Genomic DNA, 67,933 nt, shown 5'->3' on the forward strand with positions numbered 1-67,933 from the left:
AAGAATCTCGTATCCCTCCACAGAGATTAATGAGGGAAAAAGTTATAAGGGAATTAGCCTCATAATCCTCCCTCCTCCTCTTCCTCCTCCTCCTCCACTTGTGCCTATCTCAAAGACAACAGCCTCTGCATCATAATCACAAAGTCACTTGGTGTGTCTGCTGTTGGAGTGTAATATCGCTTATCTCAACACTCTTAAGAAACACTACAAAAATGCAAAAGGAGCGTGGGCGTCAACAACAAGGAGAATGGGTGGGATGACGAGCGAAGAAGATTAGGTTAATTTTAGAAGCTTAACAGAGAAAATGATGAAAACGGCTTCAAGGCAGAGGGATTAATGTGAGACAAACACAAGAAAACAAAAGAAGGGAATGGTATTTGGATTTGTGCACTGTCATACACCCAAGTAGGCTAAATACAGAAATACAATAAAAATTACTGCTGGAATTATGTATGTGTGTATCAAATGTCAGCTGCTAAACACGTTTGATACAATTAGACAATTAATAGAACAAGCTTCTGAATGTGTAACTTTGTAGGACTTCAGGGCTCTTAGGAAGGATTTAACAAATATTGAGGTCATAAAGTCCTTACAACAAACCCACATTTAAAGCTCATAGAAATATATTCACTAGTGATGTGCCAGTGAAGCCTCATGAACCGTTTTCATTATTTTCTGAGCCCACTAGATGGTGCTCTCTGTTTAACAAAGAGCTAAAAGCACACTCAATTATCATTACTCAAGCCTTTTTCTTTAAACCAATAGCACCATCTAGTGGGCTCAGAAAGTAATGACAATGGTTTATGAGGCTTCATTAGCACATCACTAATATTCACTGATGAAATGAGCACAAGTCAACAGTTTTAGTTAAAAGACGAAGAAGTCATCCCAGGTTGCTAAAATTCCCAAGTTGGTAAAATCATAGTGTACAAAAGATGTGCACATGCAGAAGTGCCTTAAACCTGCATGCTTTCTAATGGCCAGAAGGGGGCGACTTCACTAGCTTGAAAAAAACGTCTGATTATATCTATGAGGAAATATTCCTACTTTTCACTTGATTAATTACCTCAGCAAGTAAGTCTTGAGTCGTCTTCAATAACCTAAAAAAAACAACAGTTAGTGAAATGAACAAATGAAGAGAACATACTCTGTTCTGTATCTCTGCAGATACAGACCAAAGGTTATTATAGTTAACGAAAACTAGAATTGAAAAAACATTTTCGTTAACTGAAATGAAAATAAGAGTTTTTAAAAAAACAATAACTCACTGAAACTGTATTTTGTGGTTCCAAAACTAACTGAAATTATAGTGAAAATGTCCTTCGTTTTGTCTTTTTCATACGTAAACCTTTTTGGTTGATATGAAATCTATTCATCTGGTTTTATGACTTAATAAACTTATTGGGGCTGAGATGAATCAGACAAAGGAAATAAAGGAAACATTTATTGTTTATTGTCGCGCCCAACAAATACCCCATTACAAAAAAAACTAAAACAAATAAAAACTCAATTAAACCTAAGTATTTTCCAAAAAATAAAAACTAATTAAAACTAGCAAACTCACTCTAAAAACTAATTAAATCTAACTAAATTTGAAGACAAGAAATCACAACTAAATTAAAACTAAAACTAATGTAAAATGAGATAAAAAGTCAAAATTATGAGATAAAAAGTCATTATGAGATTAAAAAGTCATATTTATGAGATAAAAAGTCAAAATTATGAGAAGTCATAATTATGATATAAAAAGTCAAAATTATGAGATTAAAAAGTCATGAGATGTAAAAAAAAAAAAAAAGTCAAAATTATGAGATACAAAGTCATGATGAAATAAAAAGTTGAAATTATGAGATAAAAAGTCATAATTATGAGATAAAAAGTCATTATTATGAGATAAAAAGTTGAAATTATGAGATAAAAAGCCATAATGAGATAAGTCATGAGATAAAAAGTAAAAATTATGAGACAAAAAGTAAAAATTGTGAGAAAAAAAGTAAAAAATGTGAGATAAAAAGTCGAAATTATGAGATAAAAGTCAAAATCAGAGAGATAAAAAGTCATTATTACGAGAAAAAGTCGAAATTACGACTTTTTATCTCATTATTTCAACTTACTTTGAGGATATTTTTATTATCAAGGCTAAGTTTTTCTTTTTTGTGGTGGAAATGGGCTTCCATATATATTAGTCATTTTGTGTTGTGGAACAATAATTCAGCAGCAATGACTGCAGTACCGTTTGAATCCTTTGGATGGCACCTTTGGCCACTAATCCTCATCATGAGAACATCCAACTTGAAAAGAAAGTGCTGTTACTGTTTTATTGAAACATATAATTGAATATATAGTCCTGTTCCAGGTGAATGTTGGGCCTTTTATGAGCAGAGATAGGGCGCAGTAATGAAGTTGCCGCTGCGAAGACTGACGACTTTCATTATTCCATCTATTTAAGCAGGCAGCACCCACTGTGATCTAATTAGGATGCTCCAGCAACTGAAATCCCTTCACTAATCTGCTGTAGGACAACACATTAACCCCGAGAGCACTAATGAACTCGTCTCATTAATTAGAATAATGCCAGATTTACTTGTAGCATGGAGAGGCAATGAAGTGCGAGGACACCCACTTGCCTTTGTAAAGTTTTAAGGTGTCTGCTCTTCACGGGGGAGGGAGTTCATAATGAGACACGGCTGAATTATTTAACTGCTCTGAGATACTGCTATTTCTGATGCTATCTTATGAACGAGGCCATGTACGTTTCTGCACAATACATCTTTTCAGAAAAATGAATAGTAAGTAATGAGCTTCGGGGAAAAAGTGTTCAACACACACACACACATTTGCTTCTCAAGGACTTTGGAATGAACAGGACGGAAAGAGAGAAGCAGACCGAGGAAAAGCTGGTCGCATCTTTTGGCCATTTTTCCGTCCCATCTCCAGCACTCTGGGGAAACATTGAACAAAGAAAATATATTGAGTCCAGTGGCCTGTTCTTTAGCCCGAGGAGAACAATCATATTGAGCTGATTGAGGACAAGGGTACATATCTAAAGATGGCCGCCGTGAGCCTTGTTTTATCAGCTGGCAACATATCTCAACACTGATATATGAGGATAAATATCCAGAATGAAATGTAAACATAACATGATAAAGAATAGTTGTAACAGTTGATGTAGGGTAAGCTAGCAGAAGCTAACAGAATTAGCACTTTAGCCTTGTAGAAGTAGCAGTTGTAGTGGCTATATTAGCACTCCTGTTAGCTGTAATATAAGTAGATAGAGTGATACTATTACTACTTTCATTAAAGTTAAGTTCAACAAGCATGACATCACACACACACACACACACACCCACACACATCACATCACATCCCCTGGTAGTCACAAACCTCCATTATATAACAGCAAAATAGCAAAATTACAATAATTTCATGCATCGGCCTACAATGGGAAAATGGTGGAATTTGACGGAATACAATGAAAATGTCAAATATCAGTAATTATCTTCAAAATGAAATGCTGACATTAAAAAAATCATGATTTTATACCATAATGGCAGTGAGATTAAAAAATGTGGTTTGAATGGAAGTCTATGAGGCATTTTTGGCCACGAAGGTCACGAGAGAACTGGCATATAAAGGGTTAAAATTCTGAAAATGATTTAATGTTTGGTAGTTTTCAACAAGTCTGAAGTTTAAGAGATTTATGAAAATAAATATGAAAAAAATATTGATGGTGATTTAATAGTAGCTTTAGTGTGCATTGGCCATGAGGGTCACCAGAGGGAGTATCTATTAGTACATAAAAAATACTAATGCAATCAAAACAATTTTGTTGCTAATCTTTAACATATCCAAGAATCTAATCACCATCAAAATCCCAGCTCCCTTTTATTTATAATATGGATATGGGGTTTTTTGGAACAAATTATGGAAAACATCAAACATATAAACTGGCATATAAAGGGTTAAAATTCTGAAAATGATGAATGTTTGGTAGTTTGAACAAGTCTGAAGTTGTTTAAGAGATTTATGAAAATAAATCTGAAAAAAGTATTGATGTATGGTTATTTTATAGCAGTTTTAGTGTGCGTGGCCTTTTTTGGCCACGAGGGTCACCAGAGGGTAGTACATTTGAGGAGGGCATAAAGGGTTAAAGCTTGAAGCTAACAGAATTAGTACTTTAGCCTTGTAAAAGCAGCAGTTGTAATGGCTATTATATTAGCACTCCCATTAGCTGTATAATAAGTAGATAGAGTGATAATATTACTACTTTCATTAAAGTTAAGTTAACCATGAGTGTGCATGACATTTCCTCTATACTTTCTTAAAGCTTGAAGCTAACAGAATTAGCACTTTAGCAGTTATAGAGGCTGAAGTATATTAGCACTCCTGTTAGCTGTAGAATAAGTAGATAGAGTAATTAGAGCTGCAACAATTATTAGATTATTCATTCATTCATTCATTACCATTAACCGCTTATCCGCAATCGGGTCGCGGGGGGCTGGAGCCGATCCCAGCTGTCATTGGGCGAGAGGCGGGTGTACCCCGCCTCTCGCCCAATTATTAGATTAATCGAACAATAATCGATTATTAAATTCATCGTCAACCATTTTGATAATCGAATAATTGGTTTGAGCAGGTTTTTTTTAAAGACAATAAGTCCAAATTCTCTGATTTCAGCTTCTTCAATGGGAATATTTCTGGTTTCTTTGTTCCTTTATAACAATAAACTGAATATCTCTTTGGTTTGTTTGAGATTTGGGGAAGTCATCTTATTATTATTATTGTCCAAACAACTAATCAATTAATCGTTTAAATAATCGACAGATTAATCAGTGATAAAAATAATCGTTAGTTGCAGCCCTAAATATTATTGCTACTTTCATTAAAGTTAAGTTCAAAAAGCATGAAATGTCATCTATACTTTCTTATTTAAATTCATATGACCAGTAAATATCCATAACTGCCAACAGATACTAGGCTATCTATTGTACTTATTCAGACGTGTTGTTCTTTGGGAAATATGTGATATAATTCATTAGGTAGTTAACAAGTGACACTGACAGCGGAGAAAAAAAGCAGAAATCATTAAAATTCACAGCACAAATCCTCTGGAGGGAACCTTCCAACCTGACAATTAACTCCCCCAGCAGGGAAGCACTGTTTGAGAGCGCGGTTGGGGGGTGGGCGTGTATATCAATTAATTATGTGTGCAGGTTGAGGATTAATTAAGGAGGTGTTTAAAGTTGGCGAGGCTCATCTTTGTGTTACTATAATTTAATGTAAATTAAACAACTTTTGGCACTACTATCTCAAAGCAAGACCTGAATTAATGGCTGCTTGACCCAGATCACAAAAACACAATTTCTCACTTCCCTCTGAATAATCCACAGACCTCATTGTTAACACTAACACTTGTCTTGAATAACAGGGTTTCTGGACAGATATGCTGTTGAATGTTTTAAGCACTGCAGATAAAATGTAGTTCACCTCTAATTTACCGGGGTGGGAAAAGGTTACTATTTTGCAATCTACAAGTCATGACAAATCCCACATCTAACTGTAATGAGAAGAGAAAAAGAGTGCTCAGAAGTTCATAACTGTGCAATGAAGGTGTGCTTTTGTAGGGAACACAAGTTCAAAAAGATCCAAGGCACTTTCTTTTGGCAAAAAGTTAATAAGCCTCAATTCAGATCAAGGTTATTATAGTGAATGAAAACTAACAAATAATGAAAACTAGAATTGAAAAAAACATTTTCGTTACCTGAAATCAAAATAAAAACTTGTGTTTTCAAAAAACGATAACTAACTGAAACTATATTTCGTGGTTACAAAACTAACTAAAATTATAGTGAAAATGTCCTTCGTTTTCGTCTTTGTCAACTTTTTTTATACGTAAAACTTTTTGGTTGATAATGTATCTATCTGGTTTTATGACTTAATAAACTTATTGAGGCTGAGATGGATCAGACAAAGGAAATAAAAGCAACATTTATTGTGACTTTATTGAATCTCACACCCAACAAAATACCCCATTACAAAAAAACTAAAACTAACACTAAAACTAATAAAAACGAAACTAAAACTAAGCATTTTCCAAAAAATAAAAATGTATTAAAACTAGCAAACTCACTCTAAAAACTAATTAAAACGAACTGAATTTGAAAACATAAAATCACAACGAAATTAAAACTAAAACTAATGAAAAATCCAAAACTATTATAACCTTGATTCAGATGGCTATTTCATGGTGAAATTCAAAAAATTCAGATGATACTTGTACATGTTAAAATAGAACTGGTGTAGTGGCACAAACGAGCGTCTTCAGTGTGTAGCCCTTAGCACAGATTTGAGCTTTTAGTAGATACACTACAGGCTACAGTTTGGAAGCAACTTAAATGTTCTGTTCACAATGACTTTCTTAAAAACCAGTATGGATTCTTTGGAGTTTTGGATGTGTTTACTACATGATCAGACTTTACTTTCATTGAATTGAACCATTTTCCTCAATTTACCTTATATAGATTTATGCTACCAGACCATTGCTGAATAAATGTTTACAAAGAAGGGCTTATTTTTAGGGTTGAGAAGATTTGGAAGAGTCACAACTTCAGTGCAAAAGTAAAAAAACAAATCACAGTTTGCATTATTCACTTTAGCTCTTTGGTTTTTGAGAGTTTGGATACAAAAATCACAATAAATCTCAACTGTGTTCATATCTCTGACAAACTAGCACAGAAATGGCTAAAATTGAAGCAGATGATCAAAGAAACGGGTAGAGATTCATACATTAAGGATAGAAGGATACACAAAGTCTAAGCAATAAAAACCCAAAGACCTGATAATTATAGTAAAAATGTGTTCTAATAAGTGACTCTTTATATAATAATCATGTTTATTTTGTTGTAAAGTATAGCAATGATGATCTTTTTTTGTACAAATTTGATCTTGCTTCGAAACTCTTGGCCTATAGTGTACATGATGATTGCAAACATCTGAGCAACAAGTCAATGAACCCACATGAATAAATAAAAAGTATGGCCACTAGATGGCTCTATAACATGTATACAGGTGAGAAAATAAGAAAAACATTAAATAAAAACTATAAAATCAGGAAAAATGTCCAAACACACTAGACCAACTAGCAGAACATGGTTGACACTGGACCAGTATCAGTACTGAGGGACTAATCAGGGGAAGAGGTACAGGTGAGGAGGTGGGTAAAGGAGGCTCAGGTGAGGCAGATTACAGGAATAGAGTTACTGCAGGAGGGAGTGTTCCTGATTTGGCATGAGGAACAGTTACAAAAATATCAGCATGACTAATGGTGAGCAGGAGTCATAGCACTTGTACTTTTGCGCCATTTCTGATCAGATTTAAGGTTCATGATTAACCCTCTGGAGTCACCAAAAGCTTCAAATCCAGACTTCTTGATGACATCCAGACTAGAAAACAAAGCAGCGTGGAGCCCTACTGTAAATTTACCTCTAAAGTTCTGGCTGTAAACTCCATGAGGCCAGTTTCAGTTTGATGATGATATCCTCTCCAAGATGGCGCCGTACCAGTGGCAGCCTGTTACAGCAGCTCTGTGTATTTCTGTAGTTTTTTGTGTTTTTACTACGTTTGTTGTGTGTTTTTTATCTTTATTTTTGCACTGTCCTGCGCATCTCCGCAACGCACAACAGCGGGGTGCTTTTTGGAACTTTTGGACACTTTATAACACTTTTAATTGCACTTGAGTCTCTCCGGATCACTGGAAGCCATGCCGACACCACTCGTCAGCGTTGTTTACACCCGCGACCAGCTGATGGCCCTGAGGCACAACACGGCCGGAGAGACGTACAGACACACCATACCGGAGGAGCTTAAGAGGTTATGGCGAGGCTGCAGAGCGGGGGTTAAACATAGGATGGGGAAGAGGAAGTTTAAGCCCTATATCGCTGCAGTCATCACTGGAAACGTGAGAAGTTTGGCAAATAAAGTGGACGAACTGGAAGCACTCGCCGGGACACAGAGGGAGTACAGGGAGTCCAATATCATGTGCTTCACGGAAACGTGGCTGCACGACCTGATACCGGACTCAAACGTCACCATTCCCGGCTTCCAGACGGTGCGAGCCGACAGAGACACCGCCGTGACCGGTAAGAAGAAAGGAGGGGGGCTTGCCGTGCTAGTTAACAACAGGTGGTGTCACCCCGGGCACGTAACGGTTAAAGAGCGGGTCTGCAGCCCGGACATCGAGCTCGTCGCCGTCGGACTTCGTCCATATTATTTGCCGAGGGAGTTTTCCAGTGTCATCGCCATCACTGTTTACATTCCGTCGTCTGGGAACGCAGAAGCAGCTTGTGACATCATCCACACTGTGACTGCAGCACTACAGACACAACAACCTGGGGCCTTCATGTTCATTACAGGTGACTTTAACCATGTGTCTCTCTCATCCACTCTCCCAACCTTCTTCCAGTTGCCACCCGGGAAAATAAGACTTTGGACCTGCTGTACGCAAATGTTAAGGATGCGTACAGCTCCACCGCCCTGCCACCGCTTGGCAGGTCGGATCACAACCTTGTCCTGCTCTCACCATCATATAAGCCTGTGGTTCAGCAGCACCCAGTCACAGTGAGGACAGTGAAGAAATGGTCTCCTGAGGCCATGGAAACACTGTGTGGAGCGCTGGAGGCCACTGACTGGGATGCTCTGTATGAGCCACATGGTGAGGACATTGATGGCCTGACTGACTGTGTCTCTGAGTACATTGGGTTCTGCATTGACAACTCCATCCCCACTAAAGAGGTCCGCTGTTACCCAAACAACAAACCGTGGGTAACCAGCGACCTGAAGGCTCTTCTTAACGAGAAGAAGAGGGCCAGTAGCACTGACCTCTCACATCATGAAGGTCATGGAGAGACTGGTCCTGGCACACCTCAGACAGCTGGTGTGCCCACTACAAGACCCCCTGCAGTTTGCATATCAGCCCCGTGTTGGGGTTGATGATGCAATCATCTACCTGCTGCAGAGGGCTCAATCCTCCCTGGACAGACCCAACACCTCAGTCCGAATCATGTTCTTCGACTTCTCCAGTGCCTTCAACACCATCCAGCCCAGACTTCTTTACTTCCTGAGGAGGCTCAGGTCCTTCAATGTCTGCAACAAAATGCTGCAGATGTTCTACCAGTCTGTTGTGGCGAGCACCATCTTCTTTGCTGTGGTGTCCTGGGGGGGGGGGGGGGCATCAAAGCAAAGGACGCCAACAGACTGAACAAACTGATCAGGAAGGCGGAGTCTGTTGTTGGCTCCAAGCTTGTCACCCTGGAGGAGGTGGTGGAGGACAGGATGCTGGCAAAACTGCTGGCTGTCATGGACAATCCCTCTCACCCCCTCCACAAAACACTGGACAAGCTAAAGAGCAGCTTCAGCCACAGACTCATTCAACCCCGCTGCTCCAAGGAACGATACAGAAAGTCGTTCCTTCCTTCTGCAATAAGACTATACAATTCATCTACCTCTGCCAGAACCAACATTACTGAGATGCACTAAACCTTTGCACCAAATCTATGCACGACACTTTGCTATGTTATTAATATTATTACTATTATTATTATTATATATACTGTTGCTGCCATTATTACTATTATTACTATATACTGTAATATACTACTATTATTATTATACCGGCCCTACCGGCCTTATTTATTATTATTATTATTATTATTGTTATTAATATTATATATTATATTACTTTACTTGTACTTACTCTATTTATATTTTTTCATTTTACTTTTATATTGTTTATTATTTGCTATTACATATTATATTATATTATATTATATTATATATATATTATATACTGTACTATTATTATTATTATATACCGTCTAGTCACTATAGCATTGTTGCCATCATATCATCAGTTTAATTATTACCATCATCTTGCCAACCATCCTACCAACTGATGATGTTCTTTTCTTAACTTCTTAAGTGTCCTTGTTCTTGTTCTGTGTTTTTTTCTATTGTTGTTTTTATTTATGCTACCTCAGTATTTTATTGTACTTGAATATCGGACTGCTGTGACAACCGAATTTCCCTTCGGGGATGAATAAAGTAATCTATCTATCTATCTATCTATCTATCTATCTATCTATCTATCTATCTATCTATCTATCTATCTATCAAGTAAAACTGGAGACAAGCTCAAATATATTTAGTATAAAATGATAGAACTGGATGTAACCCTCTTATATGTTATATTTGACACCTTTGTTCACATTTGAAACAATTAAAATTCTCTATTGAGAATGATAGTGTTTTGAAAGTTAAGAAAAGATTCCAAAACGACACAAAAAGACACACAATGACTAAAAAAGACACAAAATTACTAAAAAAAGACACAAAATGACCAAAAAAGACACAAAATGACTAAAAAAGACACACAATGACTAAAAAAAAGACATAAAATGACAAAAAAAAAGACACCGCAAAATGACAAAAAATATACACAAAATGAGAAGACAAAATGACCACACAAAAAAACACAGAAGAAGACACAAAATAACTAAAAAAGACACAAAATGACCAAAAAATGACACAAAATAACTAAAAAAGACACAGCAAAGGACACAAAATGACCAAAAAAGACAAAATGCCCAAAATTGTTACGCTCTTCTTTTTGGTTCAAAATGTTGATCCAGTCAGTCAGAATAAAAAATCAATTATTATTAGGTCATATATAGGTGAGGTTGTGCTGCAAAAATATACCAACATGGCATTCAAACATTTTAAGTGTTGGATACAGGCAGGATGAAAGGGATTCATAGAGTTAAATGATTGTCATTCTACAACACATGGTTGCACATCAAAATGCTGTTGTGTTTCTAATGGTGTAATGGTGAAGAGGCTGCCTTGATTTACCTTGCGTAAAATTTTGGCACTATTTAGCACTAAAATCACAGGTGGTGGTGGAGATACCACCTTTACTCATATGGAGGCAGGTGAAACCCTGCAGGACAATCTGATCATTACATTTTAGTACAGAGAGAAAATCTACAGTGTAAGAAATGTTTGTAGAAACTACAGCAAAACACTGTCAAACTAGAAAATTTCCTCAGGGGAAATTCTGAAAGGGCCACGGGGGCTACTGCCAGTGTATGTCCACTATGATGAGATGCCGAATGTTCCGGGACAGAGGTGGACAGACTGGAATTTCTGGCCTCAAACAGGAAGCATTTTTGGCAAAACCATAATACCTATCATTGATCCGACTTCACTTTTAGCGTCCTGGGTTTTTCCTGAATGTCTACATATGTTGTTTTTTTTTAAGAAAAATTAAAAAATAGCTTTGTTAGAGCGATCTAAAAAAACTGTTACATCTCCCCTTTTCAGAAATCTTCTTGCATTTTTAATATGGGAGCCAATGAGGCTGTGCGTCCTACGCCCAAACTATAACTCTGACAGCTTTACAAGAGGATTGTGAGTGAGAAGACAAATTTTCCTACGTTTCAATGTATAAATTATTTCTGTAGGTTGGAATTTGCACCCTAGGAAAAACTAGGAAACAAATTGAGAAAAAAGTCTAGAAATATCTAGAAAAGCTTTAGAAAAATTTAGAGAAGGATCTAGAACAACCTAGAAGGTGATATTGAAAAAAAATCTAGAGATATAGAGCTTTTCTAGATTTTTCTGGATTATTTTCTAGATTTTTCTTAATCCTTCTCTAGATTTTTCGAAAGCATTTCTAGATCTTTTTCTGGATTTTCTACATATGTGTTTTCTACATCATATTCTAGATTTTTTTCCTAGTTTTTACAAGAGCACTTCTAGATCATTTTCTAGATTTTTCTAGATCCTTTTAATTTTTCGAAATCTTTTCTAGATTTCTCTCAATTCTTCTCTAGAGTTTTCGAAAGCATTTCTAGATTTTTCTAGATCCTTTTAATTTTTCGCAATCTTTCTAGATATTTCTAGATTATTTTCTAATTTTTTCTTGATCTTTCTCTAGATTTTTCTAAAGCATTTCTAGATTCTAGAAAAAAAATCTAGAAAATCCAGAAAAAGATCTAGAAACATCTAGAAATGCTTTCAAAAAATCTAGAGAAGGATCAAGAAAAATCTAGAAAATAATCAGGAAAAATCTAGAAAAGCTCTAGAAAAATTTAGAGAAGGATCTAAAAAACTCTAGAAAGTGATATTGAAAAAAAATCTAGAGATCTAGAGCTTCTCTAGATTTTTCTTGATTATTTTCTAGATTTTTCTTAATCCTTCTCTAGATTTTTTCGAAAGCATTTCTAGATATTTCTAGATCTTTTTCTGGATTTTCTACATATTTGTTTTCTACATCATATTCTAGATTTTTTAAAAATATTTTTCTGGATTTTTTCCTAGTTTTTACAAGAGCACTTCTAGATCATTTTCTAGATTTTTCTAGATCCTTTTAATTTTTCAAAATCTTTTCTAGATTTCTCTCAATTCTTCTCTAGAGTTTTCGAAAGCATTTCTAGATTTTTCTAGATCTTTTTAATTGTTTTCGCAATCTTTCAAGATATTTCTAGATTATTTTCTAAATTTTTCTCTATCTGTCTCTAGATTTTTCTAAAGCATTTCTAGATTCTAGAAAAAAAATCTCGAAAGTCCAGAAAAAGATCTAGAAATATCTAGAAATGCTTTCAAAAAATCTAGAGAAGGATCAAGAAAAATCTAGAAAATAATCAGGAAAAATCTAGAAAAGCTCTAGAAAAATTTAGAGAAAGATCTAAAAAAAACTCTAGAAAGTGATATTGAAAAAAAATCTAGAGATCTAGAGCTTCTCTAGATTTTTCTTGATTATTTTCTGGATTTTTCTTAATCCTTCTCTAGATTTTTCGAAAGCATTTCTAGATATTTCTAGATCTTTTTCTGGATTTTCTAGATATTTGTTTTCTAGATCATATTCTAGATTTTTAAAAAATCTTTTGCTGGATTTTTTTTCTAGTTTTTTCAATAGCACTTCTAGATCATTTTCTAGATTTTTCTTGATCCTTTACATTTTTCGAAATCTTTTCTAGATTTCTCTTAATTTTTCTCTAGAGTTTTCGAAAGCATTTCTAGATTTTTCTAGATCCTTTTAATTTTTTCGAAATCTTTCTAGATATTTCTAGATTATTTTCAAAATTTTTCTTGATCTTTCTCTAGATTTTTCTAAAGCATTTCTAGATTCTAGAAAAAATCTAGAAAATCCAGAAAAAGATCTAGAAATATCTAGAAATGCTTCCAAAAAAATCTAGAGAAGGATCAAGTAAAATCTAGAAAATAATCAGGAAAAATCTAGAAAACCTCTAGGAAAAATGAGGAAACAAATTGAAAACTAGGCCTGTAAACAGGACTGAACGGGACCGAGCAGAGTGGAGCCGTTGGGGGAGGCCACGTCGGGCGCGACGCTGTGGGCTCAGTCCCTATGCGTACCAAATGGCGTGACTCCTACAACTGTGCTCGGGGTAGGTGTAAAACATGTTACTTGCTGTTGCCAGCAGGGGGCGCTATGACTGTGTGTCAATTTTGACATGTTGGTGTATTCCGGGCTGGACCCTAATCACGTGTGTGAAATTTGGGAAAGATTGGACAATGTATGGAGAAGTTATACAGTCTCGTGTTTCATGGCGAGACGCCATATTTTGGTGCCATGCCACGCCCACATAGTGTGACTGTCGGTAAAGATTTGAATAACTTTTGATCCCAAAGGCCTTGTGATGGTACTGACCAACTTTGAAGTCAATCAGGTTAAATCTGTAGGAGGAGTTCATTAAAATATGAAATGTGGTCATTTAATGAAAGGGGGCGTGGATATAGCATAAGGGGCGGGGCTTTATGAATTATTATGATTTAGAAGTGTTAAGGGCTGGACTCTGATGAAGCATGAGAAGTTTGGAGCAGATCGGACAAAGAATGGAGAAGTTATAACGACCTCTTGTTTTATGGCGAGACGCCATATTTTGGCGCCATGCCACGCCCACATAGTATGACTACCCTAACCCTAACCCTAACCCTAATTAGGGTTAGGGTTAGGGTTAGGGTTAGTTTACTTCAAACTTGGTCAGTACCATCACAAGGCCTTTGGGATGAAAAGTTATTAAAATCTTTACCGACAGTCATACTATGTGGGCGTGGCATGGCGCCAAAATATGGCGTCTCGCCATAAAACACGAGGTCGTTATAACTTCTCCATTCTTTGTCCGATCTGCTCCAAACTTCTCATGCTTCATCAGAGTCTAGCCCTTAACACTTCTAAATCATAATATTTCATAAAGCCCCGCCCCTTATGTGATATCCACGCCCCCTTTCATTAAATGACCACATTTCATATTTTAATGAACTCCTCGTACAGATTTAACCTGATTGACTTCAATGTTGGCCAGTACCATCACAAGGCCTTTGGGATCAAAAGTTATTCAAATCTTTAACGACAGTCACACTATGTGGGCGTGGCATGGCGCCAAAATATGGCGTCTCACCATAAAACACGATATCATTATAATTTCTCCATTCTTTGTCCGATCTGCTCCAAACTTCTCATGCTTCATCAGAGTCCAGCCCTTAACACTTCTAAATCATAATATTTCATAAAGCACCACCCCTTATGCTATATCCACGCCCCCTTTCATTAAATGACCACATTTCATATTTTAATGAACTCCTCCTACAGATTTAACCTGATTGACTTCAAAGTTGGTCAGTACCATCACAAGGCCTTTGGGATCAAAAGTTATTCAAATCTTTACCGACATCACACTATGTGGGCGTGGCATGGCGCCAAAATATGGCGTCTCACCATAAAACACAAGATCGTTATAACTTCTCCATTCTTTGTCCGATCTGCTCCAAACTTCTCATGCTTCATCAGAGTCCAGCCCTTAACACTTCTAAATCATAATATTTCATAAAGCCCCGCCCCTTATGCTATATCCACTCCCCCTTTCATTAAATGACCACATTTCATTTTTTAATGAACTCCTCCTACAGATTTAACCTGATTGACTTCAAAGTTGGTCAGTACCATCACACGGCCTTTGGGATCAAAAGTTATCAAAAGCTTTACTGACCGTCACACTATGTGGCCGTGGCATGGCGGCAAATTATGCTGTCTCGCCACAACACACGAGACTGTATAACTTGACCATACATTGTCCAATCAGTCCCAAATTTCTCATACGTGATGAGGGTCCAGCCCTGAACACACCCACATATCAATATTGACACTCAGTCAGAGTGCCCCCCGCTGGCAACAGGTAGTCACATGTTTCATACTTAGCCCTAGCAGTAGGCTTCACGTAGAGACACGAAATTTGGTACACACATGAATCATGTGGAGACGCACCAAAAAGCCTCTTGGACCCATACCTCAAACCCAACTGGAAGTCTGCCATCTTGGTTTGAATATCGCACAATTCATTGTTTTTTCCCATTTCCACCTCGCATACTTTAACGAACTCCTCCGACAGATTTCACCCCATGGACTTCAAACTTGGTCAGCATCACAAGGGCTTTGTACTTTGGGATCAAAAGTTATTGAAAGCTTTACCGACTGTCACACTATGTGGGCGTGGCATGGCGGCAAAATATGGCGTCTTGCCACAAAACTACACATCCTTTTAACTTTTACATACTTTGTCCCATCTGGTCCAAACTTCTCATGCTTCATCAGAGTCCAGCCCTTAACACTTCTAAATAACAATATTTCATAAAGCCCCGCCCCTTATGCTTAATCCACGCCCCCTTTCATAAAATGATCACGTTGCATACTTTACCAAACTCCGCCTACAAATTTAATCCCATTGACTTCTAAGTTGGTCAATACCATTACAAGCCCTTTGGGAACATAACTTATCAACACCTTTACTGACCTTCGAATATGTGGGCGTGGCATGCCGGCAAAATATGGCATCTCGCCATAATACACCAGACTCTATAACTTGACCATACATTCTCCAATCTGTCCCAAATTTCCCACACCTGATGAAGGTCCAGCACTGACCACACCCACATGTCATTATTGACACACAGTCATAGCGCCCCCCGCTGGCTACAGGAAGTAACATGTTTTACACAGACACGCCATTTGGGACGCATAGGGACTGAGCCCACAGTGCCACGCCCGACGTGGCCTCCTCCGACGGCTCCACTCTGCTCGGTCCCGTTCAGTCCTGCTTGCAGGCCTAGTTTTATTTATTCTTGTTTATTTGTTTTCTCTCTTTCTTTCCTCCTCCCTCTCTTCTCGCGTTAGCGCTTCTTGCTTTGTTTGCCTATTTATTTTCATTGTGTTACACATATAAGTGAGCCATGTTATATATACTTATATTTATGTCGTAGCATCTGCCCCTCATCCACATACACACACGCACACACGCACATACACCTGTGATGCCTCTGTGCAAATTGTTTATCATTTATGTTTTTCTTTTTTGTTGTTTGTCTGCTGTCTCTACTTGTGGTCCACATGGTGTAGTGTATTTGTCTCTCATGTCACCTTGTTTGTTACATCATTTCACCCACAAAAAAAAAAAGAAATACAACAGGGACCTCGCAGGTCGTTGCCTGCTCGTGCCCTAATTATAGTGAAAATGTCCTTCGTTTTCGTCTTTGTCAACTTTTTTCAGAAATAATCCAGTGTTTCTATTTCTCCACTGCTGAGTGTGTGTGTTCCTGTTTTGTGGGCTTCCAGGAGAAGTGCGAGTGAAATTATCGTAATGACACCATGTTGGCTGTAAAGAGAAACTTCTCAGCTTTCAGAAAACATTCGAATTTTCCCAATAGCGCAAACCGTTTAGTTATTGTGGTAAAAGTGTTGCTGGCGCAACACTCTGTAAACTTATGATGTTGTGTTTTAACTGTGTGCAAGTGAAAGTCTTCAATTCACCACGATATTACAAATAACTTCTTTTTGTGGCGGCACTGAAAATCCAGCAGCGGCAGAATACATGTAGGGAAACAAAAAAATCCCGTATCAGTTGGGTTCTATTTCTATCCAGTTTTAAGCCACATTTATACGATTTTGGTCAGTTTTTTTCATCTCTCCAGGATGTCCTGTATCCGCCGAACAATGTACGAGAAACACTGAATTTTAGATACACACACACACACACACATGCGCATAAGCGCGCACACTCCTCACACATGCATACATATGCTTCAAACACACACACACACACACACACACAGGTAACTTTATGTGATTTTAATTACTATGAGGGGCATTTTATGCCAGCACACTATACTAAAACGCGTGTACAGCGCCTATGCGATGACATCAAACGTCTAACGTGCGCATGTAAATTCCATTCACTTTCAATGGACAGACAGGCGTCACGTAGGCATCACGCAGACGCTGTACACGCGTTGTTGCGCATACGCCTACGTGACGGCTGCGTGACGGGTGAACTACGCCTCAAATACGTGACATGAAGACCCGCGTGACTATTAAGTACAATTCTACATAGGCGTACAGACACGCGTATTGCGAGTACACCAGATAACATGGGTGACGGGTGAAAAGTGCCACGAGCGAACGTAGTGGACGCCTGTGTGTGTGTGGAACGCGTGTACGCCTATAACAGTTCAGCTGTTACACAGAGTCTCAGCTTCATATGGTATTGTTTATAAGAAAGCAGAACTTATAGATGAACTCCAAGCCCCAACAGAGCTGTCAGGATATTTCTATCATTTTCAGGCCCGTTTTTATTTTCTTAATGATATTTAATGAAAGCAAGGGTGAAAGGGATAATTAAAATAATTTCAGCTACTTAAAAATAGTAATAGTAAAGTGCGACGCTCACAGCCAGTTCCCAGTTCGCTCTTGGACATACAGTTCATTACGCATCAGCTGTAATGTACAAATTGAATATTAAGTAGCCATGCGGACCTGTCCAATGAATAAGGATGCTTTTTGAGTAATTTTATGCGCTTGGACATACAGTTCATTAAGCATCAGCCGAGGCGTGTACTTAAATTGCATTTAGGTAGACTGAAACAGCCTAAACTGTGTAATAGGTCTCTCTTGGTAAAACTTGGATTGCTTTAATTGTGAAGCGAAGCGGCTGTTAAACTCAAAATTCGCCATCATAGTTTGATAAAAACATATTTTGTTACAAAAAATGTAAACAAGTATGTAAGAAAGGATATAAATGTATAATTGCATTTGTAACTCGGCCCTTGTGACCACCCTGGAACTCTTCGTTGACGGGTGGTCGTTATATTTGCGGCTCGCACCGCGTCGTGCTTTATTTCTCACAACGGCTGGCGGCTCAACCTTAAACAGTACCAGTAAACACTGGCGTGAGACAACAGAAAGATTAAAGGCCGGTGTTGTGTCCTTACTGGTTTCCACACTAACTGGTTGCTGTAGGATATGATCTGCGCATGTTCTGTTACGCATGAGCTGTCCGTGGTGCTGAAACAACAATCGCCATTAATGTGAGGATTCTGTCTGATGTTGTGCTGTTCCTTAACACCTTATCTACTGTTTGGGTTCATCTGTAGTCGGCACTTTGTGCAATAAAATGATTTATTGTGCCGTGCGTTAGAGCCGATACGCATGTTTTGTCTTTACTGTTGTATTGTGTACAGCCTTTATAGAGCTCTGTTGGGAGAGCTTGTGTACGGAAGCGCATTGCATTCACTGGATTAAAAAAAAATAGACACCTTTTCCATCCTCGTAAGATAAAGAAAAAGGAAACTTCTGTAAATCCTCTCTCAGTGGCAATGATGGCGCTATCGCAGTTAATCTGCTACTACTACCTTCTCGGTTTGAGATACTGGGAAATACTGATGTTTCTTAAAAATGAGGATGGTATTAATATTAGTATGTCAACACTGCGTGAAAAAAAAAAGTCCTGTATTAAGAAATACTTATTATCAAGCATAAAAAAGAGGGGAAAAGTATCATCATGCACTAGTATAGGCTACTGTTCTCTGAACCATGCACGGTTCACATTTATTAACATAATGATTATTGATTATTAATCATAATCATAACTAATGCCGGCGGGTGAGCCTGATGTTTGGGAAGGCCACATGTTATACACAGCGCCGGGCAGAAGTTGACCGGGAGGAGCCCGGTCACCGGTGCTGCTGATTGCTTCTGAAGCAAGCTACTTTCATGTTGTTTATCTCATCACCATGGCAACGCAGTAGCTGCATCATAATAAATCCCTGGAATATGGGGGAAGCTTGCTCGCGATCGCAGCTCCTTTGATGAGAACGCGCACAGAGCACAAAGCTCAGAACCGGACAATGCTCGGCTGATGCTTAATGAACTGTATGTCCAAGCGCATAAAATTACTCAAAAAGCATCCTTATTCATTGGACAGGTCCGCATGGCTACTTAATATTCAATTTGTACATTACAGCTGATGCGTAATGAACTGTATGTCCAAGAGCGAACTGGGAACTGGCTGTGAGCGTCGCACTTTACTATTACTATTTTTAAGTAGCTGAAATTATTTTAATTATCCCTTTCATCCTTGCTATCATTAAATGTCATCAAGAAAATAAAAACGGGCCTGAAAATGATAGAAATATCCTGACAGCTCTGTTGGGCTTGGAGTTCATCTATAAGTTCTGCTTTCACAATCCCGTATGAAGCTGAGACTCTGTGTAACAGCTGAACTGTTATAGGCGTACACGCGTTACACACACACACACACAGGCGTCCACTACGTTCACTGGTGGCACTTTTCACCCGTCACCCATGTTATCTGGTGTACTCGCAATACGCGTGTCTGTAAGCACGCCTATTAATCAGACTTTATGCTGGCACAGGCGACGTGTTTTAGGCGTTTAAGTATAGTGTGCTGGCATAAAATACCCCTGATAAATTACACACACACACACACACTGTTACGACCCGGCTCGATTTTGAGAGCAGTAACATGTGAAAAGGGTATAGAAATGAAGGTGGAACGTAACACTGGGAGGTTCTGGTTAAATCAGGGTTTTATTAACCAGTAAGAGGATGCTTTTACAACAAAAGCAAACAAAAAGAGGCTATATGGGGCTGACAATATGCAATACAATATACAACTAACATAAATTACCAAAATCTTGGCTTACACAAAACTCTAACAAAAGGAGGTCAGCAACCATAAGCTTTCACAAAACCAACGAAACAAACTAAAATTTAACAAAGGGTGTCCAAACTCTTGGTGTTTAACTAACAAAGTAACAAACTAGAGAATTTACAAAGTTCAAAAGAAACACACTGTCTGAAACTCTTCAGACAGTTAAACAATACTGCACCACACACAAACTAACACAATACTCTTAATTTACACAAATGGATATGACCAACAGCAAAGGCAGACTGTTCACTGTCTCACAGCCGCCATGAACTATGGACACATGAGCCTTTTATAAGGTGCAGCCTGTTGATTGATGTCCTCTGATTGGCTGCCTCTCAGAAATCTCTGCCGCACCAATCACAGACGAGTAGGGGCAACCAGGAAGTAGGAGGTCTCTCAGCTCCAGAAAGGTCCAACCAACTCCAGGCAACCTCACAGCTGAATTTGCATAAATGCAGAGTAATGCAGGGAAACAATACAATAAATAAAGAAACGGCAGGCAGCCGTAACAACACACACACACACACACACACACACACACATTTTGAGGTTAAAGAGCATAGTTTGAAATCTCTGAAGAATCTCATCATAGTGTACACACACCGGCAGTAGCCCCTGTGCCCCTTTCAGAATTTCCCCAGATGAAATTTTCTAGTTTGATTTGTTGTTGTGTTTTTTGATTTGCTGTTGTTTTTTCTGTTTTGTTGTTGTGTTTCTTGATTTGTTGCTGTGTTTTTTGATTTGTTGTTGTGTTTTTTGATTTGCTGTTGTTTTTTTCTGTTTTGTTGTTGTGTTTCTTGATTTGTTGTTGTGTTTTTTGATTTGCTGTTATTTTTTTCTGTTTTGTTGTTGTGGTTTTTGATTTGTCGTTGTGTTTTTTGATTTGCTGTTGTTTTTTTCTGTTTTGTTGTTGTGTTTTTTGATTTGTTGTTGTGTTGTCTGATTTGCCGTTGGGAATTGCACTTCAGGGCCACCATAGATTTCCCTTTTTTGTTGCTCAGACAGTCATATCATGTGTGGCCATCGTGTTTTCAGTCATTTAAAATCAAACAGAAAAGTAAAGAGATGGTGAATTAGTTCTGTGGCCTTTTCCCACACTGTCTCAATAGCAGTAAGTCGAGGGATTTGTGGCACATTGAATGACTTTCATTAGGAATGAAAGGACTGGAGATTATATCAGGAAATCCCCCTGAAACACACACATACAGTAGATCATCTTGATACTGCTAAACATCCTGTGTAAGAGTTAAGTACAGGTTTTACTGGACAGTCAAATGGCAAAAACACATTTTTTCATTTTCATTTATCCTTTATTTATTTCTCGAGGAATCATTGAGGGCAACCCCTCATTTACAATGTCGAGAGTACAGAGAAAACACAATGAAGAACAACCAGCACAGACAAAACATTTGAAAAAACGTTAAAAATAGTTACAGTGAAAGGCAGAGTTATTGGTTATCATAGTTTTAAACTGGCCCCTAGTTATAATTGTGTTGAGTTTGAGTGATTGTTGTAAGATGTGCCAGGTAGATGCAACAGAAAAACTGAAAGCAGTTTTTCCAAATTCAGTATTTGTCCGCGGAACATTGAGCATTAAGCATTAATCACTAGAGCGTGTTGGATAATTACTATGTGATAATATGTTTCCACTTTTTTGTTTTAATTTACTTAAGTAAATGTGTAAGTATGTCAATATGAAATTTGAATGTGAGTTTTTGATCTAACCAGACACCCAGATTTGTATTGTGAAACCCTTTCAATGCTGTGACCTGTTAAAGTGGTGATATGTAGACCATCTTCTGCAATATATCTGGCTCTTGAGAATATCATGTATTTGGTTTCGTCTGAATTGAGAACTAATTTTAGATTGATGAGAGAATGTTGTAGTTTGTCAAAGGCTTGCTGGAGAGTTTCAATGGCATAAATGTACATAAAACTCTGAAACATGATGGTAATGTCAATGTGAATATTATTTAAAGGTCCCCTATTGTGAAAAATGTGTTTTTTCTGGCCTATACATATGTTTTTTAGTCATCCTTCAGCCAACCAGACCTGTGCATGTGGAAAGCTGAAATCCCTGCATTGTCCCCCCCCCCCCCCCCCCCTCCTTGGTCTGCTGGCCCTCCTTCGGACCGTTTCAATTTGCCACTCGTTGGTGCGTAGATTCCAACATGGTCTCATAGGAATCCCTGAAATAGCCACGGATTTGCTTCACTCAAAATCAGTGGAATAGCCACGGAATCACTCAAATTTCCGTGAAACTGACACGGATTTCGCTACAATGCAAGTTAATGACAGTCAAATCCTGTGGCAATTCCAACATACAAAGTGATTATGGACATTCACTGCATGCATATTTAGAAAATAAAACATATATTTTCTGCTAGAAATGTGATCAAAATCCATTTTTATGCAGAAACTAAGTCAAAAATATTTTCACTAAAAATAAAAGAACTGTCCGCCATGTTTTTTGTTCTGACCGCCGGGACCTTAAAATTCACCTGACTTTGAACAAACCAATAGGAAAAAATATCAATGGAATAGCTACGGGATATGACTAGCATTAACTTGCATTGTATCGAAATCCGTGTCAGTTTCACAGAAATTTGAGTGATTCAGTGGCTATTCCACGGATTTTGAGTTAAGCGAATCCGTGGCTATTTCACGGATTCCTGTGAGACCAGGTTTGTAGATTCGAGTGAATTAGCATAAATTGGTGAATAATTACTCCCAGAGCCGTCAATCAAGGCTTTGACCGCTCCCACCTGCCTCTGCTTTCAGTCCGTCTCAGACGCCATTGCGACTTCAGTAGCATCCACCATTGTAACTCAGCTAGAGATGTCAAAGCTTAGACTGAGACACGCCAAATGTTCTGTTGTTGGCTGCAACAACGAGCACAAAAGTCTATTTTCTCTCCCACCACAGGAGGATAGAAGGAATCAATGGCTCGTTTTTATTTATGACAACCAGGTTCCTGCAGTAGCTAATGCTAACTCATTAGTCTGTGTTAACCATTTTGCCCTTGACTGCTTCGCCAACACGGGTCAGTTCAACGCCGGATTTGCCTCGAAACTGATTCTTAGAGTTGGAGACAGACCCACTATACGTGGCCAAGCTACAGCAAACGTGCCATTGGTAAGTTTGTACTTTGCTACTTTGTGATATCATGTACGAACCTGGTCTCACTGGAATCTGTAAATTAGCCATGGATTTGCTTAACTCAAAATCCGTGGAATAGCCATCCATGTATATTTTTTTCCTATTGGTTTGTTCCAAGTCATGTGACTTTCAAGGTCCCATCGGTCAGAACAAACAACATGGCGGACAGTTCTCTCATTTTTAGTGAAAAAAATCAATATTTTGACTTAGTTTCTGCATAAAAATGGATTTTGATCACATTTCTAGCGAGAAATATATGTTTTATTTTCTAAATATTCACTCAGTGAATGTACATAATCACTTTGTATGTTGGAATAGCCACGGGATATGATATTAACTTGCATTGTAGCGAAATCCGTGTCAGTTTCACGGAAATTTGAGTGATTCCGTGGCTATTCCATGGATTTTGAGTTAAGCAAATCCGTGGCTATTTCATGGATTCCTGTGAGACCATGTACAGTAAAGAATGTGCAGTTAGCGCTACCTTGGTCTAATAGCATGTTTCACCGTGCTAACGTGTGCTATCGGCTTGTTAGCGTCACTGTTATAACTTATACTATTACTTCTAATTCTTCTATTATATGGACCTTTGCTGATTAATCTGCTGCCTTGTGTGGTTAGAAAGACAAAGTAAGTAGTAGTAATAGCATGAGTTTCACTACAAAGCTGCTGTATTGGTTGTTTATTCTCTCCTATCCATTATTTCTGGAAACTTTTTGGCATTTTCATGTCATGCCATTATGTCATTTTCTCATTTTCAGCACAGATGACAGGAGTTCACGTAAATTAGCTCAGGCAGACAGTTACCATTCACTGCAGAAATGTAGATGACTTCTACATCAGTAATTAACACATGCTGGCATTTGAATCTCCATTTTGCTAATGATATGCATGGTATTAATTAGGCCTAAGTGATTAACATAACAACCGCTGGACAATGTCCTGGGGTAAGAGCAGGACTGTTTTTCTTTTTATTAACTCTCCCTAAAGGCTCAGGCTCATTAATAAATCCTAACAGCCAGCTCTGCTAACCTTGACAAGTATTGTGAGTCACGTTGAAAGTAATTTAGTAAAACTCTGTAGGCTGGATTGAAAGCTGAGGAATATAAGGACAAAACTGACAAAGACAAGAGAATTGTAACAAACAGAACAAAAAACTGAAACAAATACAAGGAAATGGAAGAGATAGGGAGAAGACAGGGGGAGACAGAAAATGAAAATGAAACTAGATAACATAGAAGAAAAAAATAAACCTTATGAAATTACAGAACACAACAGAATAGAAGACCGACCTGAACAGAATGGAAATAAGAGAAGAGGGCGAGCAGAATGTAATGGGTTTGGATAATCATCAATCCGGTATCAACCTATGTTTAGGGGTGAATTTGTGGTTAATAAACCTTGGCACAGTTTCCTCAGTCTTGGAGAGAAATCTACAATTATTGACTGTTTTATTTACAGTTCATCACTGTGTCTGATTTTTACAGTATAGTGCTGTATAATTTACACTGACAAAATTACAGTAGTCATAGCATTACTGTGGAAAATCACAGTAGTTAAACATAACTGTAGAAAAAACACAGTAGACAGTGTAGTACTGTGAAAAGTAAAGTAGACAACTGTATTTTTCCATTTTTATCATAATTTTGATCAGAATCAGTCCTATACAAATGCTGTTTAAATAATTAAAGTAAAGTTTTTCATACAAACAAAGTATGGAAATCAATTGTAAAACATTGCTATTATTTTATTTAGTGTATAGAGTAATTACTTGCAATTACTAGTTATTTCTATAAAAAGTAATGATGAAATTATCATCAAATTAACAGCATTGTTTACTGTGCCGTATTGCCATATACAGTACCATTAAAAATCACAATGTTTAACTGTTTTTTTATTCTTACAGTAAACAAATTAGTACAGTAAACACAACTAAACAAATCAGTGTTTAATTGTCTAAATAAAAATACAAAAAAATACTTCTACTGTAAATAATAACTACAGTAAGTTACTTGTGAATTGCTGCCAATAAGTTACTGTAAAAATCACAGTAAATTCTTTACATTGTACTGTTGCCTGTTTACTCATGAAGCAATTAGCACTTTAATTGATCTTGTTTTAAGGGTTCATTTCTTATTTTAAGCTTATTTCTAGATTTAATAATCTAATAATCAGTGTGTTGCTTGTAACTGGATAGTTTGAAGTTCAAAGAACCACAAATACACTTAACTGAATGTTACCAGACTTATTTTGTCCAAAGTTAACTCTATGGAGTCTTGGACTATTTTGTCCATTTTTGAATCCTTTTCATGTCTTTTTTGTGTCTTTTTTGGTCGTTTTGTGTCTGTTGTTGTGTCTTTTTTGGTCATTTTGTGTCTGTTAATGTGTCTTTTTTGGTCATTTTGTGTCTTTTTTTCATGTCATTTTGTGCATTTTTTTTAGTCATTTTGTCTTTTTTGGTAATTTTGTGTCTTTTTTTTCTAGTCATTTTGTGTCTATTGTTGTGTCTTTTTTGGTCATTTTGTGTCTGTTGTTGTGTCTTTTTTTGGTCATTTTGTCTATTTTTTGGTCATCTTGTCTCTTTTTTGGTCATTTTGTGTCTTTTTTTCTAGTCATTTTGTGTCTTTTTTTTAGTCATTTTGTGTCTTTTTTGGTAATTTTGTGTCTGTTGTTGTGTCATTTTTGTCATTTTATCTCTTTTTTGTCATTTTGTGTCTTTTTTCTAGTCATTTTGTCTCTTTTTTGGTCATTTTGTTTCTGTTGTTATGTCTTTTTTGGTCATTTTTTGTGTCTCTTTTCTAGTCATTTTGTGTCTTTTCTTGTGTCTTATTTTGTCATTTTGTGTCTGTTGTTGTGTCATTTTTGTCATTTTATCTCTTTTTTTGTCATTTTGTCTCTTTTTTGGTCATTTTGTTTCTGTTGTTGTCTTTTTTGGTCATTTTTTGTGTCTCTTTTCTAGTCATTTTGTGTCTTTTCTTGTGTCTTATTTGGTCATTTTGTGTCTGTTGTGTCTTTTTTCTGGTCATTTTGTGTCTTTTTGTGTCTTTTTTGTGTCTTTTTTTGACGTCATGAAGAAGTCCTGCTCCGGCGCTTTGAGGGTTAATCAAACAGCGGTGTACTTGTAGCCAACTTCACATCCATCCACTTTCAAGGGATCAAACTGTTGACCTTCCAGTTACAGGACAGTTGGGCTATTTCTGCACATTCTGCTGTCCCAATTCTTATCTACTGCGTCAGAGACAGGCACATGTCAGCAGAAAAGGCATCAATCCTCCTCTCACACAGGTCCTCAGGAAGACACAGTAATCCCTGTGGTTGTGGGTGTTCAGGTTCAGCTGCTCCGCCGCTGCCTGAGCTCAACCGTGACAAAGCCACCAGATTGGAGGACAGTTATCTGGACTTGGGACGCAGGAGACGGAACGAGAGGTCAGACTAAATTGGCTCACCAGAGAGGGGAGCCGACCCTTCAGGCAATTTCCCGCTCCTCCCTTCAATGAATTGGAAGTCCCACTTGCTGCACGCGCGGCTCAGAGAAGGCTGGCCACATCTCACAAATGGGCCGGATAGGAGAACAAGGTGATCCTCCGATGTCCTCGAGTTTTGAATGACAAAGAATTCAAAGGCAGGAGAGATTTGGGCCTGAGCTGCAGTCCAATCGGCAGCCCACGTCTCTGACCTCTTAAACTAATAACAAGTTCATTCTGGCATTCTGGTGATGTGTGGTCTATTTTTTCACATCAGGTTGCTGCCAACTATTTAGAAATTTCCTGCGGGGATCCAACTAACTGATAGATGATAACTTATTACTGAGTTGGTAGAATAGGGCCCTACCACTTAAAATCTATGGCAGTGATAACCACTGACAATGCTTAACTAATAACATTCGAACCAGATGCAAATGTTTTGTTCAGGAGATGGTGGAGACCAAAAGAAAGCTAAAAGGAGCAAGAACAGATTTGCCAAGAGGCCACAGCGATGAACTGGCCCGGCAGATTGCACCGACAATTATTTGTTTCTTACCAAGATAAAAAAAAAACCTTTAGATTTAGAATTGTTCGATAATTCATCTTGTTTTAAGAGTTACTTTATAATCTAGAGAAGATTAGATACACTATTCGGGGATCGGAGAACAAATTCTACAAAATATCGGGCCCCTTCTTGGTATTTTATGAGAGACCTTCAACAATAATTTCTGAGTAGCCCCTCCCCCCTTTTAAAATGAAATGAAATTAATTGATTTATTTTAATATTTATTTTTATTTTATTTTTTACTACTATTATTATTTTGTATTATTTACTTATTTATGTATTTTCTTCCATCTTTTTCTTTCTTCCATGTATATTATCCTTCTTTTTTGTGTGTATGTGTGTGTGTATGTGTGTATGTATATATATGTATATATATATATTTTTTTAACTCCATTTACAATTTTCTGTCAGTGGCTGTATGTCTACGTTCGGATGTTTGGGGAATTGTTTGTGTTGTATAATGGGTGGATGTTGTACAAAAAAAAAATCAAAAATTTTCTTCCTGTACAGTGACTGTCTTATACATGCCTTGTCATCAATAAAAAAGACCATCGAAAGAAAGAAGAGTTACTTTCTTATTTTAAGCGCACAACATGCTTATTTCTAGATTTAACAATCTTAATTGAACAAATCCTGTCAAGTGAAATCATCTGTCCATGCAGCAAGGTCATTTCCCTCAGATTTAGTGTTTTTATCTTGTTTTTAGACAACACTTTTTTTTGCAGTGCACGCATAGCATTCGGCTAATTGTAAAGGTTCGAGATTTTGATCAAAATGCATTTGATTCCCAGTACCAAGCAAATGTTTGGGCCCTGAGAAGAGCAAGAACATTAACAAACTAATGTCACAGTGTTGCCATTGATCATCAGAGCAGAACTTTAAATCTAAAAGAGAACACATCTTGAAGCGTTGAAGCATTCTGTCTAATTATCTTTTCCCTGAGTTAACCTGCGCCTCCTGTACCTCAGCATGGGCTTCATTATTCAGGAGGGTGAGGACGGCTCTGACCCTGTATCTTCTCTGCACATCACACTCATTAGTCAGTGGCAAGCGAGCCAGGATCAGCCCGCTATCCAGCTTTTAACATCTCGCCCGACACTATTGATCAGCTACTGGCTCGGCCACTTTTCTCTGCCTGAGCCAGCAGACAATTAAAGAGTAAACTTAAAGAAAACATGCAGAGAATATAACTTGAGCACACTTGAGCTATCTCACATAGTCAAGTAGGAAAAACACATTGATCTTTGGGTGAACTTTGGTGACTTGAATAAAGAGAGGAACCAAAGTGAAGCAACTTATTTGCATATGAAAAAGGCATAGGGCTGGCAAACATGGCCCTGTCTGGCTCCTTTGAAATCTTCAAATTCACTGATGCAAACCAAGTATGTTTAAATATCAGTGTGGTGCAGGCAAACATCCATCCATGTTTATGGTGTGTATTTTTTGTACCTTTTTGTCTGTTTAAACCATATTACCATATACAAAAAACACGCATAAAAACACACAAAAAATATATATATATTTTTTTTTTAACAAAAAACATAAAAAACAAAAACACACACAAAATTACAAGAAAAAACACAAAACACGAAAACACACACAAAATTACAAGAAAAAACACAAAACACAAAAACACACAAAATTACAAAAACCATGCAAAAAAACACAAAAAACACACATAAAAACACACTCAAAACACACTTAAAATATAAAAAAATACAAAAAACACAAAAAACACATGAAAACACAAAAAAACTTTTTTTTTTTTTTTTTTTACAAAAAACACATAAAACACAAAAACACACAGAATTACAAAAAAAAAAAATCACATAACACACAAAAACACAAATGGTTTACAAAAAAACATGCAAAAAAACACTCAAAACACACTTAAAACATAAAAAATACCAAAAACACACAAAAATGAAAACACACATAAACACAAAAAGAAATTACAAAAAACACAGATAAAAACGAAGAATTTTCCAAAAAATCAGTAAACACAAAATATTGCATTAAAACTGCTGAATGCACACAACAAAATTAGAAAAATATCTGCAGAAAAAGTAAAATCATGTTACTACACTTGGCTGAGGTGGGTTTTTTTAATTTGTTTCTTGTGTGTTTAGCGTAACAATTTTGGTCATTTTGTGTATTTTTAGTAATTTTGTGTCTTTGGAAGTAATTTTGTGTCTGTTTTGGTTATTTTGTGTCTTTTTTTGGTCATTTTGTGTCTTTTTTGTCATTTTGAGTCTTTTTTTGTCATTTTGTGTCTCTTTTAGTCATTTTGTGTCATTTTGTGTCTTTTTTAAATCATTTTAATCAAAATGTGATTTTGAATCTTTTTTACTTTCAAAACACTATCATGCTCAATAAAGAATTTTAAATGTTGCAAATGTGAACAAATGTGTGAAATATAACATATAAGAGAGTTACATCCAGTTCTATCATTTTATACTAAATATATTTGACCTTGTCTCCAGTTTTACTTGGTATATCATCATCAAACTGAAACTGGCCTCATGGAGTTTACAGCCAGAACTTTAGAGGTAAATTTACAGTAGGGCTCCACGCTGCTTTGTTTTCTAGTCTGGATGTCATCAACAACTCTGGATTTGGCGCTTTTGGTGACGCCAGAGGGTAAAAATGTTCTGCTTGGGTGCTTTACATTGGAGAAACCATCAGTTCCCTCTGCTCAGATCCAAAGCCCACCACTAGAGGTCACTCTGATGCTGCTTCCTGTTTCACACAAGAAGCCCTCTGGGTAAAACTTCACATTACACTGGCCTTCATCTAATTTATTAACCTGTAAATTAACCTCACAACAGTATCATGATGTAAACACAAATTAAATCCTGTATTCACATCCTTGTGCTTGTGTGATAGAGTGAATGCAAACACTGTTTATTGGGGGCGTTCACTAGAATGAATGTGTCGTCTGTTTAAAGCCCTCATAAAGAACAAACTGCACGCATTAAAAACTGAGGCCTGAGAAATGTCGTTATTTTAATGTGAGTTTAAGTGAGTCATCTCACAGTTCATTAGTTAAGAAATCAGTAAATATCAGTGTGGTGCAGGCAAACATCCATCCGTGTGTATGTACCTTTTTGCCTGTATAAACCATATTCAAATCTTTACAATGACGTGTTTGTATCATTGTTTTCAGCACAACCTCACCTATATGACCTGATTATTTTTTTCATTTCGACTTACTGCATCAACATTTTGAACACAAAAAACACACAAAAAATACAAAAAATTACAAAAAAACCCACAAAAACAAAAAATTACAAAAAAACACTCAAAACACACTTAAAACATAAAAAAAACCCACAAAACACAAAAACACATACAAAATTACAAAAACACACAAAAACAAAAAATTACAAAAAAAAACCACTCTCAAAACACACTTAAAACATAAAAAATACAAAAAACACAAACAAATACAAGAAACACATGAAAACACAAAAACACACATAAAAACAAAAAGGAATTACAAAAAAACATAAGTAAAAACACAAAGAATTTGCAAAAACACACAAAAAGACAGTAAACACAAAAGATTGCATTAAAATTGCTGAATGCACACAGCAAAATTTGAAAAATCTATGCAAAAAAAGTAAAATCATGGTTGAGGTGTTTGTTTTTTTATTTGTTTCTTGTGTGTTTAGCGCAACAATTTGGGTCATTTTGTGTATTTTTTAGTTTAAACATTTTGAACACAAAAAACACACAAAATTACAAACACACACAAAACCAAAAATTACAAAAAAACACTCAAAACACACTTAAGACAAAAAAAATTACAAAAAACTCAAACAAATACAAAAAACAAATGAAAACACAAAAACACACATAAACACAAAAATAAATTTCCAAAAACACACAAAAACAGAAAACACAAAAGATTGCATTAAAATTGCTGTATGCACACAGCAAAATTAGAAAAATCTATGCAATCTAATCTATGCATTTTGTGTATTTTTTAGTTGAAACATTTTGAACACAAAAAACACACAAAAATACAAAAAATTACAAAAAACACATAAAACACACAAAACATTTTTTTATAATAATAATAATACATTTTATTTGTAAAGCACTTTTCATTGTTAAAAGCAATCCCAAAATGCTACAGAGTACAATAAGATTAAAAACAGGTTAAAAGGCCAAAGCACAACGATACATTTAATTAGAACATTTCTAAAGAAATTTAGATTGTGTGCTTGCCTCTGGACCGTCATTCTCGTGGCTCGAATCAACAGTTAAACAGGGACTGAGTCCTGAGTTCACAGACACCTCATCCAAGTCTGTAGGAAAAACGGTTCACAAGTTAGTAAAATGGGGCGTGGCCACTCAAAGGGGCTTCAATCAGCAGTAAACAGCGACGCCGGCGGCGCAATATGCATTTAAATATATAAGTATTTTCAGTTTACACTGAATGTTATCACATAACTTACAAAACGTGTGTTCAAAGTCAAGCAAAAACATATACATAAACAAATGCCAGAATATTTAGCTAAAGATAATAAACGTCATCTTGATACATTGCCGATTAAGTTAATTAATGCCGTCTCAGTCATGTGCAACTATGCCATTCAGAAAGTTATACATTTCTTTATTGTGTTTACAGGGACCGAAAGTCCGCTATTATCCGTTATTGTTATTTATAAATAACTGTTATTGTACTGTACTGTAAAATAAAAAATCACAGAACACATTTCCATGATGAATTATGCTCCGCTGCTTTTATGAAACTAAGTAGCGGCCAAATTCAGCCAGGATCAGTGAAATATTCAGGCTTAATCTACTTTGTGGCTTTTACTTGCTAAATCGTGGACATAAAGCATCTTCTTCCATTTCCACAAATATGTTGCAGAGTGCTGATGCCAAAGACACATCCATGTCGTGAACTGATTTTGAAATTGCGGCGCTGAATTTATTTATTTATTTATTATTAAACTGATAAGAACAGATAGGCCTACTACACTTGATCTTAGCCAAAAGGCCGAAAGCGGCGCTGAATTTAAGCAGGACATCCAATTACGCAATGACGCACAGCTGCACACTCCGAAGGCTGTCCCATTTGTGCGTTACACCAGTGAAAGGAAGGACTCTTGCCTCGCCTCCGGAGGACCCGACTCTGAAGGAAGGATCCTACCAAGGAAGGATCCTTGACATTGGGATACAGCTCATGTCTGTTGAGTGAGAGCAGTATGGCGTCATATTTGAGACAAAAGTCGCGCGAGCGATAACACATCTGCACGCGCATTTATTTTGTGTCACGCGCGCAGATTTCAACTGCCGCGTGCACTTGTTTGATCTTCGCGCACATATTCAGCAACTGTGAAGCAGATTCTCCGCCGTGCTCGCTCGCGGTGGAGCTCTGCTTGCGCGGAGCGAGGACTTTTGACACATTGGGGGCGGAGCCAAGGCTGACCCCAGGCCTCTTATGATTGGTCATTTTCCAGCCCTCCACGTGGGTGCCTTTTCAGTTTACTGCTGACAGCTGGTAGCGGCGGGTCAGAGGCAGGATAGGGCGGGTCTTAACGGAACACGGGGTTCAAGGGTCAAAGGAACCCATGTGATCTAAGGTCAGCCTCAAGTGTTTTTTTTAGCTAGCTACTGTCAATTACGGAAGCGTATTGCTGCCACCCTTATAAAAAAAAGTATATCCTCCATTTATCTCGTTATAACGAGATACTATCACGTTATTTCGAGATAATGACAGTTTCTCGTTATAACGAGATAATAAAAGTTTCTCGTTATAACGAGATACTATCACATTATTTCGAGATAATGATAGATTCTCGTTATAACGAGATAATGAAAGTTTCTCGTTATAACGAGACACTATCACGTTATTTCGAGATAATGATAGTTTCTCGTTATAACGAGATAATGAAAGTTTCTCGTTATAACGAGATACTATCGCGTCATTTCGAGATATGAAGTTATAGCCCGTAATTATAGTTGTCTCCGCCAACCAATGAACTGATAGTGAGCTCCTGCTTCGCCATGGTTAAAATGTGGATTCTCTACTCTCAAGATACCTTCGAGTTTGTGGGGTACCTGAAGAATGTCTTCTTCGCATGGAGCAAGATCATGTAAGTCTATTTTTTTTAACCCAGCGACTAATTCAAATATTGTGTATGCTTTGATTACGGTGGCTAATTTAGCTAGCCGGTGATGGTAAACAGTGTAAAATAATGTGTATACAGCTTGCTATGGGTTAGGGAAATGTCAATAGTAAATTGGTGTAGAAAATTGGTACAAGGTTAGCCGAATACTGGCCAGGATACCTGGTTTCATGCGAAGTGCCCTGTTAAATTAGCTTTAGCTGCAGTGCTAGCAGCTAGGCTATTTGGTTTGTGTTGTATCAAATCTTCTTGTTGTTTGTTCCACAGGCAACATTGTCTGAATTCGGGCGACAGAGCTATGGTTTGAATAACGCCGGAGTATTGTGGGAGAGCTATTACTACAGTGTTGCTTTCCCTGTTTGTGTGTCTGCACCTGGCTAATTTCGGTGGGACGTGCACACAGCACTTTGCCTAACGCAGAGCACTACCAAAGCTGTAGACTCTGATATAGCCTATTTAGCCTTTGGGCAATGGTCTTGTGCCAGTAGTTGTTATTTTTTATGTGAAGGTCCTCAATGATACTAATATTATTATTATTATTAATAATAATAATAATAATAATAATAATAATACAAACAAAACTCTGTCTTTCTTATGTGTGTCCATAAGTAATGTAGTCTTGTACTTGAGTTGTAATTATTATGTCTGTCTGTATTATGTTGTTTTTTTACAGATTGATGCCACAGTTATTGAATGTATGGAAGATGATGCTCTGGCTGACTACATCCAAATTTATGGAGACAGGATTGCAGCAAGACGCTTCTGTATGCAACATCATGGTGCAAATACAAAAGCATCAACAAAACAAATCTGTTTTATACTGTTGTGACCTGCATGTTGTTTTATCAGGAAATGCATGTTAATGAGTTCCCAGAGACAGCAATGAGATACTACAATGAACTTTGCATGTTACTACAAAATAAAGTTAGACTTGCACTCATGGCTCATTGTATCATTGATTTTATTGCACTTTAATGTTGGGAAACACACAGTTTATGTAGTGTCATGTTTAAAGTTGTCTTATTCTGTAAAAACAAATTAAGAGGTACAAGGAAGAAAGCAGAATAAAGAGCCCCCACCTCCAAAGCACAAATCACATGGTACTGAGAAACATAACCACACTGAATTATTGTACATACATAACTTGGTAAAAAAAAAGAAAAAAAAAGAAGTATTATTCTTGCATACTATCCCTTTTGTTCAAATGTTCAAAACTAACCAGATCAACAGTTCACAATATAGTCCTGCCTTAATTCTCCAGACATCATGGTGTAATTTCTAAATCGTTTAGAATGCATGCTCTCAGGAAAAGATACAGCTCTATAGCTTCATCTGCTGTGGTGGGTGAGTGTAAGAAGTTATCTGTCATTATAAGGCAACGCATGTTAAACACTGTTTCATCACAAGGGTAAGGTCCTCTCCTTTGGCATTCTTGTTTACAAGCCTCCACTGCTTCCTGAGAGACCTCTTTCAGGTGATCTTGTCCTTCAAATAGATGAGGGATGGTGTACATGAGAATCGGACGTCCATTTGGAGCTACTGCATTTCTGCTCTTGCGGATGACATGGGTATTCCACAAATGTGCAACTTGCTGCAGTTCTTCCTGTATGGTAAGACACAATACCGTGGACAAGATTGTTACTCAAAAGCATGAATAAAGATGAATACGTACTGGCTGCATTAGATAATTGTGGTGAAAACATACTATAGCCTAAATGAGCCCTTATTGGCTCTTGATTAAAGACAGAATTCAGTTCCTTGCAGCACTCTCATGGTGATTCAGAGACAACCTCTACTGACCTATAAAATGTTTAATTTAAAATCAGGTCAACACATGATTGGATAGAGCACATGTGACAAGTTGAATAATTAGTAGAACTTGTATTTTTCTTTTTTAACATACATAAAGAACAGAGATGACCCATATAGAGATAATAGTGAGCATGTGTGTATTGCTACAACCCAGCGGCGAAGGCAGAAATAATATTTCTGGTGTGCCAGTAAAAAAGCGAATGGGCCATCTTTTCCCAGAAAAAGGACTCGTTAAAATTTAGAACTATAAAAATGACAAATATAGACAAACTGGAAAAACAGTGACAATTTTACTTTGCAACATTATGCATTACAAAGGAAATTACAGCAAAACACTAACACTAAGCTCTCCCAACAGAGCTCAGTACAACAGTAAAGACAAAACATGCGTATCGGCTCAATCGCACGGCAGAATAAATCATTTTATTGCACAACAGATGAACCCAAACAGTAGATAAGGTGTTAACGCAGAGCATAACATAACATAAGCCTGCATCAGAAAGAATTCTAACATTAACGGCAATTGTTGTTTCAACACCACGGACAGCTCATGCGTAACAGAACATGTGCAGATCATACAAATATGCCGGGAAAGCAAATCGAAGAATGAAAACAACCAGCAGATGTATGAATTATGACAGAACAACACACGCTTTCATTTATAATAAATCAACCATATACAATGAAGTCTGGTTGAGATTTGGCTTCTTGCGAAAAAATGTATTACTCAAAACAAATAAGCACAGTCGGTCCATATGGCTTATTCACATCACAACATTAGTTACAGGTAAACCCAGACAGTAGGTAAGGTGTTAATGCACAGCATAACATAGGCCTGCATCAGACAGAATTCTTACATTAACGGCTGGTGGTACTGAAACACTTGTTTCAGTACCACGGACAGCTCGCACGTAACAGAACATGCGCAGATCATAGCCTACGGCAACCAGTTAGTGTGGAAACCAGTAAGGACACAACACCGTCCTTTAATCTTTCTGTTGTCTCACGCCAGTGTACTGGTACTGTTTAAGGTTGAGCTGCCTGCCGTTGTGGGAAATAAAGCATGATGCGGTCCGAGCCGCAAATATAACGACCACCCGTGTCCGACTGGTCCCTCCTCCACCCTACATCATCATAAACAACACAACGCAGAGTTCCAGGGTGTGGAGAGGCTCATCCCACACGGGCCGGGTTACAAATACAATTATACATTTATTTCCTTTTTTACTTACATGTTTATACTTTTTTGTAACAAAATATGTTTTTATCAAACTTGTCTGGGTGGGCCAGTGAGTAAAATGGGCGGGCCAGTGCCGCCTAGGCCCATTACTGGCTACGCGTCTGATACAACCAGTTAATAATAGTATTAAATTAATTTTATCTGTAATATACATGTTGTATTCCCCCCCATCCCTCACACACACACACGCACGCACGCACACACACACACACACACACACACACACACACACACAAGAGATGGAAAAAGAGCACCGGTACCCTACCTGGATGATGGCAAGGCAACTAAACAATATCAGCTGCTTGTCCATGAAGTCTCCAGATTTGGGTGACAACATATCCAGCTTGGATACAGTTGAGGTGGTGCAGCTTGTACCCATGGAGCCTTCCATGCCCCTCCAGTTGATCAATGAGGAACGACGCTACCTCAAGAGGATCGGTTTCGTTCTTTCTTCGGTACAACCCCATATATTTCAAAATCCTTCTCAGAGTGCGCATACTGATAACAATATCATCCACTGTATTCAATAACTGTAGAATCTCACCATGTCTCAAACCAAGCTTAAAATAGAACTTAATTAAATCGTCCAAATGAGCCATAGCCTATTCTGGCTTGTCTTTTCGTTATTATATTATAACGTGATAGTATCTCGTTAAAACGAGAAACATGCATTATCTCATTATAACGAGAAACTATCATTATCTCGAAATAACGTGATAGTATCTCGTTATAACGCGAAACTTTCATTATCTCGTTATAACGCAAAACTTTCATTATCTCATTATAACAAGAAACTATCATTATCTCGAAATAATGAGATAGTATCTCGTTATAACGAGAAACTTTCATTATCTCGTTATAACGAGAAACTGTCATTATCTCGAAATAACGTGATAGTATCTCGTTATAACGTGATAGTATCTCGTTATAACGAGATCATTATCTCGAAATAACGTGATAGTATCTCGTTATAACGAGATAAATGGAGGATATTTTTTTATAAGGGTGGCAGCAATACGCTTCCGTAGTCAATACTTCTGTTGAGTAAAATATTTTTCCAAAAGTAAGTGATTGTGCATTGTTTTGGTTCGTGTTGGCGAAGTTTTTCTTTTTCTTTTTAAAATCTGCCACTACACATGGAGACGCATTTGAAGCAGTTAGGCCAAGTAAAGGAATAGCGCATGCTAAACTGCACGCATCACAAGAATATAGCCTGCAAGATGTGGCGAGGGAGGTCGCGGAATTTAGGATAACCTGACTGACTGACGTGGAGAACGTGGAGTCACGGTAAAAAATAATAAGTAAAACCTAGAAAATTTCCTCTGGGGAAATTTTAAAAAGGGCCACGGGGGTTACTGCCGGTGTGTGTACACGATGATGAGATTCTTCAGAGATTTCAAACTATGCCCTTTAACCTCAAAATGTGTGTGTGTGTGTGTGTGTGTGTGAGAGAAACATGTATCTGGAGGAGTGTGCGCGCTTACGTGCGCATTTGTGTGTGTGTGTGTAGCGAAAATCTATCAGGGGTATTTTATGCCAGCACACTATACTTAAACGCCTAAAACGCGTCGCCTGTGCCAGCATAAAGTCTGATTAATAGGCGTGCTTACAGACACGCGTATTGCGAGTACACCAGATGACATGGGTGACGGGTGAAAAGTGCCACCAGCGAACGTAGCAGACGCGTGTGTGTGTGTGTAACACGTGTACGCCTATAACAGTTCAGCTGTTACACAGAGTCTCAGCTTCATATGGTATTGTTTATAAGAAAGCACAACTTATAGATGAACTCCAAGCCCCCACAGAGCTGTCAGGATATTTCTATTATTTTCAGGCCAGTTTTTATTTTCTTGTTAAGGAAATCTCTCTCTCTCTCTCTCTCTCTCTCTCTCTCTTTCTAGGTTTGAATGATATCGAATTGATATTTAATGACAGCAAGGGTGAAAGGGATAATTAAAATAATTTCAGCTACTTAAAAATAGTAATAGTAAAGTGCGACACTCACAGCCAGTTCCCAGCTTCGCGCGCGGACATACAGTTCATTACGCACCAGTTGTAATTAGGTAGGTTTACCTGCCTGCAGAAGCCGTAATCGCTGTCACCCCTGAATATTAAGTTGCCATGCGGACCTATCTAATGAATATTCAGTAGCCATGTGGACAGCAGTCCGTTCACAATATGATTCCATCGGACCTTATATCTACACTGTTTAACCCAATTCGGCACTTATGCTCAGATCCATTATGTTTTACAGACATTCATAGTTAACTAATGAGGTAAAACATTTTGTTTAAGCTGCATTTTGCTGACTTTCACTCCTAAAACAGGCTAATTAAGCCTCCGGTTTTGGCCGGAAAAACGTTAAGTTTATCTGGTACGTACGAGATAGTCTTTCTCTTCATCTATAAGTTGTGCTTTCTTATAAACAATACCATATGAAGCTGAGACTCTGTGTAACAGCTTAACTGTTATAGGCGTACACGCGTTACACACACACACAGGCGTCCGCTACGTTCGCTGGTGGCACTTTTCTATGAGGGGCATTTTATGCCAGCACACTATACTAAAACGCGTGTACAGCGCCTATGCGATGACATCAAACGTCTAACGTGCGCGTGTAAATTCCATTCACTTTCAATGGACAGACAGGCGTCACGTAGGCGTCACGCAGACGCTGTACACGCGTTGTTGCACATACGCCTACGTGACGGCTGCGTGACGGGTGAACTACGCCTCAAATACGTGACATGAAGACCCGCGTGACTGTTAAGTACAATTCTACATAGGCGTACAGACACGCGTATTGCGAGTACACCAGATAACATGGGTGACGGGTGAAAAGTGCCACTAGCGAACGTAGTGGACGCCTGTGTGTGTGTGTAACGCGTGTAAGCCTATAACAGTTCAGCTGTTACACAGAGTCTCAGCTTCATATGGTATTGTTTATAAGAAAGCACAACTTATAGATGAAGAGAAAGACTATCTCGTACTTACCAGATAAACTTAACGTTTTTCCGGCCAAAACCGGAGGCTTAATTAGCCTGTTTTAGGAGTGAAAGTCAGCAAAATGCAGCTTAAACAAAATGTTTTACCTCATTAGTTAACTACGAATGTCTGTAAAACATAATGGGACTGTGCATAAGTGCCGAATTGGGTTAAACAGTGTAGATATAAGGTCCGATGGAATCATATTGTGAACGGACTGCTGTCCACATGGCTACTGAATATTCATTAGATAGGTCCGCATGGCTACTTAATATTCAGGGGTGACAGCGATTACGGCTTCTGCCGTAATCGCTGGTGCGTAATGAACTGTGTGTCCGAGCGCGAAGCTGGGAACTGGCTGTGAGCGTTGCACTTTACTATTAGCCTACTATTTTTAAGTAGCTGAAATTATTTTAATTATCCCTTTCACCCTTGCTATCATTAAATATCAATTCGATATCATTCAAACCTAGAGAGAGAGAGAGAGAGAGAGAGAGAGAGAGATTTCGTTAACAAGAAAATAAAAACTGGCCTGAAAATAATAGAAATATCCTGACAGCTCTGTGGGGGCTTGGAGTTCATCTGTAAGTTGTGCTTTCTTATAAACAATACCATATGAAGCTGAGACTCTGTGTAACAGCTGAACTGTTACACAGAGTAACACACTGTTAAAGTACACGCGTTACACACACACACAGGCGTCCACTACGTTCGCTCGTGGCACTTTTCACCCGTCACCCATGTCATCTGGTGTACTCGCAATACGCGTGTCTGTAAGCACGCCTATTAATCAGACTTTATGCTGGCACAGGCGACGCATTCTAGGCGTTTAAGTATAGTGTGCTGGCATAAAATACCCCTCATACTTTTCACCCGTCACCCATGTTATCTGGTGTACTCGCAATACGCGTGTCTGTACGCCTATGTAGAATTGTACTTAACAGTCACGCGGTTCTTCATGTCACGTATTTGAGGCGTAGTTCACCCGTCACGCAGCCGTCACGTAGGCGTATGTGCAACAACGCGTGTACAGCGTCTGCGTGACACCTGCGTGACGCCTGTCTGTCCATTGAAAGTGAATGGAATTTACACGCGCGCGTTAGACGTTTGATGTCATCGCATAGGCGCTGTACACGCGTTTTAGTATAGTGTGCTGGCATAAAATGGCCCTCATAAAAATCGCATAAAGTTACCTGTGTGTGTGTGTGTGTGTGTGTGTGTGTGTGTGTGTGTGTAATTTAAATCACATAAAGTTACCTGTGTGTGTGTGTAGCGAAAATCGCATAAAGTTACCTGTGTGTGTGTGTGTGTGTGTGTGTAATTAAAATCACATAAAGTTACCTGTGTGCATGTATGACGCATGTGTATGCATGTGTGAGGAGTGTGCGCACTTTAGTGCGTGTGTGTGTGTGTATCTGTAACTGTAATCACATCAAAGATTAAAGGCAATCAGATCAAAGCAATCAACAGAATTAAGTGACACCTGTTAATGAAAGAGTGACAGCAGCCAGAGGTGGAGTGGAATTTCTGGCCTCGAACAGAAAGCAATTTTGGCAAAACCATAATACCTATCATTGATCCGACTTTACTTTGAGCATCCTGAGTTCTTCCTGAACTACATATGTTTTTTTTTAAGAAAAATTTAAAAATAGCTTTGTTAGAGCGATCTAAAAAAACTGTTAAATTTCCCTTCCTCAGAAATCTTCCTGCGTTCTTAATATGGGAGCCAATGAGGCAGTTGGTGCGTGTTGGTGCCGCATCTCTGCGTCGTACGCCCAAACTATGACTCTGACAGCTTTACCAGAGGATTGTGAGTGAGAAGACAAATTTTCCTACGTTTCTATGTATAAATTATTTCTGTAGAGTGGAATTTGCGGCCTGGAGCGCAGTTTTCAAATTTATTTTTTGACAGTTTTACCTCTCCCTCTACACTCTGAGCGATGACATCACACACTGTGACACGAACATTCCGTGCAATACACATCCATTACAATCTCAGAATTTCTCCAAAAATGATCATGGTCATTGAACAGGGATTGATAAAAAACTATATGACCTATCGAAATACACAAGACTTGTGTCTACTGTTTAAAGTTTAAATGGAGTCTCTAGGTGAAATTATGCCGGAGAAGTAGACATTTAAAAACCTCCAATTATTGTTCTTTTTTGCTCATTTTTTGTCGGCCGTCCCATTCATTTCAATGCAAAACTTTGAGCAGCAAAAATTCGTATTCTGTAGAGAAAAGTAATAGCACACCGATCCCGATCATTAAGTTGTAGGACTAGTAGCAGGACGAAAAGCGTCCGGAAGAGGAATAAGAAAAAATCCACAGTATAACAGTAGTGTTCGGTGCGATTGCCCTGAGGCCCTAATAATCATTTCTTTAGAGGTTTGCATCAGATGTGATGACCTCCTCTGGCCAAGGAATTAAATTATGTTGATGTGGAATTATTGGGGTTTTAAGACAGGTGGTTTTTTAAAATATTATTGTGGTTACTTTTTAATTTTTGACAGTCATTTCAGACCAATCCTGAGCTGCAGATATGCTCATGTTTAGGCTCAGAGTGGTGAGGGTATTTATGAAGGCTGCTGTTTGAGGTGAAAGGTGTGTTTAATAAGAGGCTCACAGAGGGACAGAATCGGACAGCTACGTTTCAATTATTGTGTTTGTGTATACGGTTTGTTTTGGAGTATGGACATAGTTGATGACTTAATACCTGCTGACTTAACTTGACCTGTCTCACTGCCTGTCTGTCACTGCGGTGGATTGATGCCGCTGTACTGTCGTGAGTGTTGTGCTCTCAGTCGAGCTCCGGTTATAACGGTGGTGAAATTAAAAACACTTCAGCGTCTGTACTTAGCATTTTCTGGAGGAAGATTTCATAGAGCAGAAGAGTTTGGAGTTTGGCAAGCTAGTGGCCCTTTGGCTCACCAGTCTCCATCGTTCCCTCTGTTATCCCTGGATACAGGGATACCAGAACAGCGGTTGGGAATCACTGGATTGGAGCACAGTTATGGGACGAATCTGATTGGCTCCTTGTGTTTTGGCTTGATGTTAATCCTGTCCGCTGGCGGGACTCGGCCTCTCTGGCTTTTCGTCTGAGGTAAGAAGACATGTTTTGCTAGCATAATGCCGTTACAATCTTGCCTTACAATATTAGCATTTTCATATTTGAATTTTTAAACTACCGTCGACAATTTTGTGAAATGTAGTTGCAAGTTATTTGAGTTTCATTTGGACGATGTTTGTAATTTTATTTTGCTAATTTATTCGCGGCTACTGGTCTTAGGTCTCAGCTAGCGCTCTCTAGCGAGCTAGCTTTAGCATCATGTCGAAGCAATTTATAAATGGTCCGTCGAGGCAGAATATCTTCACAGTTACTCCATGTTGCAGTTACCATGATGCTAACAGTTGTTATAACAGTAGATGTGTCTGGTATTAGCAAACACTATTGATTCTAAGAGTGCATTGCATAGTTTGACTGATTTGATGCTACTGACAGACAGCGTGATGCTAACAGTTGTTATAACAGTACTGACAGACAGCCTATAATGCATTGTGGGTTGATAATCTAGGCCACAACAGTTTATGATTGCTGTGTTTTGAAGGTGAAGGTTGAAGGTGGCATTATGCTCATGATAATATAATAATGCTAAAAAAAAATTGCTAGCTTATGCTATTTTCCTTGATTAATGTTGTCTAAATGCCATTTTTAATGTAGGGTTTGAGTACAATTTTGCCTGACGAATTTTTTTTTAACTGTGATATGTAGCTAATTGTATGTGGATTTTGATGGTAGCTTCTTGATAATAACCCTGTTTTTTGTGAGGATGCTTTGGTATTATGTAATAAGGTGTAATAGTAATACCAATGTCATACTCATCAATGGCTAAATTTGAACATTCGGTGTATTTGGATAATATTAAACTGAAACTCATGTCACTTGGTAATGAGAGGTTAAAAAGAAAAGATAATCATGGGGATATACATTTAACCATGGAGTCAGGGCTGTAAAAATTTACTGTAATAATGAGTTTACTTCACCATTTAATATTTACATTGTGTCAATGTCAATGTTACTCACTACTGTTAGCAGACTATTACCCAAACTATTACCATTTCTTCTTTCCAATTTGTCATGTCAACTGGTACCTGAAGTATGTGCTCCTGTGACTAATATTGATGTACTCTGTGTGTGTGTGTGTGTGTGTGTGTGTGTGTGTGTGTGTGTGTACGAGAGAGAGACAGAGAGAGATTCATTAGAAGTTGAAAATGTAGGCTTAAACAGCTTTGGATTCATTCATGTGTGTGTGTGTGTGTGTGTGTGTGTGTGTGTGTGTGTGTGTGTGTGTGTGTGTCCTCAAGTGGTGCTGTGAAGCATTTTCGTTGTAGGCTTTAATCCTGTTTTCTTCTGATATTAATACTGCAGTACTATTTTGATAATAGAGGTTATTATGTAATAAGGTGTATTTGTAATACCAGAGTCATAGCCATTAATGGCTTAAATTTAGTATAGGGTACATTTGGGTACTATTACACTGAAAGCTTTTGAAAGTATTCTCCACTATTATCAGATTATTACCTAACTATTACCAAGGTGTTACCGAGCTGTGGTGTCAATAGAATTATCAACTTATCCATTCATATTCAACTTCTTTGCAAGCCTTAATCCTGTTTTTCACCTCACAAATTTACAGCCTGACCATTTATTTACTGGTGAGTGTTTGTCAAAGACTGTTATTAACATAAACTACTTTCATAAATGATGTATTTTTTTTTTTTTTTTAACTCTTGTTCGATCCTCCCATCGACTATATACCCATGGTCCTCAGGGGTCAAAAAGGATCCCATGACACATGACTGTTTTTAGGACATGTAGAAAAAAAATATTACCAACTTTAAAAAAAAAAAAAAATTTTATCATTTAAGGCAACTCATGCCCCAAAAATTGATTGATTGATATGTAATTTTCATAATTTTGTCTTTATTATTGGTCAATTTCAGTCAAATATTCAAATTAAGGCCTCATTTCAAGAGAGAAAAAAGTAAAAAAAAAACCTGAATACTTTTTTCAATAGTAATAGTGGAAAAAAATAATTCTTGATTGGAATGCACAGAGTAGGTCATGTCAACTTTTAGTGAAACTTATGTTTTGATATTTGTATATTTGAATAAAATTGACCAATAATAATGAAAAAAAAAAGAAAATTAAATGTATATTTTTTGGTCTTAAAAAGTGAAAAAAAAGTTGGTAATATTTTTTTCTACATTTCCTTAACCAGTCTAATGTCATGAGGTCCTTTTTGACCCCTGAGGGGGGTCAAAATGTATAAAACACGTAACAATGTATGAAGAAAGTTAAAATTTATACTATCTATAAAGGATGCAGAGGGGCACATATGCTGAAAATTTTGCTATGTTTCTAGAAGTGCTATGTGTCTATTTAATTCAAATGATTATATTCAGCTTCATACTGATTTTTATGAATAAGTGATACATTAATTCAGTTATTTAAAACATTAATAACACATTATTGTTACATTGCTGCAATGCTCACGGTTGTCATCCTGTTCTAGATAAACACTACTTCACCTAAGAGACTTGAGTATCCAGTTCTTCGTTGACCTTCAGCATTCATTTGTTTGTCTTCACCTTTTCAGGTAAGCAATTTAAAAAAAATGCTTTTGTAATGTTGAGAAACACTGAAATTATTATTCATAAAGAACTTTCAACCACTGTTCTGTCATGTCATGTATAGTGATATACAAAAATATCTGAAGGAACGGTGTATTTGGGATAATCAATATTATTAGTATTATTCATGTATTTATTTATTTTTAAATCAGAGAATGGGGGGAAAATAGATTATTAGTACAAAAACTAGTAACTAGTAAAAAAAAATTGGTTACAATAATGTTCATTCATTTATTGACGCTTGGTCAAACTCTCATCCAATTAAGTATTGTTGTCTCATTAACATGTTGTATTTATTTATTTTGTAGGCTAAAACCTGAGAAGCCATCACCATGTTGTTGTTTGTTGTATTTCACATTATGCAGATTTTTCAGCATGTGGTCCTCAATATATAGTATAGAAGTCACTGCATTTTCTGACTTTTCCAGGTTTCCTGTGTCCAGCATCTTCAAGACAGACTAAGCTAACTTTTCATATTTTTTGCACATTTATATTTAGGTTAGGTCAGGAGTAGATTACGTTTATAGTAGAGTATTTAGTTTGTATAGTTTAGCTTTTTATGCTGGTCTAGGGACAGTTAAGTTAGCAAATTAATTTAGTTCAGATCACTTACAGTTGCATATTATTGTTACAATTGGGTTATTTTGTGAGTTATTGTTGTACAGGCTATTGTATATTGCAGGACCAAGTGAGACGAGGAAGACCACTGCTTCCAAGATGCTGCTCAGAAAGTGCGTTGGACAAGTCTCGACCTTGCAGATCCTGCCCCACTTAGCCCAACCACTTCCGACCATGGGGTACCTCAAAGACCTCCGTCAACCAGCCGGCTGTGGATGATGGATAACGCACCCACAACTCCTTCTCCAGTCTACAAGGTATGGGTTTGTTTTTTTCCCCATCACAGTGGACACAGACATGGCCTGATAATACAATCTGCTGTCTTAACTACTTCTATATATTCTACTTGATTAATAAAATATTTTATTAATTAATTTTTGTGTCATCAGGTTCTGAAAATACAGACACCCCCACAGTCCAAGAACAGCTGGATGACCTCTGGACCCACTTGCCCCCGTTCACCGGTTGAAAAGATAGGCTTTTTAAATTGTTAATTCTGCACAAAGTGATACACAAAACATTGTATGTATTCCATTTCAACAAACACAAACATGAAATGTATATTTAAATACATGACTTAATGCAAATCAATCATACTAAACATCGTCTTTTTTTTTAAACCAACCATTGCACACACTTCCATCCAAGGAGAGGTTACATCTTGATGGTAACTTTTTAGATTAACAAAATGTTTGTGAGATTTGTAATTGTTGTTTCTGGGGAGGGGGCAGAGAGGGTAAGTCTAAACATTGCATGCAAGAGACCAACACCGGCGTCTCAGGGGAAAGCTATCTGTATACACAACTATCAATCTACTTGGTTGCTTCAAAATTTTACGATTGTTTTGCAAATCCTGACCCGGAGAGAAGCACATCAAACAAACAAAAAAAGCAATGGTAGATTTTCAAGGCCTTTCAATGACATTAACATTATTTTCAATGACATTCATTTTGCAATTAACATTAGTTTTATCCTCTAAAACATAACTATAATGACATTCAAATGTAGATTACCACAAACACAATAATAAACTTCAAGTCTCATTGGATAAAATAAAAAATTATTGATAGTCCTGAAATGATGGGTTAAACATCCTTAATAAGCCCACATTAATAATATTTTAATTTCAGGTGAAATATTTATTTTTTTACTTTAAATTTGAATCTCATTTAAAGAAATTGATACAATATAGTATTTTTCATATGAAATTATGTAAAAACAAAGAGAAAAGATAAGTCTAAAACTAAAAAGGGGTCTTTCTCGTCTCGCATGGTCTCAGTAGCAATCGCAGGTTCGCATGGTCTCAGTGGCAGTCGCCGGTTCGCATGGTCTCAGTGGCCGTCGCCAGTTCGCATGGTCTCAGTAGCAGTCGCAGGTTCGCAAGGTCTCAGCGGCAGTCGCAGGTTCGCATGGTCTCAGTGGCAGTCACCGGTTCGCATGGTCTCAGTGGCAGTCACCGGTTTACATGGTCCCAGCGGCAGAGTTACTGGTTCACATGGTCTCAGCGACAGAGTCATCGGTTCACATGGTCTCAGCGGCAGAGTTACTGGTTCACATGGTCTCAGCGACAGAGTTACCGGTTCACATGGTCTCTCAGTGACAGAGTCGCCGGTTCGCATGGTCTCGGTGGCAGTCGCCGGTTCGCATGGTCTCAGTGGCAGTCGCCGGTTCGCATGGTCTCAGTGGCAGTCGCCGGTTCGCATGGTCTCAGTGGCAGTCGCAGGTTCGCATGGTCTCAGTGGCAGTCGCCGGTTCGCATGGTCTTAGCGGCAGAGTTACTGGATCACATGGTCTCAGCGACAGAGTTGCCGGTTCGCATGGTCTCGGTGGCAGTCGCCGGTTCGCATGGTCTCGGTGGCAGTCGCCGGTTCGCATGGTCTCGGTGGCAGTCGCCGGTTCGCATGGTCTCAGTGGCAGTCGCCGGTTTGCATGGTCTCAGTGGCAGTCACCGGTTTACATGGTCCCAGCGGCAGAGTTACTGGTTCACATGGTCTCAGTGACAGAGTCGCTGGTTCACATGGTCTCTCAGCGACAGAGTCGCCGGTTTGCATGGTATCGGTGGCAATCGCCGGTTCGCATGGTCTCAGTGGCAGTCGCCGGTTTGCATGGTCTCAGTGGCAGTCGCCGGTTTGCATGGTCTCAGTGGCAGTTGCATGTTCGCATGGTCTCAGTGGCAGTCGCCGGTTCGCATGGTCTCAGTGGCAGTCACCGGTTCATATGGTCTAGCGGCAGAGTCACTGGTTCACATGGTCTCAGCGGCAGAGTTAGTGGTTCACATGGTCTCAGCGGCAGAGTTACTGGTTGACATGGTCTCAGCGACAGAGTCACAGGTTCACATGGTCTCAGCGGCAGAGTCACCGGTTCACATGGTCTCTCAGCGACAGAGTCGCCGGTTCGCATGGTCTCGGTGGCAGTCGCCGGTTCGCCTGGTCTCAGTGGCAGTCGCCGGGTTGCATGGTCTCAGTGGCAGTCGCCGGTTCGCATGGTCTCAGTGACAGTCGCCGGTACGCATGGTCTCAGTGGCAGTCGCCGGTTAGAATGGTCTCAGCGGCAGTCGCAGGTACGCATTGTCTCAGTGGCAGTCACCGGTTCACATGGTCCCAGCGGCAGAGTCATCGGTTCACATGGTCTCAGCGGCAGATTTACTGGTTCACATGGTCTCAGCGACAGAGTCACCGGTTCACATGGTCTCTCAGCGACAGAGTCACCGGTTCACATGGTCTCTCAGCGACAGAGTCGCCGGTTCGCATGGTCTCGGTGGCAGTCGCCGGTTCGCATGGTCTTAGCGGCAGAGTTACTGGTTCACATGGTCTCAGCGGTAGAGTTACCGGTTCACTGCTAGCAGTGATGGTGAGTGCCTCGCTGCTAAGCCGTGGCACTAATAAGAAATAGTCCCGGTGAATAGTAGTTAGTGTGCTTTTGCAAGCAAGCACATAAAATAAGCCCACGGAATAACAATTAGTGTGCTTTTGCAAGCAATCACACAAAATAAGCCCGGTGAAAAGTAGTTAGTATGCTTTTGCAAGCAAGCACACAAAATAAAATACTTTTCTAGAAAGAAAGGTTTTTAGGCCTTTTTTAAAAGAGTCTGTTGTTTGTGGAGCCCTCAGGTGATCTGGGAGGGAATTCCACAGGTGGGGAGCGGCTGAGCAGAAGGCCAGATCGCCCATTGTATGAAGCTTAGTCCTGGGGTGCTGTAAGGTGTGTTTGTTTCCGGAGTGGAGGTTACGTGAGGAGGTTTGTGGTGTGAGGAGTTCTTTGAGGTAGCGTGGGGCATTTCCATGGATGCACTGATCGGTGAGTAGGGAGATGTTATAGTCGATCCTGGATGAAACAGGATGCCAGTGGAGTGAGTGAAGGATGGGTGTGATATGGTCATATTTACGCACCCTCATCAGGGCCCTAGCAGCGCTGTTCTGGATATATTGCAGTTTTTCATAGGCTCTTGCTAGGAGTCCCGATGAGGAGTGCGTTACAGTAGTCCAACCTTGAGGAGATAAAGGCGTGGACCAGTTGTTCTGCATCTGACAGACTGAGTGTGGGGCGCAGTTTGGCAATGTTCCAGAGGTGGTAGAAGGAGGTCTTGCAGAGATGTTTAATGTGGGTGTCAAAGGTGAGGTGAGTGTCAAATTTTACATCCAGGTTGGTAACTGTAGATGACAGGGGGATGTTTTGACCAGAGAAGGTGATGTGTGTTATGGAAGATGACCGGACCTGGTGTGGTGTGCCAACTAGGATAGCTTCTGTTTTTGAGCTATTGTAGAGTTGTTGTAGAAAGTTTTTTTGCCATCAACGCCTTTATCTCCTCAAGGCAGGTGCTCAGTGTTGATGAAGATGATGACGGTGATGATGTTGATGATGATAGTGATTGACCAGTTTTTATATATAGTTGTGTGTCGTCAGCGTAGCAGTGGAATGATATTCCATGCTGGTTTATGATGCGGCCAAGGGGAAGAGTGTAGAGGGTAAACAGGGTGGGGCCGAGAACCGACCCTTGAGGGACACCACAGGTGACAGTCTGTGTCTCTTACTTTGCCCCTCCCAGGGAGACATATTCTGTTCTTCCAGACAGGTAAGACTTGAACCAGCTCAGGGTGGAGTCAGAGAGTCTGATGGTGTGATGGAGGCGCTGAAGGAGGATGTGGTGGTCAACTGTCAAAAGCTGCAGACAGATCCAGGAGGATGAGGAGTGCCAGTGTCAGCTGCCATGAGCAGGTCATTGGTGACTCTGACCAGAGCTTGTTCAGTGCTGTGGGCTTGACGGAAACCGGACTGGAATTTTTCAAAGAGGGAGTGTGAGTTGAGATGGTCATGAAGATGGGCAGCAACAACTTTTTCCAGCACTTTTGATAGGAATGGGAGGTTGGAGATGGGTCTGTAGTTGCAGAGGATTTCTGGGTATAAGGTGGGTTTCTTAAGAAGCGGTGTGATGACAGCAGATTTCAGAGCAGTTGGAACATAGCCAGCCTGGAGTGAGTGATTGATGACTTGGGTAATCAGGGGACTTAGAGTGCAGATGTTTGATTTGACCAGGGCTGTAGGAAAAGGGTCCAGGGCACAGTTGGAAGGTTTCATCCTGCGGACGATTTCCTCAACCTCCTGCTCAGAGATTTCGGGGAAGTAGCAGAGAGGCTGGAGAGTCCCAGGCTGTGGGTCGGCAGTAGGGACAGACAGAGCAGGGGAGCTGGAGAGAAGAGAGCGGATGGTGTTGACTTTTGTACTGAAGAAGGTGATGAAGCTGTTGCACTGCTCTTCTGTGTTATCGGTGTGTGAAAGGGTCTGTGGCTTGAGGAGATGATTTATGGTGGAGAAAAGCTGTTTTGAGTTTCCAGGACTTTTGTTTATGATGTTAGAATAGAACTGTGAACATGCTTTTGTGAGTGACTTTGAATAGGCCTTTAGGTGTTCCTGATAGGCCACTTGTGAACAGTGAGTCCAGATTTTGCAGCCCGCCGCTCAAGTACACGCCCAGCTGTTTTCATGGTCCGTAGCTCTGAGGTAAACCAGGGGGCTGTGGAGGTCCAGGATACTGTTTAGTGTGTGATTGTAGAAGTCAACTGATTCATCTGCTGATGGGAATTTGGCAGAGGGGATGTGATGGAGGTCTGAAGTCATGGTGTCTGGGTTGATGCTTGTAGAACCTGATAATGTTATAAATTCCCGTTAATGTAATAACCCCGTTAATGTTATAAAAATCTGCACTTGAGTCCACTGAAAATTTAATAAAACCTGATAATGTAATAACTTCCCCATAATGTAATAAAGTGCATTTCCCAATAATGTAATACACTTTTTACCAATAATGTAGTAAAGTATTACATTAATGGGAAGTTATTACATTATCAGGTTAGCCTGCATTTCGCAAGTCCTGATAATGTAATAATTCCCCAATATTGTAATAATTTAACAGCAGACCACCATTACTTGGTTTCAAGTGGTGATGCTGTGTAGGCAACTCTAGCTCAAGAGCTCTAGTGCCACCAACAGGTCAAAGTTGAATGTTTATTAACTTTTGACCCGTTCATCCGTTTTTCACAAAGGATGGATCACTGGAACCCTTGGGTCAATCCGAGCTCAATGCATCCTCAATGGGTTTTTTCGGCCATATTGGATTTTCCGCCATCTTTGATTTGATCAAAAACCTTTAAAAGGCCTCTCTTATCACAAATTTTGTCTAACCTTCTCTAAACTTGGCCCAGATGATCTTCCAACCATGACACACAAATGCATTCAACATCTTCTTGAAATTCAAAGGCACTTGGCTGTGGCAGCCAATCAAACTTGATGGTTGGGTCGCCAAAGAGGAAGTAAGCCCATTTCTCAGTAACCCTTTAGCATATCTTAACCAAACTTTGTACATATGACATCATCATATGACCCCAAACATCTGGTGACCTTTGACCTCTAGGGGGCCACATATTCTGTCCAATCTTCATGAAACTTGGCATATGATCTTCAGACCAAGTTGAACAAAGAAAAACAGCTTTTTCAAATTCAAAACCATTTCGCTCTCTGACAGCCATGATAATCTTGAGTGCAGTATCTCTAGAATGCATTGGTGCAAGTGATACAAATTTGTATGAGTATTTGTAGGGACTTAAAGATTAATTGATTTGATGATGAAGGTCAAAGGTCTCTCCTTATATGTCCTTGATACACATGTTTCAAATTAAGCAGCTAGCTTAGTGAGCTCAGCAACATAGCAACATTTTAGCCAGTATATTGCATCCACTCTAGTTGTTTCTAGTTGTTATTATTATTAATACTATTATTGTCTTTAATCATCTCCAGTAATATATTATTACTACTAATATGAATAATCAAAAATATAGTATTACATTACAAGTATTGCATTACCTACATCGTTTTTCTAACTACATGCTGATACCAAAGGCTCATCGATAGCTGTCCAGTGTATAAAGTCTTTCTTTTTATTATACATGTATTTTATATTCTATATTTACTTCAATTAGTCTATCTACTAAAACATGGTGGGCAAATGAGGCTTTGGTTAGTGAAGTTATTTCATATAATATTCACATTCAATAATGATAATACATTGTCTATTTGCTATTGGTTTATGGATTATACACCAGTTCAGTATATGGATGCCGAAAGAAAGTTCAAATCCATGTTCAAAATAGCCATGATGAAGACATCAACCATAAAGAAGTTCTAAAATGGTGGCTCTAAAATTAGGTTGCTTTTCTGGATAGGTTGCTTTTGTTGTGTGTTGAAATTAACTGAACAAATACAAAATTGTTGCACTTGGAGTCCACTGCCATTTGCCAGTGATATTTAAAAAGTTCAGAGCACTGTTGGTAACACTATATAGTACTGGCTTTTCTGGATATAGGTTACTTTTGTTGTGTGTTGAAATTAAATAAATAAACAAATACAAAATTGTTGCATTTTGAGTTCACTGCAATTTGCCAGTGATATTTAACGAGCTCAGAACACAGTTGGTAACACTTTATTTTACAGGGTCCCTAATACAATGTATCCAACCTATGTACTTAGTAAAAAGTAAAGTGTTACTGCACTGTTTGAGCAGTGCTTTGTAGCCTAATATTGCTGTTGATTATGTGAAAATGTTCTGAAAGCACTAGGCACAAGTAGTTACATATAGTTTGAAATACAAAATAATCCATTCCAAAAACGTATAAAAGCTGCAAGCAATGATGAAGGGGCATGTATAGTGGATGGCACCAAGGCTGGTTGAGACCAGGTTTTTTTCCTAGGTTCTAAGCCGGTTTAATGTCAATAAGAGTTAAAAACACCAGGATGCTCAAAGATCAGAATGGCAGCCAAATTCTGATGTGCAAAATAGTTTTGGAGCTATTTGGAGAGATCTGGCAATATCACCAGACATTGAAAAATAAGTTTGCAATCCACTTATGTGAAGATATAGGAGTTAAAACACATTTACGATATTGCACCGCCCCCTAGATGTCAAAGGTCACCAAATTGTTTAGGTGTTCCCAGGATGACGTCATGACTATATACCAGGTTTGGTTGAGATATGTTAAAGGGTTGCTGAGAAATAGGCTAACTTCCTGTTTGGCGACTTAGCCATTAAGTGTGATTGGTTGTCACAGCCAAGTGCCTTTGAATTTCAAGAACATGTTGAATGCATTTGTGTGTCATGGTCGGAAGATCATCTGGGCCAAGTTTAGAGAAGGTTAGACAAAATTTGTGATAAGAAAAGCCTTTTAAGGTTTTTGATCAAATCAAAGACGGCGGAAAATCCAATATGGCCGAAAAACCCCATTGAGGATGCATTGAGCTCGGATTGGCCCAAGGGTTCCAGTGATACATCCTTTGTGAAAAACGGATGAACGGGTCAAAAGTGAATAAACATTCAACTTTGACCTGTTGGTGGCGCTAGAGCTCTTGAGCTAGAGTTGCCTACACCAGCTATTCTCAACCTTGGGGTCGGGACCCCAATTGGGGTCACGAGATGATTTCTGGGGGTCGCCAAATCATTTTGGAAGTCAGCTCTGTCTCCACTATGTTAAAGTGTTCATGTGTTTTAGTCTTGTTGGTCATTTTGTGCCTTTTTTGGTCATTTTGTGTCTTTTTTTTGTCATTTTGTGTCTTTTTTGGTCATTTGTGTCTTTTTAGGTCATTTTGTGTCTTTTTTGGTCATTTTGTTTCTTTTTTGGGTGATCTGAACTGTGCGTGTGACATTGTGTTCAGTGAGCGGGGGACAACATGCTTGTTAAATTGGGGGGTCACGACTCAAAAAGGTTGAGAACTACTGGCCTACACAGTATCACCACTTGAACTCAAGTAATGGGTGGTCTGCTGTTAAATTATTACAATATTGGGGAATTATTACATTATCAGGACTTTGAAATGAAGGCTAACCTGATAATGTAGTAACTTCCCATTAATGTAATACTTTATTACATTATTGGTAAAAAAGTGTATTACATTATTGGGAAATGCACTTTATTACATTATCGGGAAGTTATTACATTATCAGGTTTTATTACATTTTCAATGGACTCAAGTGCAGATTTGTATTACATTAACAGGGTTATTACATTAACGGGATTTTATTACATTATCAGGTTCTACAATGCTTTTCAGGTTCCTGAAATGAATTTGCCGTTTTGGTTTGATGTGGTGAGATAGTTTTAACTCCAGTGAAATGGTTTTGTGATCTGACACTCCCATATCGTACACCAACAGATTTGTGATGGGGGCAGAGTCAGTGATGACCAGGTCCAGTGTGTGCCCTCTGTTGTGTGTGGGAACATCAACATGCTGTGTAAGGTTAAGGCAGTCCAGTAATTGTAAAAATCCAACTGCAGGGTGACAGTAGGGGGTGTCAACATGAATGTTTAAATCTCCGAGTATGATGGTATGTGCAGAAGTGGTACATAGTGTGGTGAGAAGTTCATTGATCTCTCGAATGAATGTTGGGTTTGGTTTGGGAGTAGAACAGTCACGGGGGAAGGGGGTTTGGATTTGAATGCAAGGCATTCAAAAGTGGATGTTTCAGGCAGAGATAGGAGGGACAGTTTCAGGTCACTGAGGTAAATGACAGCTAGGTCGCCACCCCGACCAGTGCGTCGGGCTCTCTCAAAATAATTGTATCCAGGGGGACAGGCTTCATTCAATGCAAAATAGGCCTCTGGCTGATGCCAGGTCTCTGTAAGGCACATTACATTAATGTTCTTGTCCAAGATGTGGTTATGTATAAGGCAGGATTTATTTGTGAGAGATTGTGTATTTAACAGTTCTATTTTGAGGTTTGATGGGGTGGTGGACTGTAGTGGCTGAAGTAGACTGAAGTCCACTCCACGTTTTCTGTCCAGTTTGAGGTGTAGAGGTGTTGTGGTGTTTCCATTTCTACATCCAGGTGCGGCGGCGCTCTGATGCAGTAGTGCGACAGTGCGCTCGGCAGACCAGAGGGATGGGATGGAGTGACCAGACTGGGAATAAACAAACTTTCTGCGGGAGCTTCTATGGATGTAGCGGGGTCTGCGTAGAAGTCCAAGTTGTTTAATGGCAGGGATACAGGCTGGAGTCCTGTAGTTTTGTAGATTGAGCAGTTGGGGGATGGAGTATTTCAACGTATATCGTGTACACAATATAAATATGAAGCAAAATACGTTGCTAGAATTGAGCTCAGAGGGAGAAGCGGCAACAGACAGTGTCCTCTCACATCTTCCATTTTTTTTTACAAAAAACACACAAAACACACAACATAAAAAAACACAAAAAATTACAAAAAACACACACAGTATCAGGATGTAAAGACAAATTAAATCCTGTATTCACATCCTTGTGAATGTGTCGTCTGTTTTAAGCCCCCATAAAGAAGAAACTGCACGCATTAAAAACTGAAGCCTGAGACCTGAAGTCAGAACAAAACATTTCTTACTAAAAATGTTGTTCTTTTAATGTGAGTTTAAGTGAGTCATCTCACAGTTCATTAGTTAAGAAAACACTCTGATTAGCTTTTCCCCACAGGCCATGGCGACCTTCTTCAACTTGTCTCCACTGGCAGTAAATCTTAGACTGCATGATATAAGACTTTGTTTCTAATAAATGTGTGCATGGACCGTACCGCAGAGTGCGAGGCACATCTTACTTTTATCTGCAGCCCTGCCTCCCAAATCTCTCTGATCCTGTCAGCCCCCAGCCCCAACCCCACCTCAGGAAGACAGAGGAAAAAAAACATATCTCCAGAAACCACTTCTGATGGAAAACGCAGCTGTTTGCAAGTTTGCTCACTGAGAGAGCATGGAAACGGCTTGTAAGGCATGCTCCGACAGTACTGTAGGCCTCCTGGCACACTTACACAAGGGCACAGAGCTGTGGTTTCACATGGTTCAACATGCTGCATGAGTCACTGACCAGAAACATGTCCCATACAGCATGGTGAGGCTCAGAGACTTACACCGTGGTGGGTGAGGGCCAAAGACAATAAGCCAGGGGCTGCATAATGACATATGTGAATGATGCCCGGCAAAAAAATGCATTTAAAATCCATGTGAATACCAGGAGAAGCCCTTTAACCTTTTATCAGGCAAAGAACTTTATTTGGGAACTTCAGGTAATATTTCAAGAAAAAAAGTCGTTTATTTAAGAGATGTAAAGTGGCAAATCTGCGCAAAAAAATTCGCAGATTTACGAGAAAAAAGTGGGGAAAAAGCAACTTTTTCTCCCAGATTCGCCACTTTAAATCTCTTAAATCTGCACCTTTTTTTTTCTCGTAGATTTGCCACGTTAATCTCGTAAACTTTTTTCTCAAAATATTATTTTCATGTTATTTTACACATTCTGGCAGTATGTAATATCCTCCAATATTCTCTAGGGTTGAAATTTGGAATTTGCAAGTATTTTAATTGAGTGCCCTATTAAGGGTTAAAGTGGTGAATCTGGGAGAAAAAAGTAGCTTTTCCCCACTTTTTTCTCGTAAATCTGCGACTTTTTTTTTCTGGAGTCCACGAAAGCGCTGGAGCACGACTTCTTCATGACGTCACATGTAGAACCTGATTTTCTTTTTGATTTACTGGATCAACATTTTGAACACAAAAAACCCCAGAAAAAAAACACAAAAAAATTACAAACAGCACACATAAAACACAAAAAACTAACCAAAAACATACACAAAATTACAAAAAACACATACAAAAACACTCAAAACACACCAAAGACATAATAAAAATACAAAAAAACACAAAATTATAAAAAAAAAAAACAATTACATACATTATTTTGTGTTTACTGTTTTTGTTGTTGTTTTTTGTAATTCCTTTGTGTTTTTATCAGTTTTTTGTAATTTCTTTGTGTTTTTTATGTGTTTTTTGTAATTCCTTTGTGTTTTTTGTAATTTCTTTGTGTTTTTTATATGTTTTTTGTAATTTTTGTTTTTTTGTATTTTTATTATGTTTTTCATTATGTGTTTTGAGTTTTGAGTTTTTTTTGTAATTTTGAGTGTGTTTTTGGTTTATTTTTGTGTTTTATGTGTGTTGTTCGCATAGACTGTATGTAAATAATGGACGTAGTCACCGTGATGTCACCCATTGGTTTGTGGACTGCCCGTTGGAAGCCTCGAGTTCATCGTTATACTCGTCGCCATCTTGTTTCTGATACGCGGAGCAGACCATAATTGGACTGTGGCGGAGCGCGAGGAATCTGACGACACTGACTACACGCCTCTCTACACCGGCAACCCGACTGAGAGAAGCCGCTGCTTATTCATGTTAGCATTAATTGGAGCATTAACTGGGATGTTAGTTTTGGCTAGCAAAAAAACAAAAACAAAATGTATCTTTCTTACCTCAGAAAACTGAGCAGCGACTCCTTGGAGTGTCTGTTAGTCCAACCAAACGCTGAACAAGACATTTTTACTGAACAAAACGTTCAAATAAACTGTCATTAAGTGAAAATACAGTGTGAAAGGGTCAAAGTTATGAGACCAAATTATGAGACAGATCTTTTCTATCTATATAACGTTATATATAACTTTATTGACACGTTGCCGTGGATACGCATTGCTCTGCTTCTCTCCTGGTGACGGCTCGCCTTGTCAGTGACCTGTAGCCACGCACCAAATCATACGATTCTTTATCTGCTATTTTCTTCTAAATGGGGCTACTATTAGAACTATTGACATCAAATTGTCTTGAAGATGATTTTTTACTAGTGATTGAGACCATATTGTTGTCCTGAAAAAAATTTCTGAGGTAATAAATCAAGTCAGAAGTTTTCAAATTTTGCACTGAAATGAATGGGCAGATTTTTTTTGCAGCCAAACTTAGCGCCCCCTGCTGGAATTTTCAGTGGATTGCAGGCTTAAGACACTTCCTGGTTGGCCTCCATGCTCAGACACGGAGATTGCTGCCTGGTTGTTCGTAATTTTTTTGTTTTTTTCTGGGGTTTTATGTGTTCAAAATGTTGACCCAGTAAGTCAAAATGAAAAAATAATCAGGTCATGTAGGTGAGGTTGTGCTAAAAACAATGATACCAACACGTCATGGTAAAGATTTTTAAGTGGTTTATACAGGCGGAATGAAAAGGAGTCAAAAACCGACAAAATAGCCCCAAACTCCAAAGGGTTAATTAATGTGAATGCTTAGACTTCTAAGGATTAAAAATGTCGTAAGAGATGGAAACCCAGATTAAAGTGACAGCAAGAAGCTGATCCAGGTCATTAGTAGACCCAGGACTAGGAAGTTGTTGCAGGTCATGCAGTACCCACTATAGTACAACTATTAACCCTCTTGTTATGTTCCTTTCTCAGGAACAGCAATAATGTTCCTGGGTCAATTTGACTTGGGGCATGTTTAATCATCCAAAAATGTCAGAAACCAAAAAATCCCATTAAACATTGTTTATATTTCATTATTAACTCCATTACTAACCATTTTAATCAATATTTAGTGCAATGGTGTTGGAAAGACCTACATATAAAATAAAATAGTTTTACATTAAATATATTTTTTAACATTTATTTATTTTTTACTTTTTTTTTTCTTTCTTTTTATGAAGTGATGTTGATAAATGAACACATCACACATTCTGTTCAGGGTCAAATTGAGTCAAGAGGATTTGTACTGAAAGTAAAGCACAGAAATGAACAAAATAACAAAACAACAAAATAAGAGATGGGGTTGCAAATATGTGAAATTAATATGTTGATTACATTTATAAAGCAGAAGCCAAGCAGAAGGAGTTTCATCCCAAAAAAATACTTTTAATATATTTTTCTTTTCTTTTTTTTTTTTTTTTTTTTAAACTTTGAAATGGGTCAATTTGGCCTGCAACATAACAGAAAAAAATACATTTTTCTAACCGTCACAAACACCCTAAAATCACTGTACATATTATCACAATTCTAGCTATTTCCATTAAAATAATAAGCTGCTCTACTCCATATTAGTATAACAATGGATAAAAAATCATTTAAAATATAAAGTATAATGTACAATGTTACTTTTAGTGATAAACCTGTGCTTGTGTAGTACAGTTATAATCTGTATAAAATGTCTAAGTTTCATTTATCCCATCCTAGGCTCAGAACTTGTCCGTCTGTGTGAAACAGTTTATGTGGAAGTGTTTTAAAAAGAAAGGATTTAGTGAAAATGCATGTGTGTGGGAAGTAGTGAGCAAACGAAAAGACTTGGAAATGACTGCACAAGTTGTCTGAGAGTTTGAAGGCGGATGTTTGATATATTTATTTATGCAGCCCCCAATTACTTCCATTCATCAAATATTTTCTCTGCTTTTGGATTCTTTGCTCACCGTGGAAGCATGTGAGTACAACTCTTTCTTTCTTTCTTTCTTTCTTTCTTTCTTTCTTTCTTTCTTTCGTCTAAGGGGCTGTGTAATTGCTGTGAAAGTATAAAAATGCTCAGTCAACAGAAATGTACACAGGCCGTTTTCAGAAACTGAAGCTGTGATATCAAAACTATACTTTTACGGTGCCGGCGGCTCGTTAAGAAGAGAAAGAACGAGTCAAAGCGGCACAGTCCTCCTGCAGCAGTCTCTCCCAGCTGCAGAGCCGGAGGGGATGTCAACCCCTTTGCGTCCAGTCTGCAAATTGCTAATAGGCTAACAGTTAGCTCTGTAGCAGTACAGTGTGTATGTGCTGCTGCTGCAGGAGGTGTTCACTTAGCGATCTCTGTTTGTTTACAACAAGCACCGAACACTCTGCACAGTTAGCAATGCCGTTAATTCCCGATCACGATGTTTATGATCAGCAGAGACGATGTGCATAATTAGCCATGCTGATTTGTTTATGATAAACTGCTGCCTTTGTGTGCAGTTAGCGAGAGGAGGCCTTTTTGTAATGGAGACACTCAGAGTGAGCAGACATTTGAGAGGGCGTGATCTGAGACTTTCCCGGTGGCCACTCTTTCCCCTAAAGGAAACACGGCTTATATGTAGGTAGAAAGTGCTGCTAAAGTGCTGTTACAATAATTCTCTGACTGCAATGATGGTGCAGAGATGCTAAAAGCACAGGTGTAGAAAACGAAGCATTAAGAGCCAGCTTTTCTTCAGGAGTTGGTGGACAGTAAAGCAAAGCTAAAAGGAGATGGAGAGGAGTGGATTTACATTAAAAATTGACCACGAACAGAACTTTGACTGGTGATTTCTGGGAAGTGTAGTGCAGGAACACCACAATTTACGGATTAACAGTTGTTGAAAATAATTTCATTGTGGTCAAATGTGAGATTGCAAAACTTCTCCTTCAAAGCTAAAATACATGTTTTTGTTAGTGGTATTAAGTTGAAGCATGTTTTTACAAGATTTCAGGGTTTATTTTTTGCAAACTCACTGCAGGGATGAGAATTATAAAAATGTAGTCATGTGAGGGTATTTTGTCATTACATAAAAACAAAGAGAACTGGTGGTTAATGCTTTTTCTCTGGAAAATTATAGTTTTAAATATCCCACTTTTCCTCTCAGGCAGTTTGCTCCCAGCTAAATGCCTTGTGGGTGTCAAAATGATCACTGCAGCCATGGTGAGGTGATTAAAATCAGGTGTTACTGTATGATTGATGCAGTGTGTGCCACATATGTGCTGCTTTCACACTGGTAATTACAACACTTTCAAAAGATGCCTTTTGATGTATGTTCGCCTGCGAGGACATTAAAGAACTCAACGGGGAACCATCTGGGACTGAAAAGAAAGTCGCTGGTGGGAAAAAAAGAGTCACATTATTGTATGGAAATGGAATGTAGCATGCAGCAAAATCTGTGGAGACCTCGGATGAGGCTGTATTATGTGTCCTACTGTATGTGGATGCTAGTAAATACCCTCCCTACTAAGGCTATTGGCCGTGTGTTTTGAACATTTCTATGGCTATTTTTGGGCGATAGTAGAAAATGCTTCAGCAAACTAAAACACCAAACGTTAAAGAGACAGTCAGACTTTTTGAAATGGGGTTGTATTAGTTATTTATCCATAGTCAGTGTATTATTAGATCATGGAGTATTATTAGAGCAGGAGTACCAACATGGATTATTTATTGTAAACAAACCAGCATGCTAACTGTACATGTGGTGTCCGCCACAGATCGCAAACAAACCAGCATGCTAACTGTACACGTGGTGTCCGCCACCGATCGCAAACAAACCGACGTCGCTAACTGCACAGAGTGTCCGGTGCTTGTTGTAAACAGAGATCACTAAGTGAACACATACTGCTGCAGCACATGCACACTGTAATGCTACAGAGTTAACTGTGTAGCCTATTAGCACAGTGCTACTGTGCAGCCCTGCTGCTGCTCTGACTATTGTCTCCTCCCACCTCGTTCGTACTATGAAAGGGCAGAGTATCACACCTTTGCAGGATCACTATAAACGCCCGAAGGCAAAAAGCCAGCACAGATCTTTCTGGCAATATAGCGGGACATTTGCGGGACGGCACTATGAAAAGGGCTACTGACCACCGTGGGCTGGCGCAGCAGGAAACGGCACCTTAAAAAAAAAACAATACCTGTTTAAGTCTATGCTATGTTTAGAATATTTTCACTGCTTTACCTTTTTTCCAGACTGCTTTTTACTTTAACCTATTAAGGCCTAAAGCGCCTGGAAAAAAATGCCTGGAAAACCTATGGGCGATTTTCAAATGACCCCCTAAAACCTGAAGTTTTTCTGGAAATTCAACACCTACTAAATAATAGATTTTTCAGCCTCTGTAGCAGATAAAAATTAAATTCAAAAAGTATTTGAGAGCTTATACCCGTGGCTTTCATACGAAGTTGAGTTTATTTGTCCAAACCTTCAATAAAGTTTTTTAAAAAATCAACAAACTCAGCAAATGTTACATTTGACTGAATAAAAAATCCTATGCATAATACTAATACATGCCCATTAGCAAGATGCAAACATGATATGACCACTGGAAGAACAAGACATAGTTCTCATTAGCCTACTGTAATAAAATGTTTTTTATCATAATAATAATAAATAATAATAATAATACATTTTATATATTGTACTTTTCAGGGTACTCAACGACGCATAAAGTAATATAAGACATAAACAGTCATGATTTCTTATATCATCATCACAATCAATTAGCCTATTATTATTATTATTATTATTAATATTAATATATTATTAATAATATTATTATTATCTCCAGATGGCCACAAATCTGTCTGTTCTTCGGTGAAAATATGTCGTCTAAAAACATATTCCTCATCCATAAATGTCGGTCGATTGGTTCCGAGGGTTCAAAGTCGGACCAGCAATTAAATCATCGGCGCTGTTTTCAGCTAGATGGCTTCCGTCACTTACTTCTGAGCTCCTCCGCTATAGTCGTCTTCCTCCATGATTTCAAAGTTCTGGAAAAGTCCAATGTTGCATTGCAACACTCCCGCATGTATTCTGATCATGATTCTGATGCATTTCATTGGCCAAGAGACCGAAAATAGGTGGAAAAAAATACAAATACTACAAAATGACATATCCGCTGTCCCGGCCTTAATGGTAGAGTGACGCAACAGCGCTCCCGGTTTTAATGGTAGAAATGCGGTAATGCTTTCCCGGCGTCAATGCGTTAAGTAAGAGGAATTGAAAGCTGTTCTATGCTCTTGTCAAAGCCACCAGACTCGCTTGACTAAAACAGTAATTTTACCTTGCAGGACAACAGGAGTTGCTGGTGTAACACGGCATTGACCAGTAAGTTTTATTTTTGTTATTTTGCTTTGATGTTTTAAGGGGTTAGTCCAGATTCACCAGAGTCACACAATAACAAATATAAACTAAATGACAGAGGCAGCGATAGACCAGCAGCTCCTGTGTTGTGGGGGGTAAAAATGATGTTTTTTGTCAATGGAGTCTGGTGGCTTTGATAATAGCAAAGAACAGATTCAGTTCCTTTAATTTAAACTTAAACATGGCTGTCTGACAGCAAGGTGAAGGAGTGAAAATGTTCTAAATATAGCATACACTTACGCTAATATGGATTTCTTTTTTAGGTAGCTACATTTTGCTGCCGCTACAGTCCACAGCAGTGCATTGTTTAGCCTCCATGTCTGTTCTCCTGCCTGTTGCTGACTGCCATCACGATGGATTGAAAAGTACCTCATACAACCCTACTTTTAAGTTTAGGTGTCAGTATTTGAATCGACAACTGATGGCTTCTTTCTAAACCCACCAATTTGCACACATCAAAGCAATCACCCAGTGTCAAATATAAGCGGCAACCTCCAGGTCTGAGCAGTGAGGCAAACCAGGAAGTGCCTTCAGCTGCATTCTACCGAAAATTCCAGCAGGGGGCACTGACGGCAGCTACAGAAGCATTTCTGTCCATTCATTTCAATACAAAATGAGAAAACTTCTCACTTGATTTATTACTTCAGAATTTTTTTTAGGACAAAATTATGGTTCTTCAAGACAATATGATGTTAATAGTGTAAATAATGGCCCCATTTAGAAGTTAATAGTAGATAAAGAATCGTATGATTTGGCTACCTTTGATTGACCGGTCACTAACAAGGCGAGCCGTCATCAGGAGAGAAGCAGAACAAAGTATAGAGATACAGAGTATCCACGACGTGTCAATAAGGTTATATATGACTTTATTATACATTAAAATGAAAACATTAAACAGGATGTATTTCCTCTAATGACAGTTTATTTGAACTTTTGTTCATTAAAAATGTCTTCATTTTTAATTTTAATTTGTTTTAGGTAAGAATCGTACATATTGTTTTTGTTTTTTGCTAGCCAAAACTAACATCCCAGTTAAAATACAGAATATGATGCAGAATGCAGAAGGCACAGAGATCAATTAGTACAACAAGAGCATAGATCAGACCAAAATGTAATGCAATAACAAAACAGGTGGAATTCTGAGTGAAGAGGCGTGACAATAATAAATAAAAGTTTTTTACTTACAAAATCTTGCTTGACTGATGTGTGTAGTAAAGTGGCTGTCATCATATTCAGCCTGAGTCAGCCTGAGACAGAGCTACACTTCCTCACCAAATGTCAAAAATATGAACTAATTAGAGAAACATATTTCCAAAAATTTGAATCCGTCAAAAAAGGTTTTTTAAAATGGTCAGATGAGGAAAAACTGCCGCTCCTCCTCGGGGAAGGGTCACAGAGCTGTAGATTAGCAGCACTCTATGTTTCTGCCTGTCACACACTGAGAGACAGCCAGTGACACACAGCTGTTGGTTGTTTTGTTTTTATTTATTTTTTAAATTTTACTTTTCTTATTTTTTTGCTGGGACAGTTAGATTGTATAAATTATATGTTGATTGTAATTCAATGATTGTAAATATTGCTTTCTTTTATTGTTATTAGTTTTTCTTTTCATCTAAAATGAATAACAGAATTATAATTTATTGTAAATATTGCTTTCCTTATCTTGTTATCTTTTTTCTGATGCTTGCTTTGGCAATATATACATTGTTATGTCATGCCAATAAAGCCAATTGAATTGAATTGAATTGAATTGAATTGAATATTCTCCTACTCTTAAAAATGCAGCAAGTCCAGACATGTTGTCAGGGGGGGAGTTGAAAGGCATTCTGGGCAATGTAGTAGTACTCGCACCAAAGTGGAAGCAGGACAATAAAATGACATTTCAAAAGAAACATGGACATTTTCTTTTTAAAAGTAAAATAAGGTAGTCATTTAGAGTACCCAGAAAAAAAACTTAATCTTTCACTAATTAGGTTAGTTTAATGAGATATCATTTGCACACAGATGAAATAAAGAAATACAATCCTGCAATAAAAATCCTCTCACATCGGCAAACTAATTTGCTTCAATCCTGTGAGCCTTTGTCATGAAACCGCTCAGGAATCCCAGACTTAAAGCAACATCTGGCTGGTTTTAAGAGTCATGGACAGTTTGCCGCAGGTGGTGGTAGGCGGGGGTTCATATGGGTTATATGGACCGTGGAAGTTTAAAAGGGTCAATACATGCAGATACAACACAACTGTGGCTCATGTGGAGAGCTGGAGAAAGTGGCAGGATCTCAGGAAAAGTCTGCATTCCTTCCATATTAAAAAGAACTTTAATGATTGTGTAATAGATTTTAGACACATAGCATGCAGATATATTTTTCACTTTATAAGAAGAAGTTTAACTCTATGGAGTCTTGGACTATTTTGTCCATTTTTAAATCCTTTTCATGTCTTTTCGTGTCTGTGTCTTTTTTTGTGTTTTCTGTTTCTTTTTGGTCATTTTGTGTCTTTTCTAGTCTTTTTGTGTCTTTTTTCTAGTCATTTTGCGTCTTTTTTGTCATTTTGTGTCTTTTTTCTAGTCATTTTGTGTCTTTTTTCTAGTCATTTTGTGTCTTTTTTGGTCATTTTGTGTCTGTTGTGTCTTTTTTTGGTCATTTTGTGTCTGTTGTGTCTTTTTTTGGTCATTTTGTGTCTTTTTTTTCTAGTCATTTTGTGTCTTTTTTGGTAATTTTGTGTCTGTTGTGTCTTTTTTGGTCATTTTGCATCTGTTGTGTCATTTTTGTTTTTTTGTGTATTTTTTTGTCATTTTGTGTCTTTTTATTGTGTCTTATTTGGTCATTTTGTGTCTGTTGTTCTGTCTTTTTTGGTCATTTTGTGTCTGTTGTTCTGTCTTTTTTGGTCATTTTGCGTCTGTTGTGTCTTTTTTGTCATTTTGTCTATTTTTCTTGTGTCTTATTTGGTCATTTTATGTCTGTTGTTGTGTCTTTTTTTTTGTCATTTTGTGTCTTTTTTCTAGTCATTTTGTGTCTTTTTGTGCCTTTTTTGGTCATTTTTGTGTCTTTTTGTGATGTCTGAAGAAGTCTTGCTCCGGCGATTTCGTGGACTCCAGAGGGTTAAAGGACCAAGAACCAGTTCCGAGGAAGCGTAAAATCCCCCTTTTTACTGTCTTTGTGCTTGAAAATTTGACTTTTTTGATAACAGCTTGAGTGAAATGGCAACAAATGCCAACAGTTTGATCGGGAAAAGGGAAAAGTTTGAGGCCTGGATGGTGGAAATGATTATGTTCTCCTTGCTATGATGGAAAGTAATGCTCGGCAGCAATTTGTCCACCTGCACCTCTGAACAGCGGGCTTGGTAACAATTACTGGTCCAGGAAAGAAAACATTACAGAGTCATTACAATAATGATAGTAATTCAGGCCAGGATAGACGTATCCTCTGCAGGCCTTCTCTCCTCCTTCTCCTCCTTCTCTTTCTGTCCCTCTTTTTCCTTTCCCACCTATATCTTGTCTTTCAATCTTTCTTTTTAGACAATTTTCTCTTTTTTCCTCCATCATTTATTTCACTTTAAGCGTCTCCTTTATACTATGAAATGATACACAAATATCAGACTACCCTTTTCATTAATCCTCGCTTTAATTGGAGTTTATAGCCCCATAAATCACAAATATTTGCCTGGAGACACTTTAAGAATGGACAGGAATATCATAGGGCCATGCAGTCAAAACATCTTGCTATTTTCAGCAAACAAGAGCATGTGAATGGGAGAGGGCACCCTAGACGGCTATGGGTGGAGGCCAGCTGGAGCCCCCGCCTGCCAGGCAGAACTTATTACAGCCTTATTTATGTTTCAGAAACTGACGGTGCCAAGACATTATCCAAGACATTGATGCAGTCGCCACACAGCGGCTGCTGCCATCCAGTCTGGAAAACATTTGAAAATCTTTGTTATGAAAAGAGCGTAAAGATGCCCGTCCTGGCGCTGGAGCAAAGATGGCTCCGTTTCCATCTGGAGCTGAGTGAGTCAGTGTGGGAGGACGTGTGTACGTTTTCGGCACAACAGAGCAGATGATAAAATAGCTTATGAAAAAAGACAAATGGCTGCAGTCACTCTTCTGGGTGGGCCTGCAAGCGCCTGACATATTAAAGCCTGTGAGGGATTATTTTTGTATTCCTCAGCAGTTTTTAAGTGGAGTTAGACTGATATATGAGGCCATTAAATATCATGATGTTCTGCTTTGATATGAAGTTTCACTCAGTCTCAAATTTTTATGATTTTGTGCAGTTATTAAACTGGTTCCAATCAAATTAACTTAAAAAGTCCAATGATTCCCAGAGTTAAACTACTGAAAAGGTGTGTGTGTGTGTGTGTGTGTGTGTGTGTTTGTGTGCGTGCAGGTTACTAATTTTCAAGGTTCAATATGCTGTTTTGTGGATAAATGAGATGGGGGGGGGGAGATTAAGGATGGCTCTTTTATGAATAAGTGATGACCTTGCACAGGGCGTCAAATATATTAATAAAAGGGCGTTATCATAAATGCTATCCCTTCCATAAGGATACCAAATATGCCAGAATGAACCTGAGCAACACTTGTGTGGATCTCACGGTTCAAAAGTGTGGTTGGATGGCTATAAGAATTATTAATAATTATCATAAACAATTATTAATTATAAGAAATGATATGACTTGATTTACTCTAAGTCAGCTCGTTGGGGCACCACTCTGTAAACAGAGAAAATATAGCCAATTCACCTAAATCAGTCTCATAAAGTTATTAAACTATCAATTTGGAACACTGATTATTAATTATGAATATAATTATAATCAAATTACCATATTAATATTTAATAGTGGTTGAAGGAATCGTGAATTCTTGACACAGAAGAGGTCAGCATATCGTTCATAATGTACAACATTAACTAGACAGCATTCATAATCAAAAGGTATTTATTCTAAACAAGTAAAGCAAATAAAAGCACACATCTATAAAATAGAG

At 38.3% G+C, this 67,933-nt stretch overlaps 1 long non-coding RNA gene across 2 annotated transcripts; it reads left to right on the forward strand.

Moving 5' to 3' along the window:
* The first annotated feature begins 37,623 nt into the window (after positions 1-37,623).
* LOC131960633 (uncharacterized) lies at positions 37,624-46,309 on the forward strand. 2 transcript variants are annotated; one of them, XR_009389719.1, is made up of 3 exons: positions 37,624-37,748; positions 45,025-46,017; positions 46,150-46,309. It is a non-coding gene; the product is annotated as an uncharacterized LOC131960633 (long non-coding RNA). The 2 variants fall into 2 exon arrangements; XR_009389718.1 differs by lacking the exon at positions 37,624-37,748 and adding an exon at positions 42,245-42,551.
* The last annotated feature ends 21,624 nt before the right edge of the window (positions 46,310-67,933 follow it).

Source organism: Centropristis striata, chromosome 22 (assembly GCF_030273125.1).
Source record: "Centropristis striata isolate RG_2023a ecotype Rhode Island chromosome 22, C.striata_1.0, whole genome shotgun sequence".
In the NCBI taxonomy this organism is placed as follows: domain Eukaryota; kingdom Metazoa; phylum Chordata; class Actinopteri; order Perciformes; family Serranidae; genus Centropristis; species Centropristis striata.